Here is a 72,089-nt window from a genome sequence, read left to right as displayed (position 1 = left end):
TGCTTGATCGGCACCAGACGAAGACCGGCGACGGAGTCATCCCACAGTGCGGCCTCGTCCAGCTCAGAGGCCCACGTGCGATCCGGCCCATTGTAACGGGCCCTGCGTGGCCGCCGCGTGTTACGGGCCTAATTTGTAAAGGCATCCCTGTAATTACAGTCTGTAACCCCGCTTTATGGGAATATTCTGGGGATAACCTAGGTAGCTGAGGGCACATGCGTCCTTAGCACAAGGCGCTGGGCGCCTAGGTACCTATAAATACCCCTGTACAGTGCCCGTGGGAGGCCAGTTTTTAACAGAGCTATTGCCTTCTAGCACGTAACCCTGTAATCAACACTGTTCACTCTTGTTGGCTCCCTTGCGACTGAGAGCAAGTTCCAACAGTGGCCTAAGACAAGATGATGTTAGCAACCAATCAAGCCATATGCGGCCACGGTGATTGGTGGCACGACGCCTGCATCGCGTTCTTGCTTACTCGTCGACATTGGCCGCGTGTGCGCGGCTGGGTTGTGCCGTGTGCTCGCCTTGGCGGTGGGGGTGAAACGGGTCAGATATACCCACCGGGTACTGGATACGGATAGTATAAATATCTATTTTTGGATACGGATTCAGATATTTTTATATTTAAGACGTATACAGGTAATACTCGGATAGTGCAGCTTCGGATTCGGGTCGGATACAGAGTGAGGACTACCTGATAAATACCCCGGATATCCGGGTCGGATACGGATACCGGAACTCGGGTACCCATTTTTCTTTTATGTGAAATATAGTTATAAAATCATAACTTTTACATATGAAATTGGATGAAGATAAAATTTATATGAAAACTGTAGAGCAAGAAGAGATCTATAACTTTGTAGTACATCATATTTTTGTTTAAACACATTTTAGGCCAAAATCATTTAAATAATTTCTAAATTTATATCAAATTAATAGACTTTATCATTTACATGTGGCCTGTGGGGGACTTAAGATTAACTCCATGTGGGAACTTAAGGTTATATTTTTATAGACTTGGTAACTTATGTGTAATTTTCGGTCGACGCTACAATATTTTATTAATTTAATTGTATTTTGATGATTTTCTATATCAAGAAAGTAATAATACACAAATGGCCTCAAAAAATCATAAAAATTTACGTAGGCACAACGTATGTCCATATATAACCATAAAAATGTTTGGATATTGAGATCTATAAGATGCCTGTATTTTTTCCATTTCACTTTCACTTATTTGTATGAGTTACATATGAAATCACTCTAAGTATCCAAGTTTCAACATAATCAATACTTTACTTTATCATTTTCGTATGAGGACTTGAGTTATCTTCGTATAGAATGTTTATTAGTTTTTGTAACTTATTTGCAATTTTTGAGTGAAACTAGAATATTTTATGAATTTAATTGCATTTTATAATTTTCTATAGAAATAATAATAATAATAATAATAATAATAATAATAATAATAATAATAATAATAATAATAATAATAATAATAATACACAAATAGCCTCAGAAATCCATAAATTTTTACAGAGACACAACATATATCCACATATGATTCTCAAAAACATTTGGACTATAAAATCCACTAGATGCTAGTTCTCTTCCATTCGAGTTCCACTTATTATGTGAGTTACACATGAAATCACTCTGTGTATCGAAGTTTCAACATAATCAATACTTCACTTATCATTTTCATGTGGGGACTTGAGGTTATCTTCGAATAGAATGTTTATTAGTTTTGATAACTTTTTTATAATTTTGGGTCGAAACTAGTGTATTTTATAAATTTAATTATATTTTGATGCTTTTATATAGAAATAAAATAATAATGCACAAATAGTCTCAGAAAATTATGAAATTATACGAAGGTAAAACATATGGCCACATATAGTCATTAATAATGGGACCATAAAATCCACAAGATGTCAATGTTTCTTCTATTTTATTTTCACTTATTGCGTGAGTTACACGTGAAATCATTCTAAGTATCAAGTTTCAACATAATCAATACTTCACTTTATCATTTTTATGTGGGAACTTAAAGTTATCTTCTTATAAAATAATTATTAGTCTTGATAGTTTATTTGCAATTTTATGGTCAAACAAGAATATTTTATGATAAGCAATTAATGTATTATCTGACAAGTATCCGATATCCGATCAAAAAATATTCGTATCCGTTACTTATCCGCCGAATAAATATCTGATTCCTGTATCTGTATCCGTTCCGTTTCTAATTATCCGAAACTAATTTCGATTCCGTCTTAAATATATTAGTGTACGATGATGAAGCACTATGCGTCCATTTTCACCATCGGCCTGGGGTCTGCTGGGGCCGGTCTACTGCATAGGAAACGGCCATTCTAAAACCCTCTCATTAATTACATATCCTTCAGCTTGACATGGATGCGCAGGACGTTTGTTTTTCTGGCATAGGATTCCTGTTCCGGCTCGATCAGGCCAAGGCGAGAGCGAGACCAGCGAGGCTAACCGGCTGTACGGTGTTTGTTTGTTTGGGCTGGATCAGCTGTGTTAAATTGAGGACGAAATTTGCATCTAGGAATCGTGTTTATTTTTCTGGATGGCTACGGATAAGCTCACGCACCTGTCTAACTACCATACACATGTTCATTCCAAATACACATGCTCATTCCAAATACCATAACTGAAATGCAATCTTGTTGAGATAACAACTGTTCAGCACTATTTGTGTCATTGGGCACGCCCGGATGGTCCGCCCCTAGACGCGGACGATCCGCGATCAGATCAGAACAAGTGTGATTAACCCATTTTCCGTGCATGTTTGTCCCTCTAATCTCGCAGATTCTGTTGAGGAAAGTTTAGAAACGGTTCAGACCACTCCTTATATATATATCTTCGATTGCGCGCATCAACAATCGAATCAAATCATTATATCTTCGATTCCTTTACTTTTTTCTCTAGGAGTAGAGTAGTAGACAGTAACATAGTCTTCTTCACCTCATTCTTCACGTCTCTTCAACTCCACGTCGCCTGGAGGTGTCTTTGGTGGCCTATTGATCCCAAGACAAACCCTAGTATCTCTCCTCCCTAATGGAGACCCTCCCAGGGGCGAGATCCAGTTGCTGTTGGCGAACGCCGCCACTCTTCGCACACACGGTTAGTCCGACCACCAGGCGCGAACCGTCTGGCGCAGCGCAGAAAACCCCGCTCTTGCTTTTAGGTCGCGGACCGTCCGGCCGTAGGCCACAGACCGTCTGCCGAGCGGAACAACTCCTAAGTGTTTGCCGTTCGAATCGGAGCCAACACACCATTTGGCAACTCTGTTGAGGACAAGGCAGTTGGATCCATTGAATCGGTCCCTAATGGCCGGTCCCAAGGACTACTCCGATATTTCCCCTAGCAATATCATTGAGCTGACTATGGAGGCAATGTCGGCTCATGAATAGCAGGAATTCGAGGAGTACACGGAGCAGCCGATCAAGGAGGCCAGGACGACATACTTGGCCCATTTCATGGTGGACAGGGACCATATTGTCGTCCGTATACATGAGACTAACCTGACGTCACTCTGACCTACTACAGCAACCCCACTGTAAGTAACACAGACGACATCCAAGCACTTCGATCTTACGTATATGAACAATAGGATCGGATGCAACAAATACTAGGGGGTGTGCAAGAAGATTATAGTAGAGTAGTACGCTCATTCGATAAATCTGTCATTGCTAGTTTTCCATCACATGATGTCCAAACTAAAGATAACCCACAAGATCCATCTGCTGCAAATGGGCATGCCCAATCCTAACCACTTTATGGGATGCCGATCATTTCCTATAGCAGACGACTACATCCTCCCCCATTTATATGGGAGGAACCAACGCCCTGCATACGACCGGACGGTTCGGGTCTGAGTCCAGATGGTCCGGCCTAGCGGTGGTCAGCTTTATTTCTGCAATGAGCCACCAAACACACTAGGGATGGCAAAGATGCTCGGAAAGTCAGGCTATACGCGCGGACCATCCAACCACATCACTGGACCATCAGGATATCATGTCGGACCATCCGCGACATGGTATGTTGAGCAAATCGCAGATTATTACCAACAACCCTCCTACCATCCCCAAACTAACGTCTCTAGCAACCACGACCACTCAAGATCGTGGAATAATCTCACCCACATGTGGATATGAGCCCTTTTGGATCCTAAAAGGCCGAAAAGATTCAACATGCAATATGGAGTACCTAGCACCAACACTAATGCCCCACATAATCCAAACCCATGGGCAAGGGAATGACATAATGATACACTAGCACACACACATATGGATCAAAGGGCCAGTGGATTGCCACCGATCGCCATTGACATAGTTAGAGAGGAGATAGCTAGGGCATTCTGGGACAAACTCAGAGTCAGCATATGCCCTGGGGGCAGTCGTATCGGAGATCATATGATAGCGTATTCAACTACGACCCATACCCACAAAAAATTAGAAGGCACCCATTTTTTACGCTAGCTCAGTTACACCAGAGAGATTTGTCTTGCGAGAGCTGAAGCAAAGACACTGCTAAAGTAGCTCGTCACAATGTCCATATAGTAGATTGTAAACATGATAGTTTGGATGATGAGCCACTAGAACTATATACCACTGAATTGGTTTGGCCAAATCCTCAGTGTGTTCCTCTCTACAACCGACTCAAAGGAAGCAGCAAGAAGAAGTTAAATTTACATTTAATGTTGCCAAGTGTGACAAAATATTTGATGAATTACTAAAACACGTCAATTTTAAAATAACTCACACCATCCCATCCATCGACGAGCTCAAATGTCGTGCTTATTATAAGGGGCACAACTCATTCTCTCATGCCACTAATAATTGTAATGTGTTTCGACGACAGGTCCAATCGGCTATTAACGAGGGCAGTTGAGTTTTTAAGAAATACAGGTGGATACATAACCTTTTCCTATAAACATGATAGATTTTGATGGTAAGAAAGTCCTGGTTTGGCATGGCGCAACCGATAAGGGCAAATGCAAAGAGATCAACATCATGAACGATTCTCGAGCTGCTGACGAAAATGTCAGACCTACTTACTAGAAAGTGGTTACTGAAAAGACCCCTGATGGAGGGGAGACAATGAAGATCACTATCACATCCTCCCGCACTAGGGGACAGACGTAGAGAGAGGGCGAGATCAAGTCCCCTATTCTGCGCATCGCAGACGGTCTGGCCAGTCAGGGCAGACGGTCCGACTAGAAGCAGCAGCGACCACACCCTTCAAGACTCGACGACCCGAAATAGCTACGAGGAAGCAAAACATGGCTAAGGTAATTGGTTGGCTGATTAAGGTCGGCCCAACTTTTGACCAGCTGTTGTCCAAGTAGGTCAACAAGAAGGCTAGTCACCATGATTGGCCAGGAAAGCAATCTTGCTCACTTGACCCAGAAAAGCAAGCAAAAACAATTGGACCCTTCCACCAAAAAGCCAAATAAATCTCCCTAGATGTCGTCCAATTGACACCGCAAGCACCGACATGGTCGCCTCCACCCTAATATCCACCTTACTATCCACCCCAATATTCACCCATGACATTCCCACCTTAATTCCCATACCCTCATTCATACACACTCACACCTTATATGCCAAATCAAATGTGGAGCATACCACCATACCCTTACACGATGCCACCACGCCCCGCCTGGGGGCACAACAAACATCTGTGTTTGACAGGTTAACCCCACCAGTGCAAGACCGATTGGGTCTCCCTCAATCTGGTCAGCATGAACAACTCTAGCAAGATTGCCAGAATACTTGGCCACAAAGGCCTATCAATCCAACATGGGCATAGAGAGAAAATGTCCACAACTGAAGATACCAATGCTAAAAGGACAACCAACCGTGATGTTATTAAGATAGGCACCACAAACGTCATCATACAAGGAAATAACGAGGGACCGATGATCTTTGGTGAATCAGCTAAATCAAAGGAAGAGAAAGACATAGAAGCAACTAGTAAAACATCTGACCTGAAATACTCCATCCTCGATGGTGCCCATTGGGACTAACATGTTCACAAAAGCACAAATTGCAGGGTTTGAGAGCAAAGGAGAGCAAGGAAAAGGAGGCAGAACAAATATTCAATGAAACACATCCATAATACCCAAGCGGTGGAAACTAAAGGCCACAAAAGCAACTCAAGCGGTTACAAAAATAGAAAACAAAGAAACACATGTGCAACTCCCTACAGGTATCGTGGACAGTCCGGCTCCATCAGCTGGACCATCGGAACTTAGCGCGGACCGTCTGACCCTTGTGTCCAGACCATCTGTGCTTCACCAGGAGGCATCCAAAGACACACCGATGCCAAGGAATGAGGACAACTTTGAAGAAGACAACCTATTAGGAGAGGACCTAGTCGACTATGGAGCCTCGCCCGTGCACCCAGGTATGGATGTTAATGTAATTACATTTTTAGCTGGTTACACTATTATCGACGACGATGAACCTATAGTTGCTCAATTCAATTATGGTCCTAAAGAGGCGGTCTTCACCAAACCCAAGAAATTGGTTAAACACTTAAAACCACTCTTTGTGCGCGAACACATTGATGGGATACCGATTTCCAGAATGTTGGTAGATGGTGGGGCAACCATGAATTTAATGCCATATTTGTTGTACAAAAAATTAGGAAAGCAGGACAATGAGCTGATCAGGACTAATAGGATGCTCAACGACATTGGGGGCGACAATCCAATCGAGGCCAATAGTGTCATGTTCGTTGAGGTAAGAGACACCGAAGTAGTGTCATCGGGACAAAGACCCTCGCTACTGCATCCTTTGTCACCGAAGTAGACGAGTATTATAGTCTTATCTTGGGCAGAGATTGGATTCATGTTAATTAATGTATACCTTCTACTTTACACCAGATATTATTGCAATGGGTAGGTGAAAGTCGCCTAGAGGGGGGTGAATAGGCAGAATCTGAAATTACTTAAGCACACACTACAAGCCGGGGTTAGCGTTAGAACAAATATCAAGTCCAGGAGAGAAGGGAAAAACAAATCAAATGGAAATAAAGCGGATAAACATGATGATTTGTTTTATCGAGGTTCGGTTCCAAAGAACCTAGTCCCCGTTGAGGTGGTCACAAAGACCGGGTCTCTTTCAACCCTTTCCCTCTCTCAAACGGTCACTTAGACCGAGTGAGCCTTCTTCCTTAATTTCACGGGTCACTTAGACCCCGCAAGGACCACCCCACAATTGGTGTCTCTTGCCTTTCTTACAAAGCACTTGAGAGTAAGAATTGAAAAGAAAAAGAAGGCCAAGCCAAGCAAACAAGAGCAACAAAGGAACACAAGAGATCCTCTCACAAGTTCTAATGCACTAGAGTTGATTTGGGGACTTTGAGTGGATCGATCGCTTTGATTGTGTCTTGGAGTGAAGTCTATTGCCCTTGTATTGAATGCAATGTTCAGAATGCTTGGGTGCTTGGAGTTGTGGTGGTTGGGGGATATTTAAAGCCCTTAACCACCAACAAGCCGCTGGGAAAGGCTGCTGTCGATGGGCGCACCGGACAGTCCGGTGCGCCCCCACGTCACCCAACCGTTAGGGTTCTGACTCAGTCGACAGTTGGAGAGCTTGTATTCTTGTGGCACCGGACAGTCCGGTGCGCCACCGGACAGGTACTGTTCACTGTCTGGTGCGCCTCTGGCTCTGTGGCTCTGACTCTGCGCGCACTGTTCATCTGTCACCCGCTTTTGCAGTCGACCGTTGGAGCGAGTAGCCGTTGCTCCACTGGCACACTGGACAGTCCGGTGAATTATAGCGGAGCGCGCCTGGAGAAATCCGAGAGTGGCTGGTTTGAGTTGTACGGTCCTAGTGCACTAGACACGGTCCGGTGCGCCATTTCTCAGCACACCCAAGTTTCTTTTGCTCCTTTGTATTTGATCCCTAACTTGTATAACATGTATTCTAGAGCAAACTAGTTAGTCCATATATTTGTGTTGGGCATTCAACCACCAAAATTAATTGTGGGAAGAGGTTAACCCTATTTCCTTTTCAATCTCCTCCTTTTTGGTGATTGATGCCAACACAAACCAAAGCAAATATATAAAGTGCAGAAATGAACTAGTTTGCATAAGGTAAGTGCATAGGTTACTCGGAATTAAACCAATTTATAATTTCACTGGATATGAATGGATTGCTTTCTTTAATTTAACATTTTGGACCACATTTGCACCACTTGTTTTGTTTTTGCAAATCTTTTTGAAAAATCTTTTCAAAGTCTTTTGCAAATAGTCAAAGGCATATAAATAAGATTGCAAGAAGCATTTTCAAGATTTGAAATTTCTCCCCCTGTTTCAAATGCTTTTCCTTTGACTAAACAAAACTCCCCCTAAATGAAATTCTCCCCTTAATTTTTCAAGAGGGTTTTTGAAATAGATACCAATTGGAAGTATATTTGTAATTTAGATGTCAATTTTAAAAATCTATCTTTAAATATACCAATTGAAAATAAACATACCATTTTGAAAAGATTGTCATAACAAGATACCAATTGAAGTTTACAACAATACCACTTGAGATTTTGCTTTCTCAAGATAAGGATATCAATTGATATATTGTCGTGACATAAATACCAATGAAAAAATATCAATTAAATTTTTATTTGTGATATCAATTGAAAAACAACATTTGTGAAAACCAAATGATCTTCATTTTGAAAATTTTGAAATTGGTGGTGCGGTCCTTTTGCTTTGGGCTTAATATTTTCTCCCCCTTTGGCATAAATCGCCAAAAACGGAGACATTTGAGAGCCCTTAAGTTATTGTCTCCCCCATTGGTAAATGAAATATGAGTGTAGGATTATACCAAATTGGAGTGATGTGGAGTGACAGCGAAGGGTAAATGATACCGTTAGAGTGGAGTGGAAGCCTTGTCTTCGCCGAATACTCCATTTCCTTTTCAATCTACGACTTAGTATAGAAATATACTTGAAAACATATTAGTCGTAGCCTTGGTACATAAATAATAAGAAATATGCATTTGCACCAAAATGAAAGAGATATGATCAAAGATATATAAATGAGCTATGTGTGCAATGTTTCAATCAAAATTCCGAGAATCAAGAATATTTAGCTCATTCCTAAGTTTGCTAAAGGTCTTATCATCTAATGGCTTGGTAAAGATATCAGATAATTGATCTTTGGTGTTTACATAAGCTATCTCAATATCCCCCCTTTGCTGGTGATCTCTCAAAAAGTGATACGGAATGTCTATGTGCTTAGTGCGACTGTGTTCAACGGGATTATCCGCCATGCGGATTGCACTCTCATTATCACATAGGAGAGGGACTTTGCTCAATTTGTAGCCATAGTCCCTAAGGGTTTGCCTCATCTAAAGTAATTGCGCACAACAATGGCCTGCAACAATATACTCGGCTTCGGTGGTAGAAAGAGCTACTGAGTTTTGTTTCCTTGAAGCCCAAGACACCAGGGATCTCCCCAGTAACTGACAAGTCCCTGATGTGCTCTTCCTATCAATTTTACACCCTGCCCAATCAGCATCAGAATAACCTATTAAATCAAAAGTGGATCCCTTGGGGTACCAAAGTCCAAACTTAGGAGTGTAAACTAAATACCTCATGATTCTCTTCACGGCCCTAAGGTGAACTTCCTTAGAATCGACCTGGAACCTTGCACACATGCATACAGAAAGCATAATATCCGGTCGAGATGCACACAAGTAGAGTAAAGATCCTATCATCGACCGATATACCTTTTGATCTACGGACTTACCTCCTGTGTCGAGGTCGAGATGCCCATTTGTTCCCATGGGTGTCTTGATGGGCTTGACATCCTTCATTCCAAACTTGTTATGTCTTGAATGTACTTTGTTTGGCTGATGAAGGTGCCATCTTGGAGTTGCTTGACTTGAAATCCTAGAAAATACTTCAACTCCCCCATCATAGACATCTCGAATTTTTGTATCATGATCCTACTAAACTCTTCACATAGATTTGTTAGTACACCCAAATATGATATCATCAACATAAATTTGGCATACAAATAAATCTTTTGCAATAGTTTTAGTAAAGAGTCTAGGATCGACTTTTTCGACTTTGAAGCCATTAGTGATAAGAAAATCTCTTAGGCATTCATACCATGCTCTTGGGGCTTGCTTGAGCTCATAAAGCGCCTTAGAGAGTTTATAAACATGGTTAGGGTACTCACTATCTTCAAAGTCGGGAGGTTGCTCAACATAGGCCTCTTCCTTGATTGGTCCATTGAGGAAGGCACTTTTCACGTCCATTTGGTAAAGCTTAAAGCCATGGTAAGTAGCATAGGCAAGTAATATATGAATTGACTCAATCCTAGCTACGGGTGCATAAGTCTCATCAAAGTCCAAACCTTCGACTTGTGAATAACCTTTGGCCACAAGTTAGGCTTTGTTCCTTGTCACCACACCATGCTAATCTTGCTTGTTGCGGAATACCCACTTGGTACCTACAACATTTTGATTAGGACATGGAACTAAATGCCATACCTCATTCCTTGTGAAGTTGTTGAGTTCCTCTTGCATTGCCAGCACCCAATCCAGATCTCTTAATGCATCCTCAATCCTGTATGGCTCAATAGAGGACACAAAAGAGTAATGTTCACAAAAATGAGCAACTCGAGATCTAGTGGTTACCCCCTTGTGGATATCACCAAGGATGGAGTTGACGGGGTGATCTCGTTGAATTGCTTGGTGGACTCTTGGGTGTGGCGGCCTTTGACCCTGAATTTCTTGATCATCTTCCTTGTCTTTATTAACTTCATCTCCCCCTTGATCATTGTCTTCCTCTTGAGGTGGCTCATCCTCCTGATCTTCATCATCTTGCGCCTGTTCCTCATCTTGAGTTGGTGGAGATGCTTGATTGGAAGATGACAGTTGATCTTGTGCTTGTGTGGGCTCTTCGGATTCCTTAGGACACACATCTCCAATGGACATGTTCCTTAGTGCGACGCACGTAGCCTCTTCATCATCTAATTCATCAAGATCAACTTGCTCCACTTGGGAGCCATTAGTCTCATCAAACACAATGTCACAAGAAACCTCAACTAATCCAGTGGATTTGTTGAAGACTCTATACGCCCTTGTGTTTGAGTCATATCCTAGTAAAAAGCCTTCTACAACCTTAGGAGCAAATTTAGATTTTCTACCTCTTTTAATAAGAATAAAACATTTGCTACCAAAGACTCTAAATTAAGAAACATTGGACTTTTTACCGGTGAGGAGTTCGTATGATGTCTTCTTGAGGATTCGGTGAAGATATAACCGGTTGATGGAGTAGCAGGCGGTGTTAATCGCCTCAGCCCAAAACCGATCCGGTGTCTTGTACTCATCAAGCATGGTCCTTGCCATGTCCAGTAGAGTTCTATTCTTCCTCTCCACTACACCATTTTGTTGAGGTGTGTAGGGAGAAGAGAACTCATGCTTGATGCCCTCTTCCTCAAGAAAGCCTTCGATTTGTGAGTTCTTGAACTCCGTTCCATTATCGCTTCTTATCTTTTTGATCCTTAATCCGAACTTGTTTTGAGCTTGTCTTAAGAATTCCTTTAAGGTCTCTTGGGTTTGTGATATTTCCTAGAAAAAGAATACCCAAGTGAAGCGAGAATAATCATCCACAATAACTAGACAATACTTACTCCCGCCGATGCTTATGTAAGCAATTGGGCCGAATAAATCCATGTGGAGTAACTCGAGCAGCCTGTCAGTTGTCATGATATTCTTGTGTGGATGGTGGGCGCCAACTTGCTTTCCTGCTTGACATGCGCTACAAACCCTGTCTTTCTCAAAATGAACATTTGTTAGTCCCAAAATGTGCTCTCCCTTTAGAAGCTTGTGAAAATTCTTCATCCCAACATGGGCTAGTCGATGATGCCAGAGCCAACCCATATTAGTCTTAGCAATTAAACAAGTGTTGAGTTCAGCTGTGTTCTCATTAAAATCAACTAAATATATCTGACCTTCTAACACTCCCTTAAATGCTATTGAATCGTCACTTCTTCTAAAGACAGTGACACCTACATCTGTAAAAAGACAGTTGTAGCACATTTTGCATAATTGAGAAACATAAAGAAAATTATAATCTAAAGAATCTACAAGAAAAACATTGGAAATGGAATGGTCGAGAGATATAGCAATTTTACCAAGTCCTTTAACCAAACCTTGATTTCCATCCCCGAATGTAATAGCTCTTTGGGGATCTTCGTTTTTCTCGTAGGAGGAGAACATTCTTTTCTCCCTGTCACGTGGTTTGTGCATCCGCTATCAATTATCCAACTTGTGCCCCGGGATGCATAAACCTGGAAAACAATTGAGGCCTTGTTCTTAGGTACCCAAACAGTCTTGGGGTCCTTTGACGTTAGAAACAAGCACCTTGGGTACCCAAACACAAGTCTTTGAACTCTTGTGTTTGCCCCCAACATATTTGGCAACTATTTTGCCTGATTTGTTAGTAAGCACATAAGATGCATCAAAAGTCTTAAATGAAATGTTATGCTCATTTGATGCAGCAGGAGTTTTCTTTTTAGGCAACTTAACATGAGTTGATTGCCTAGAACTAGAAGCCTCATTTTTATACATAAAAGCATGGTGATAAACATTATGAGGTTTTATAGCATGAATTCTCCTAATTTTGTGCTCAGGATAATTAGCAGGATATAAAATGTAACCCTCATTATCCTAAACCATGGGAGCTTTGCCCTTAACAAAGTTAGACAGTTTCTTAGGGGCATTAAGCTTGACATTGCCCCCCTGTTGGAAACCAAAGCCATCCTTAATGGCAGGGCGTCTCCCATCATAGAGCATGCTTCTAGCAAATTTAAATTTTCCATTTTCAATTTCATGCTCATTGATTTTTGCAGTTAATTGAGCTATATGATTATTTTGTTGTTTAATTAAAGCAAGGTGATCATCAATAGCCTCAACATTAATGTCTCTACATCTAGTGCAAATGGAAACATAATCAACAATAGATGTAGAAGGTTTGCAAACATTTAATTCTTCTATCTTAGCATGTAATATGGCATTCTCATCTCTAAGACATGAAATAGAATCATTGCAAACATTTAATTCTTTAACCTTAGTGATTAAGCTAGCATTTTCATTCCTAAGGCTAGAAATAGAATCATGACAAATATTCAATTCATCAATCTTAGCATTTAGACTAGCATTTTTATTTCTAAGATTGATAATGGAATCATGGCAAATGCTAAGCTCCTTAGTCAGTTTTTCACATTTTTCTACTTCCTGAGCATAAACATTTTTACCTTAACATGTTTTTTTATTTTCTTTAATAAGGAAGTCCTCTTGGCTTTCCAAGAGATCATCCTTCTCGTGAATAGCCTCTATTAATTCATTTAATTTTTCCTTTTGTTTCATGCTAAGGTTGGTAAAAAGAGTAAGCAAATCATCTTTATCTTCACTAGAGCTACCTTCATCACTAGATGTTGTATATTTGGGGGTGGCTCTAGAGTGTACCTTCTTTTTCTTGCCGTCCTTGGCCATGAAACACTTGTGGCCGACGTTGGGGAAGAGGAGGCCCTTGTTGACGGTGATGTTGGTGGCGTCCTCATCGGAGGAGGAGTCGGTGGAGCTCTCGTCGGAGTCCCATTCTCGACACACGTGGGCATCGCCGCCCTTCTTCTTGTAGTATCTTTTCTTCTCCTTCTTTTTCCCTTTCTTGTCATCGCCCCTGTCACTATCACTTGAAATTGGACATTTAGCAATAAAATGACTGGGCTTACCACACTTGTAGCACACCTTCTTGGAGCGGGGCTTGTAATCCTTCCCCCTCCTTTGCTTGAGGATTTGGCGGAAGCTCTTAATGATGAGCGCCATTTCCTCGTTGTCGAGCTTGGAGGCGTCGATGGGAAGCCTACTTGATGTAGACTCCTCTTTCTTCTCTTCCGTCGCTTTGAAAGCGACGGGTTGCACCTCGGGTGTTGAGGTGGTGCCTTGCTCCAAGTTGACGATGTGTTTGGAATCTTTGATCATTAGCTCAAAGCTCACAAACTTTCCAATAACCTCCTCGGGAGACATTAGTTTATATCTAGGATCCCCACGTATTAATTGAACTTGAGTAGGATTGCAAAATATGAGAGATCTAATAATAACCTTGATCATTTCATGGTCGTCCCACTTGGTGCTCCCGAGGTTGCGCACTTGGTTGACCAAGGTCTTGAGCCGGTTGTACATAGCTTGTGGCTCCTCTCCCTTGTTGAGGACGAATCGACCGAGTTCCCTCTCGATCGTTTCGCGCTTGGTGATCTTGGTCACCTCGTCCCCTTCGTGCGCCGTCTTGAGGACGTCCCAAATTTCTTTGGCACTCTTTAACCCTTGCACCTTATTATACTCCTCTCGACACAAGGAGGCGAGGAGTATAGTTGTGGCTTGGGATTTAAAGTGCCTAATTTGGGCGACCTCGTCTCCCACCATAGGTACCTGTGCTCCAAACTCTATAATATCCCAAATGCTTGCGTGGAGTGAGGTTAGGTGATGCCTCATTTTATCACTCCACATACAATCATCTTCACCATCAAAATATGGTGGCTTGCCTAAGGGAACGGAAAGTAATGGAGCGTGCTTAGAAATACGGGGATAGCGTAGGGGCATCTTGAAAGGGAAATGTGCCCTTGGGCCATTTCTAGTATATTAAGTGGATTATTATATGCCAAATGATGAATGAAGTGCAAATCAACAAGAAGGTACGTCTCTAGACTTATTACATTGTATTTAGTACTAACATATGTTGTCGAAGTGCTAGAAACAGAAAATAGAAGAAAAGAAATGAGAAGCAAAAGACTTGGTGTTGGGGGTATGCTTCGTCGCCGAAGATCCTGTAAGAAGAAACACCTTCGGCAGATCCTCTCAAAAGCAGTGCCGAAGCTATCACCCATAAAGCTTCGGCATAGTGACATGTCTCAAGACGGAGTGAACCGACTTAAAGATGAAATGACCAATCGACCCGTGATAGCTTGTATTATGATTGTAAGCATTTGTAAAGGGCATGAATGTAATTTCTCACAGGCTGTGTCCTATGCCTATAAATAGATGAACAGTACCCCCGTACTGTTTAGGCAATCTTGTAATCGCTTGCACGCGACACTCGGATTATTGCCTTCTGTCAAGACGAAGGTATAAATGTGATTAAATGTTATGTTTTAATATTTAAGTTTGTATGATAAAATATGTGAATAAGTTTAAGTGTTTTGATATATTATTCTTTCATGTTTCATATTTTATATATTTTATCTTTCATTATTTCATAACTCTAATCACGAAGGTATGACCTTCGTGACCTTTGTTCATGACCTTCGTCCGAAGATCATTATACCCTTGGGGAGATAATGCTTCAATGGACGAAGGGCATTAACATTTAACATTTTATGTTGCCTTGTTCTTAATTCGAAGCATTTGAGAATAAGTTCCCAACATTGGCACCCACCTCCGGTGAACTCACTTCCACTTTTTGAGCAGATGGCTTTGTTCAACAACCAAACTGAAGCTACTTTGGCTACGAAGCTGGTGCTCCCGATAACAGGCGATTCATGCTTAGAGCCGGCCAACAAGAAGCAGAAGAAGGAGGACCAGAGAAGGGTACAACATGTTGGGGTGCAGGGACCCTTCATCAAGTCAAAATGGTCTCACATCCCAATTACCTTCTCCCATGAGGACCTTCAGCTCAAGGATTACCCTCACAATGACGCTATGGTCATATCTTGTGTCATCAAGGGATTTCTAGTCCACAATGTTCTGGTTGATACAGGCAGTGCAGCGAATATCATATTTGCTAAGGCCTTCAGACAGATGCAAGAGCCAGAGGATAAGATCCATGATGCTACACACCCTCTCTGTGGTTTCGGAGGAAGGCAGATTGTAGCACTTGGCAAGATCACAATGCCAGTGACCTTCGGATTTGTCCACAATACAAGAACTGAACAATTTGTGTTTGATATTGTTGACATGGAATACCCCTACAATGCAATTATTGGTCGTGGAACACTCAATGCATTCGAAGCAATTCTTCATCCAACATATCTATGCATGAAGATACCTTCGGATCAAGGGCCCATTGCTATTCATGGAAGTCAGGAAGCTGCCAGAAAGGCTGAAGGAAATTGGACAGACTCAAAAGCAATCCACAATATAGATGGAGCCGAAGCTTGTGAACAGTATAAGTATAGAAGAGAGAAGGCTGCTTCGGCTGATCAGCCGAAGCCCATGCTTCTATGTGAAGATATAGCAGAGCAGAAGGTATTGCTGGGATCCCAATTATCTGAAGAGCAGGAGAAAACCTTGATAAGGTTTTTATTCAACAACAAAGATGTTTTTGTATGGTCAGCCAACGATCTCTGTGGTGTCAACAGGGACATCATTGAACATTCACTCAATGTCGATCCATCCTTCCGACCCAGGAAACAAAAGCTTCAGAAAATGTCTGACGATAAAGCCGAAGGTGCTCAGAACGAAGTAAAAAGACTTCTTAGTGCTGGTGTCATCAGAGAAGTGAAATACCCAGAATGGCTAGCCAACACTGTTATGGTGAAGAAGGCCAATGGTAAATGGAGAATGTGCATTGATTTTACTAATCTGAACAAGGCTTGTCCAAAGGATGAGTTCCCATTACCAAGAATAGATTCTCTAGTAGATGCAGCAGCTTCGTCAGAGCTCATGAGTCTGCTAGATTGTTATTCAGGCTACCACCAAATCTGGATGAAGAAGGAAGATGAGCCAAAGACCAGCTTCATAACCCCCAGTGGTACATATTGTTATCTTCAAATGCCTGAGGGGCTCAAGAATGCTGGAGGAAGCTTCAGCAGGATGACAGCCAAGGTCCTTCACTCTCAGATAGGCAGAAATGTGCTAACATATGTTGATAACATTATAGTGAAGAGCACGAAGCAAGAAAACCACATTACTGATCTGCAGGAAACATTTGCTAATTTTAGGCAAGCTGGCCTGAAATTAAATCCAGAAAAATGTGTCTTCGGAGTGAAGAAGGGCAAGTTCCTTGGCTGTCTAGTTTCAACGAAGGGGATCGAAGCCAACCCAAGCAAGATCGAAGCTATCCTTCGAATGGAGCCGCCAAGCACAAAGAAGGGGGCCCAACGGCTGACAGGAAGACTGTCATCTTTGAATCGATTTATATCTAGATCAGCAGAAAGAAATTTACCATTCTTTGAAGTACTAAAGTCAGCTGAAGTTTTTCAATGGGGCTCAACTCAACAGAAAGCTTTCGAGGAGCTGAAGCAATATCTGATCAATTTAACAACATTAACTCCACCCGTGCTAGGGGCTCCATTGCTATTGTATGTGGCAGCTTCGCACTCTGCAGTGAGTGCGGCACTTGTACAAGAGAAGCTCGAAGGACAAGCTAAAAAGCAAGTCCCAGTATACTTTGTCTCCGAAGTTTTGAGTTTATCAAAGAAAAACTATACAGAATTGGAGAAGGTGTTGTATGCTGTGTTAATGGCGTCCAGGAAGCTTCGGCATTATTTTCAAGCATATCACATAATTGTTCCTTCATCACAACCCCTGAAGGATATCATGAGGAATAGAGAAGCTACTGAAAGGATTGGAAAATGGGCCACCGAGCTTAATGAATTCACTATTGACTACGTGCACAGATCTTCAATTCAATCTCAAGCGCTAGCAGATTTCATCGTTGATTGGACGCCAGGGGCTCACGAAGAGGGGACAAGCAAAGATGCCGAAGCTTGGAAAGTGTTTTGCGATGGTTCTTGGGGAGCCTTCGGTGCAGGAGCAGCTGCGGTCCTAGTGGCACCTTCAAAAGTCAAAACATGTTATGCAGTCAAACTGGATTTCAGTTGCACAAATAATATTGTTGAGTACGAAGCACTTCTATTGGGGCTTTGGAAACTAAGGGCAATGGGAATAAGAAGGGCCATCCTAAAGAATGATTCTCAAGTTATTGCTGGCCATGTGGATAAAAGCAGCAAGGCACGAGATCCGAAGCTTGAAAAATATCTGGATGCAGTTCGAAGGTTGGAAGCTTCCTTCGAAGGTTTTTCCGTCAAGAATATTCCAAGAGGTGAAAATGAGCATGCAGATTTGCTAGCCAAATCAGTGGCTCAGGGGCTCCCCCTACCCTCCGAAGTATTTTTTGAAACAATAAAAACACCATCAGTTGAGCTCATGGAGAGAGCAGTGCTTACTATTTCTCCAATACACAGTGAAGACTAGAGAACTGAAATAATATCTTTCCTCCAAGGCAATTGTCTTTGAAGTGATGAAGCTTATAACAAGAGAATGGAGGCAAGAACAAGACCATATGTGTTAATAGAAGAGGAATTGTATAAACATGGAGTTTGTTCACCACTCCTTAAGTGTTTATCAAGAACCGAAGGTATGGAATTAATGAAAGAGATACATGCAGGTCTGTGTGGATCTCACATTGGATCTAGGCCCTTGTTGGGAAAAGTTTTTCGACAAGGATTTTATTGGCCGAAGGCAGCTTCGGATGCAGCAGAATTAGTCCAAAAATGTGAAGGCTGTCAAAAGTGTGCAAGAGACCAGAAGCAACCTTCATCTCTTACTCAGTTAATACAACCCACTTGGCCGTTGCAAAGGTGGGGCCTCGATTTGCTAGGACCACTTCCACCAGCACAAGGAAATCTAAAATATGTTGTGGTGGCGGTAGAGTATTTTTCCAAGTGGATTGAGGCGAAGCCTTTAGCCACAATAACTTCGGTCACCGTCCAGAAATTCTTTTGGCAAAACATTGTTTGTCGCTTCGGAGTACCGAAGGCTATTACCGTAGACAATGGAACACAGTTCGATGCTGAAGCTCTCAAGGAATTCTGTGAACAAATTGGCATGAAGATTCATTTTGCATCGGTCAGACACCCAGAGTCAAATGGACTTGTTGAAAGAGCCAATGGCATTATAATGACGTGAATAATGAAGTTAATCTTCAATCAGCCCAGAGAAAAGTGGCCAGATGAATTGATCAAAGTGGTGTGGAGCCACAACACAACAATATCAAGGTCAACATGTTTTACACCATTCAAACTATTGTTTGGTGACGAAGCAGTCACCCCAGAAGAAGCTAAGGCAGGATCAATAAGAACAGTGGCTTCGGCAGAAGACGAAGCTGATTATTCTGTGGCAAAAGATGCTATAGAAGAGATCAGGCTTCAGGTTGTGGAGAATATTAATAAATACCAAGCCGAAACAATAAAATGGTGTGACAGGAAAGTTCGGCTAAAGAACATTAAACCAGGACATTTGGTACTTCGGAGAGTGGCCAACCCAAATACAGTAGACAAGTTACAACTCAAGTGGGAAGGACATTTTCTGGTAGTATCTTCGTCAAGGCCCGGTTCTTACAGATTGAAGGATATGGACGACAACGACATTCCTAGATCTTGGAATGCGGATGAGCTTCGGCGATATTACGTCTAGCTTGATGTAATCTTTTTGTTTTTTCTATGGCACCCTTTTCCTTTCCAAAGGGGGAGAAAGGTTTTTAATGGGGCCATAGCATGTAATTTCTCTTTTTCTTATTCATCTCTACGAGAGCAAAATCCCCCAAATATGTAAATGTAAAAACTGAGCATGCACCATCGAGTGCAGGGAAAAAGGAAAAAATAGGGAGAAGCTCGAAAGTTGTCCTTAAGGGGATGCAGAGCACGACGAAGCTACAAAAAGCCGTTCCTAAGAGAGCGCAGCGTAAGTTTTCTGCTCAAAAGTCGTTCCCAAGGGAATGCAGAGCTTACAACGAAAAGTCAACGCTGATACCGCCGAAATATAAGGCGAAGCGCGAAAAGTCAACGCGATACCACCGAAATAGAAGGTGAAGAAGTTCAAAAGACGTTCCTAAGGGGATGCAGAACTTACAGCGAAAAGTTAGCGCTGATACACCGAAAAATAAGCGGTGAAGCCGAAAAATAAACGGCAAAGAGACTTCGGTCATTCCCAAGGGAATGAAGGCTATGGTTGTGGCTTCGTATGCGTGTGTTTGGACATTCATTTGCACGACACATTAAATCATACATCTGCATTCATAAACATTCATTTAGACATACATAGGATCATCATCATCATAACACAGGCGGATGTTTCGGCTCTAAAGATAAGGCTTCGGCAAAGAGAAAAAGAAGCAGTTTCATGCTTCGTTGTGTACGAAAAGAAGGGAAGGTGTTTTTCGCCTTCGGCTCAAAAAATGCTAGTTTCGTCCACAACAAAGCAGTTCAATACATGGACAAAAAGGTAAAGATATATTACAAAGTATGCACAAATTTATAGAATTAGTATCTGATTCTTAAATTACAAATATTTTTTACAATGATATTACAAGATTTTTCTCTAGAATTTTTCCAGCAAGGTCTTCAGCTTTGACATCAGTCAGCTTCAGATCATCTGAGCTTAGGATCACCTATCAAGCTTCGACTCATTTTTCTTCAGCATCATCATCCTGTACATATTAAAACGGTATGAGAGAAGTGCAGACTTCAAGGAGAAGGTAAAGTAACAGGCATAAATTTTTTACCGGCTTAAGGTGGCTTCGAGCTTCGTCGCGAGCCATTTTTTGCCCGCCTTTTACCCAAATTTGAGTTATGAATCTGTTTCCTATACTCCGAGCTAGGCTAGGGATATCAATTAAATCTTTCGGAGATAAGCTAAAATTTGGTCTGTTGACAATTTTTCCATGTTCACAGCCAGATTTTATGAAGGCAACAACTGTGCCCCGAGAAGCTAGCAAGCGCAGAAATCGGCGTGTCCACCTATAACTTCGTCGAGTGCATCAACTTCGCCCTCAATATGTTCGAAGGTTTCCGGCAGGTTCTCAACCGAAGGACTGAATTTCTCAGCACCGGCTCCGACCGAGTTGAAAACCTGTTTTAGCCGCTGCAGGCACCGGTTGCTGAAGTCCACGCATTTTTCTTGAAGTTTTTTCAGTGATTTTCGCAAATTTGATTTTTTCTCAGCTTCAGCTTCGAGTTTGGCTTCGAAATTTTTCTTTTCCATGGAGAGTTCACTATTCAATCTAGCAATTTCGGCCTGGTCTTCTGCCAGTGAACCTTCCATGGTTTGAAGTACAAAGTCTTTCTTTTCCAGAGTAGCCTCATGGTCTTTAATCTTCTTCTCCAGGCCCTCAATTATAACTTCGTTCTTTTTGTCCTCGAGGTCTTGTTGCATCCTCAGGACTTTGCTTAGCAGTAAGCTCTGATAACATAAGCTTCATCATAAAACAATCTTCATATCGAAACAATGAAAAGTTAAGAATTTTACCTTAAAGTTAGCATAAAATAGGCTACCGGCGATATGTTGCCGCCGGTACCTGCTGAGGTCTGCCTCAACCTTTGGGAGGCCAACACTCTTTGATATAGTGCCGACAACCTTCGCCCCAGTGTGGTCCCGAAGGCATCCTAACCTTTCTTCGTGAACTCCCCCGAAGAGTAGCGCACCTGGTCTGTATCCGCAAGATATAACATACTCTTTCAGTTCTTCTTTTTCAGCCTTCGACAATCCTTGCCCAAGTATATCTTGGAAGTTGAAGTCCACTTCTTCCGAAATATCCTCGACTTTCTCCTTTCCTTTTCCAGCCACTGTGCCTGGGATCTCTTCAGCGGCTGCAGCAGCTCCTTCCGCGGCCGCATCTAGAAGCATTGTATCAATTTTAGAGAGCGTGGCATCTAGATTCACATCTTCAGCGGTTTCAGCTTCGGAACTTTTGGCTTCGACGGGTGCAGCTTCGATAGCAGCAGAGCTCTCAATAGCTGGAGTCTTTGATGCCGATGCTAGCGGCGGCGTCTGCTCGATAACTTCAACTCCACGAATAATTCTTCGTTTTTTCGGCTCATCTGGCTTCTTCGCTGCCGAAGGCTCCTTTTCCTTCTGAAAAAGCTTCGTTAGATGTGGCCCTAGTGGACTTATATTGACAGGAAAAGATTCAGTCATTACCTTTAAAATTTCTTCTACATCGATAGCAGGAGGTGTTGAAGGAGCTTCATCCTTAATTTCAGGTGTTTTTCGTTTCAGAGCCAAAGCTTTCTTTTTCTTCAAAGCAGTTATCTTTGGCTCAGGGCTTAATTTTCTTTTCTTCGAAGTTTCTTGATCCTTTTCACCAATTTAGCAGCCTCTTTATCTAGGACGCTAGCAACTCTCTTTCTCTTCTGTCCTTCGGCACCTCTGTCCAGTCGCTCATAGTCAGGATACTCAAAGTTCAGAGCATCCATCACCCGGTTTAACCTTCGCTTTGGACGAGTGCCGAAGGCTGCAGTCATTATTTGATCTTCTTTTTTAGAATAATTCCCAAGGATCTCGTTGCACATAACTTCAATCGTGTCTAACCATTCTTGGCAAGGTACTTTGAAGTGTTTCTTGAATTTATAATAATAGGGCAACCGAACAAGTTCCTTCTTTTTCCTTTCCCCTTTGAGCTTTGGCATGTCCCATTCTTTCAAAGTTGGGAACACTCTAAAAGCCAAGAATTCTTGCACCAGATCCCTAGTACCAATGTGCTCTGCAATAACTCGAAATTCGCCCAGTGCAATTTGGCTTGGACTCTCTGGTTTCATGTCGCACTGGGGCCTAGTCTCTCCGAAGATTAATTCTAATGGGCTTTGAACCAACTTCTCCTTCTTCTCATCAACTTTGACATAAAACCGTTCAGTCTTCCAGCCAGCTGGCCACTTGGTACAATAACTGATAACTGGAGACTTCACATCTTTGCGATAAGCAAAATTGTAGCAGCCAAAGTTTTCGTGCAGCCCATCTTCTCTATCTTTTTTTTGATAATGAAGTTCATGTACTCGGTAGAAGCCTTCGGCAAACGGTTCTACCCCTAGCTTTGGAGGGCCCATATGTAGACACTAAGCCTAACGATGGCGTTAGGAGTTAGCTGATGAAGATAAATCCCAAACTTCTTCAAAACATCAGCAATCATCTCATTCAAAGGAAATCTTAATCTTGCTTTGAAGAAGCTTTTAAAGACTACCACCTCATCCTTTTCCGGCTTCGGAGTAATTTCCTCTCTGCCAAAGCAAATTAGCTCCTTTTTGGCCTCACTGAAATAGCCTAACTTTATCAACTTAGGCATATCATCTTCGGTAACGGTGGACCTCCCAAACTCTAGGTGGCTGGGTTTAGATGGCACGACACTATAATCATCTTCAGATTCATCTTCCTCAGCACCAACCTGCTCAGCCTCAGCGGCAGGTGCACCTTCATCAGAAACATCTTCCGACACTACTAGCCCTGACTGTTTCATCACTTCAGAAATCGGAGCGGTCTCAACAGTTTCAGCTTCTTCTCCATCATGTGTAACCCTAGCAGTAGGAACATACCCTTGCCATTTGATGATGAATTCCTCACAATTTTTGATGAAATTGTTGACTTTTTTAATTTCCCCAAAGCTCTTCCTCTTGTGACGAAGCAAAGTCAACAGCGGTGCTTCGGTTGAGTGCGATGAACAAGCTTCGGCTATGGTCAAATTTTTGGCAGCAAAATAGGGCAATAGCAATGAATGCTGTGGTAACTTCACACCTACCCATTTGTTTATATAGTGCCGCAGGTAGGGAGGTGAATCGTCAAGTCTTCCGCACTGGACGAACAGTCGCCCGCACTCACTGAGTGGTGGGCCACAGAACTCGAGAAGGTGAATCGCCAGGACGCATTTACCCGCTGCATGGTGGGACCATCTCGCGCTCGAAATTTTGTGATCATTTCTCGGCAACGAGCTCAGGGAAGGTGTTTTTCGGATCTTCGGCTCTCCGAAGCCTAGGAGACTTTTTCACAGATCAAGCTCGTTACGAAAAACGATCTAACACCGCGAAGGGGCTACTGTTGGGGGTATGCTTCGTCGCCGAATATCCTGTAAGAAGAAACACCTTCGGCAGATCCTCTCAAAAGCAGTGCCGAAGCTATCACCCATAAAGCTTCGGCATAGTGACATGTCTCAAGACAAAGGAGTGAACCGACTTAAAGATGAAATGACCAATCGACCGTGATAGCTTGTATTATGATTGTAAGCATTTGTAAAGGGCATGAATGTAATTTCTCACAGGCTGCGTCCTGTGCCTATAAATAGATGAACAGTACCCCCGTATTGTTCAGGCAATCTTGTAATCGCTTGCACGCGACACTCGGATTATTGCTTTCTGTCAAGACAAAGGTATAAATGTGATTAAATGTTATGTTTTAATATTTAAGTTTGTATGATAAAATATGTGAATAAGTTTAAGTGTTTTGATATATTATTCTTTCACGTTTCATATTTTATATATTTTATCTTTCATTATTTCATAACTCTAATCACGAAGGTATGACCTTCGTGACCTTTGTTCATGACCTTCGTCCGAAGATCATTATACCCTTCGGGAGATAATGCTTCAATGGACAAAGGGCATTAACATTTAACATTTTATGTTGCATTGTTCTTAATTCGAAGCATTTGAGAACAAGTTCCCAACACTTGGCTTGGTACAACCAAGCTCAGCTCGGTCTGGCACACCGGACTGTCCGGTGCGCCAGGCTGGTTTCTGGCGATCTGGCCGCTCTCGGGAGAATTTGGCGGCGTACGACTATAATTCACCGGACTGTCCGGTGGTGCACCGGACTGTCCGGTGAGCCAACGGCCGCCAGCGCAACGGTTGGCCACGCAATCCGCGGGCGACGCGTGGCCCGCTCCAACGGTCGGCTGGGGGCACCGGACTGTCCGGTGTGCATCGGACAGTGTCCGGTGCGCCAACCATCCCGAAGTTGCAACGGTCGGCTGCGCCAGGAATGGAAGGAAATCGCGCACCAGACATGAACAGTGGCTGTCCGGTGGCACACCGGACTGTCCGGTGCGCCACCCGACAGAAGGCAAGATTAGCCTTCCAAGAATGCCTCCAACGGCTCCTAGCTACCTTGAGCGCATGGAGGAGTCACCCAAGCATACTTTGAGCATTCTAAGTCTTCCACACTCCGTCTCCGCACACTTGATTGACTTTGTTAGTGATTTGAGCTCTATTCTAGTAGTGAACTCGTTGTGCTTCATTCGAGCTCAAGTCTTGGCTTGTGTGTGTGCGTATTGCTGCGGATTTGTGTGTGTTGCTTCCCATCCTTACTCTTGTGCTTTCACCGTGATCTTTATTGTAAGGGCAAGAGACTCCAACTTGTGGAGATTCCTCGCGAACGGGAAAATATATAAGCAAAGAAAAGCCGTGGTATTCAAGTTGATCATTGGATCACTTGAAAGGGGTTGAGTGCAACCCTTGTCCATTGGGACGCCACAACGTGTATGTAGGCAAGTGTTATACTGGCCGAACCACGGGATAAACTCGCGTGTCTTTTGTGATTGTTTTTCTGTGATACTTGTGTTCGCAAGAGCTCGCTACTTAGCCATACTAACGATTAACCAAGTTTTGTGGCTATTAGTTATTCAATTTTACAGGATCACCTATTCACCCCCCTCTAGGTGCTCTCAATTGGTATCAGAGCCGTTCTCTTCACGAAAGGGACTAATCGCCCGAAGAGATGGATCCTAAGGGAAAGGGGATGGTGGTCAACGATAAGGAGAAGGAGTCCATCTTCAACGAGCCGAGGGACGACAAGCCCACTGACCCTGACTCAAGTCATAAGAAGAAGGACAGGAAGAAGAAGAGGCGCATCAAGAAGATCGTCTACTACGACAGCGACGAGTCTTCTTCTTCCCCAAGAGATGACGACTACGACGAGAAAAAGAAACCGGTTAACTCAAAATTTTCATTTGATTATTATCGTATTCCGTATAATTCCAATGCCCATTTGCTTTCTATTCCTCTTGGTAAACCTCCACACTTTGATGGAGAGGACTACACTTTTTGGAGTCATAAAATGCGTAGTCACCTTTTCTCTCTCCATCCTAGTATCTGGGAGATAGTTGAGAATGGAATGCAATTTGATAGTACGGATAACCCTTTATTCATTAACGAACAAATTCATAAGAATGCACAAGCTACCACTGTTTTGTTAGCATCATTGTGCAGGGATGAATACAACAAGGTGAGCGGCTTGGACAATGCCAAGCAAATATGGGACACCCTCAAGATTTCACATGAGGGAAACGACGCCACCATGATCACCAAAATGGAGTTGGTGGAAGGCGAGCTGGGAAGGTTCGCCATGATCAGGGGAGAAGAGCCAACACAAACATACAATAGGCTCAAGACCCTGGTCAACAAGATTAGGAGTTATGGGAGCACAAGATGGACGGACCACGACGTCGTCCGACTTATGCTAAGGTCATTCACGGTAATTGACCCCCCATCTTGTTAACCTAATTCGTGAGAATCCCAGGTACACCAAGATGACGCCCGAAGAGATTCTTGGAAAGTTTGTGAGCGGGCACATGATGGTGAAGGAGGCCCGATATGTGGACGACGCTCTAAACGATCCACTCCCCGTCCACGAGCCTCAAACTATTGCCCTTAAGGCAACCAGCAGCAGGGAGACGCTACCAAGCATGGTGGCACAAATTAAGACGACCGGGCTAAACGAAGATGAGATGGCTCTCATAATCAAGCGCTTCAAGACGACATTGAAAGGACGCAAGGAGTACCCCAACAGGAGTAAAGCAAGGGGAAAGCGCTCCTGCTTCAAATGTGGTAAGACATGTCATTTTATAGCAAATTGTCCCGATAATACTAATGACCAGGAACAAGAAAAGAGCGGGAAGAGGGAGAAGAAGAAGGCCTACAAGAAGGCGAAGGGCGAGGCACACCTTGGCAAAGAATGGGATTCGAACTGCTCTACTTCCGACTCCGATGACGAAGGACTCGCTGCCTCAGCCTTCAACAAATCGACACTCTTCCCCAACGAGCGCCATACTTGCCTCATGGCAAAGGAGAAAAAGGTAAGCGCTTGAGATACCCCCAAGTATACCACTTCAAGTGATGATGACTCTAGTGATGATGAAGTAGATTATACAAGCTTATTTAAAGGTTTAGATAGAACTAAAGTAGATAAAATCAATGAATTGATTGATGCTTTAAATGAAAAGAATAGACTCTTAGAAAAGCAAGAGGATATTTTATATGAGGAGCATGATAAGTTTGTAAGTGTGCAAAAGTCTCTTGCTTTAGAGATTAGGAATGAAATGCTGTCCTCTGAACTATCTACTTGTCATGAAACTGTGTCACTACAAAATAAACCCTCCTATAGCAATGTATATATGTGTTGCTAAATGTCATTATAAGCGTTGCTAGGGCCTATACCAACGCATAATTATGCGTTGCCTATGCTGCCGTTGCTAGGGTCTATTACAACACATACATATGCGTTGGTAACTCCTATTATTAACCATTGCTATAAAGCAACAGATACTTATGGCTACTGCAACAGTTATATGTGTTTCTGCCACAACTAGGCTAGCTCATCTCTAGAGTTATTGCAACATTTAGAATGTATTATGGCAACACTTATATGCGTTGTAAGGAACTTTTGAATTTTATTTATTTATATTGATTTATTTATTTTATTTTATTTGGACCAAAACAAATATGTAGAGCATGTGCGTTACACATTATCGATTCCCAAACTATTATAGGCTTACACATGACAAATAATTTGAAATAAGTCTGTATTAAAAATAGTAGTACCATTACAAAATATCATCCACAACTTAATTCATTACATAATGTGTGAATTGACATTTTTTCTATGACAATATGAAACAAACAAAGGATGACTCATAAACTAGACTCATCAGTAGACTCATCGCTCTCATCACTAATAACGCCAAATTAAATGAGAATCAAAGTCATGGCCCTCATGTTGTGTGTTGTTATTCAATGGTTGAGATTAAAGAGCTGCCTTTTCTATCTGCAATTGAAATCAAAAAACCGTTCATCTCCCAAGTTACGATCCTGTGGAGTAAAATACATGATAAGTTAAACATCTAATAGTAATATATAAAGGGAGGGTGAATAATTGACATAGGGCATAGGGTATGGAATAATTTTTAGCTTAGTGTTCAAAGCTTCTAAATACACCCAACTCTACTAACAGCCAATAACCACCATATACAGTAGGCAGTATGACCATAGTAGGAAGAGAAAGTTGGACCAAATCACCACCATATACCAACGCATGCCAGTAATAAGAGAAAGTCAGACATGGTGCTGGAAGGATGAGTGTGATCCATGCAATGCATGGATTTGTTGATATGACCTGTTAAGATAAATCTACCATTTACCACCAAAATAACTTGAATTGATCTTAGACTCACCCCTGTCAAAGCGTAACCACGTCTAAGTTCCTCTCTTATTTTTTTAAGCTATCTCTTGTCACATTGGACACACAGAACTCTAGCAAGGTACAAGGCATCACTATGAACTGGAACTTGCCAAGGTCAGTGAGCTAAAGTTTGAAAGAACCCTACGAACAAGCCATTAACACTGGCATCTGGAAAATTCACAAAGACATAGGTCGCAATGAGCTAAATGAACTCCAACAAATAAGTCAAGATACTTAGAATGACCCTACATGTGGTAAGTCTGAGCTAAAGTACAAAATAACTCAACTGGCAAAACGAAGACTGTTGAAGGAGGGTCACGTTTACATCAGCAGCAGTGATGATAGCAAGCACTGCAAAGTTTCATAGGCTACGTGAACAAACACGAGATAACTGAAATATCATTATCTGAACAATAGCAGTGACATCACATGCCCAAGTAAAAACAAAAATGCCTCCATGTCCAGTTCCATCAAAGAAAATTCAGGACCTCCAGTTGTGTGAAGGGTACTTCTTTTTTACTCTAACGTGCATCCATTAATGAGAAGATAGAATTATAGGAAAAACAAGAGGCATGTCGGAACCTTCCAATTGTCATCAAAACTCTCAGTTTAAATGTGAACTGAGAAAACTCAAGTAAAAAATCTAACATCTAAAAATTCCACCGAAAAGAAAAGCACATTGCAAAAATTTAAATTTAGCAACTATATTGTCTGTACAGAAAGAAAATCATAAGCCAAAGAGCATACCTTTAAGCTCATCGCGATAATCTTATTTGGATTGTTTGAATATTTGTGCCACATAAAGCCATAGCTTAGTTCCTCTTAAGCTAAAAAGTTAGAAGGCACCGACATCATGTATACAAACCAATAAAGCATATAAGCAGAACAATCTGTTGTTATCAGTCCCAACTAACCTGGTGAAGGCTGAGTATTACTGGACAGCTAGTTGAATAGCTTATAGAGGATCTAACAAGAAACTAGATTTTTGCATGATTATACAGTTACATCACTGGTTGACTTGTGCTGCAGTTAAGCATTTGAGAGAAGCACTCAAATTAGTTGGGACAAGGATGGCATGGAACTAAATCACACTGTTACAACGCTCCAAAAAACATACCAGATTTGGGCATGTTACCACAATCTGTTTATCCATCAGTAGGGTCATACCAGTTTTTGTTACCTAATATTCTTTATAATACATAGCAGTAGGGCCTTCCGTACAGCTTCTACAAACTGAAAAACTGGGAGTAACAGAAAATATAGCTTTCAAGGACAGAACGACATACTGTAGTCATAGTCCATATCGATAATGCAAGAGCTTCTGCAGCCACCAAATGTAAATTGATCTACACAGGATGCCTTGAATATAATGTAGATTAAAGGCTATATCTATTAGCAGTACCTGTTTTCCTTGCGACGATGGATTCAGATGAAAGAGCTACCAATGCTTATGCCTTTTGAGTTGGCCCACCATCATTTGAGCCCTTATTGCCACCCTGCAAGTAGTTAAAAATAATAAGAAGGAAAAATAGCATTTATCACGCTTTGTAAATTGAATAACAAAAGTGGACTTGAATCTGAACGCATTCCGAAAAGAACTGAAAGTTTCTTCTCAAAAGAGTTTCCATGAATCTGTTTCAAGGATGGCACGAATCAGCTTTACCGCAACAAAGAAAAAATGTATGTCCAAAAATAGTAGAATACTGGACATATGAGAAAAGTACATTTCACCTTGTGGTCCTTGGTTTCTAGAGCTTATGAAAGGAGCGGAGGTTACTCTTATCAAACTAAGATAAAATAGGTTCTAAATCCAAATAGCCCCCAATGCTGGCAAAAAGAAACAGGGATACATAACTTTAAGAACACAACTAATAATGATTTTATCTATAAATTTCTACTAAAATACAACTGACATGGATCTAGATGTATGATTTTATTACAATCAAGAGCTCCAGTTTTCTCTAAACTGGCAAATAAAGAAGGGTTAATACAATCAACCCGTAGATCTTGCTGTATCTTACATGGGCAGTGCATTGTTGAAATTCAGAAATACAAAACACAAGGCCTCATGGCTAATTCGTGTAGCAATCATAGAAAGCTACAGTAAAAAATAAACATACATGCAAGTAGGGTCAAACAAGTAACTCCAGGGAGTGGGGCAAATTTTCTGGACTGTGGCGCCATCACAAGCACACTGTAAACAGATCATCAATGTAGTATTATTTGAATTGTATGCCCCATAATGATAACACGACCAATCAAATGTTGCTACTGCCACAAATTCACTAAGTGGTCATAGTATTAAGTCAGAACGATCAGATCTCGAAATTTTGGGTTAGTAAACTCTAGACACTGGTGGCATGCCATAGTGCTGCTAATAATGGTTAATTCACATAACTGCTTACTAATAACACTCTAACCGGTATGGGGGTCCATAATTTTATATACATGCCTTCATATGCCAATTTAGATTTTGTATTGTATGTCTGTTTGGCTCTAATATGGTTTGGAATAAGAATGTAAAATAAGGACACCTACTCTGTCATTTCCTTGCCTGAACAATCAAGAAAGTAGAATCCAAATGTCGATATTTAAATGATAGGAACACAGGTGGGGATGAGGACTTGTTCAGGTTCTTGGTCTATCTAGACTATATAAAAGGTAGAAAAATTAAGTTATTTTATAATCCAATCTAGTTTTGTCTCACGTGTTGGTTTCTTGGCAAAAATAAATGAGGTTTGATGATAAATTAGCTGAAGACTTGTTAATATTTGAGAATTAACAGTATAGGTAACACATGAACAAGAACAACAGTACACAACCTAAACTTTATCATTTCCAATCCATGAAAACGACCTGGGTATATGTGGCTCGCCTCCACGGCTCCATATGGGGTTCTTCTCCCTGCTCAGTGTTGTTAGATTATCAATAAAACTTGTTGTCACTGAACATGTAATCAGAAGCAGGGGAACAGGAGGGACAGGCAGATTAGCTCACCTGATGGCAGGTTTCACCATTCTCTGGATCGTAGATCCAGCGACCAACAACTCGGACTCATAGCGCCCGATTACGCTTCTTGGCCTTGACCTCCGGTGCTAAGACCTCCAGCGGCTACAGTTCCATCACGTCGACCCTATGCTCACCAAAGCGAACGTTCCCCACCTATGGTGCAGCCATCCAAAGTGACAGACGACGAGCTCGGGGAGGAGGGGAAGAATAAAGCTAGGTCGTGGAGGCTTGTCTCGATGGGAGAGGCTTGTGGGGGATTTCTTCCATTTCTGGTGGGGCTTGAGGTCGCCATCACAGTGAGAGAGGAGGCCCCGGCGCGCCAGCCGTATGCAGAGCGCGCTCATCATACGGGCATGCCGTCCGACGCTGTACACAAACACGCAGAGGCGACCGTGGGTGAGGCCATGTCGGTGGACGCGAGCGAGACTGGGGTTAGACACCGTCGAGCGGGGAGGGCTACCTGGACGCGTCGACGGTAGGCGGTACCAACGCGAGGCGCCGCGGCGGGGAGGCCGGTGCCCGACGCGGCTCGCGCAGATTGGGGAGGCAGCCGTGGGTGAGGCCATGCCGATGCGGGCATTGAGCGGAGGGTGGTTGCGTCGGGAGGCGACTGCTTGTTTTGCTTCGTCACCCTCTTCTGCGATGGATTGGGGTTAGGGTTTGAGGTGGGCAGGTAGTTCAGGAGATTTTGGCGCACTGACGAAGAAGTCTGCGGCTAGGCGTGTGTAGGCCAACGGCGGGATTGGGGACTTTTGCGGAGGCGACGGGGGCCATGGCAAGTGGCCGGCGGTGGCGTGGGTAGGTGGTTCAGGCCGCGCTTTGTGTCTCCTTGTGTGAGAGGGTTTTTGGTAGATCAAAATCTAAAAGGACAATATTTGGTTTAATTTATTGTACTTCAAATCATTCAAATTGAGTGTTTTTTCTGAATTTAAATATTAAATGTTACTAGCAAGACATATTAACGGTTGCCACATACTAGTTAATCAATACATTCTGCTAGCAACACATATTAAGTGTTGTCGTATCCTATTTAACACAACAGATGGTACACATAAAGCATTGCCATAACTCCAATAACTTAACGGATGATGCTTGCAACGTATATTAAGCGTTGCCCGCTAATTTCTTACAACGCATAAAATCATGTGTTGCTACAGATGCGTTGCTATAGGGGGGTTTATGTTGTGGTGTGTCTAAAGAGTGTTAATGATGAGTTAAATGCTAAGCTAGAAGTAGCTAATAAATTTAGTTCATGTGTGGAACATGTTGTCATTTGTAATAGATGTAAAGATTTTGATGTTGATGCATGTGTTGAACACCTTACTTCTATCACAAAATTGAATGATGAAGTTGCAAGTCTTAATGCTCAACTTAAGACTTGCAAAAGTGACTTTGATAAGTTAAAATTTGCTAGGGATGCCTACACAGTTGGTAGACACTCCTCAATTAAGGATGGACTTGGCTTTCGAAAGGAAGCTAAGAACTTAACAAGTCAAAGGGCTCCCATTCCCAACAAGGAGAAAGGGAAGGCCCCTATGGCTAGTAGTAGTCAAAAGAATAATGCTTTCATGTACAATGATAGGAAATTTTCTAGAAATTCTCATTATGATAGGAGTTATAATGCTTTTGACTCACATGCCATGATTGCTTCCAGTTCTAATTTTAATGGTAGGCCTAGGAGAAATTTTGTGTCTCATGCTCCTAGGAAATTATGTAACAAACCTACCACTGTCTTTCATACTTGCAACACTAAGTATATACTTTCATGTAGAAATGAAAAAGTGGTTGCTAGAAAGTTGGGGTCCAAATGCAAGGGAGACAAGACTTGCATTTGGGTCCCAAAGGATGTTGTAACTAACCTTGTAGGACCCAACAAGAGTTGGGTACCTAAGACCCAAGCCTAATTTGCCTTGCAGGTTTATGCATCCGGGGGCTCAAGCTGGATTATCGATAGCGGATGCACAAACCACATGACGGGAGAGAAGATGTTCACCTCCTACGTCATGAGTAAAGATTCCCAAGCTTCGATCATCTTTGGAGATGGGAACCAAGGCAAGGTTAAAGGCCTAGGAAAGATAGCTATTTCATCCGAGCATTCCATATCTAATGTGTTCTTAGTTGAATCGCTCGGATACAACTTATTGTCTGTTAGTCAACTATGTAATATGGGTTATAATTGTCTATTTACCAATATAGATGTGTCTGTCTTTAGAAGGAGTGATGGTTCACTAGCTTTTAAGGGTGTACTAGACGACAAACTCTATTTAGTTGATTTTTCGAAGGAGGAGGCCGATCTAGATGCATGCTTAATTGCTAAGACTAGCATGGGCTGGCTGTGGCATCGCCGCTTAGCACATGTTGGGATGAAGAACCTTCACAAACTTCTAAAGGGAGAACACGTGTTAGGTCTAACCAATGTATCTTTCAAAAAAGATAGACCTTGTGCAGCTTGTCAAGCAGGTAAACAGGTGGGAAGTACTCATCATAGCAAGAACGTGATGACCACGTCAAGACCTCTGGAGCTACTTCATATGGACCTCTTCGGACCCATCGCCTATCTCAGCATCGGGGGAAGTAAGTATGGTCTTGTTATTGTTGATAATTTTTCCCGCTTCATTTGGGTATCCTTTTTGCAGGATAAATCAGAAACCCAAGGGACCCTAAAGCGCTTTCTAAGGAGAGCTCAAAATGAATTTGAGCTCAAGGTGAAAAAGATAAGAAGCGACAACGGGTCCGAGTTCAAGAACTTACAAGTGGAGGAGTACCTTGAGTAGGAAGGAATCAAGCACGAGTTCTCCGCTCCCTACACACCATAGCAAAACGGTGTGGTAGAGAGGAAGAACAGGACGCTTATAGACATGGCGAGGACGATGCTTGGAGAATTCAAGACGCCCGAGCGGTTTTGGTCGGAAGCTGTGAACACAGCTTGCCACGCCATAAACCGGGTCTACCTTCATCGCCTCCTCAAGAAGACCTCGTATGAACTTCTAACCGGTAACAAACCCAACGTTTTGTACTTTCGTGTATTTGGGAGTAAATGTTATATTTTAGTGAAGAAAGGTAGAAATTCTAAATTTGCTCCCAAAGTTGTAGAAGGGTTTTTGCTAGGTTATGACTCAAATACAAAGGCATATAGAGTCTTCAACAAATCATCGGGTTTGGTTGAAGTCTCTAGTGACATTGTATTTGATGAAACTAATGGCTCTCCAAGAGAGCAAGTTGATTTTGATGATGTAGATGAAGATGATGTTCCAACGGATGCAATTCGCACCATGGCGATTGGAGATGTGCGACCACAGGAACAACAAGAGCGAGATCAACCTTCTTCCTCAACGATGGTGCACCCCCAACTCAAGAAGATGAACAGGTTCATCAAGAAGAGGCGTGTGATCAAGGGGGAGCACAAGATGATCAAGTTATGGAGGAAGAGGCACCACGGGCCCCTCCAACTCAAATCCGAGCGACGATTCAAAGGAATCATCTCGTCGATCAGATTCTGGGTGATATAAGCAAGGGAGTAACTACTCGCTCAAGACTAGCTAACTTCTGTGAGCATTACTCGTTTGTCTCTTCTATTGAGCCTTTCAGGGTAGAAGAGGCCTTGCAAGATCCGGACTTGGTGTTGGCCGTGCAGGAAGAGCTCAACAACTTCAAGAGGAATGAAGTTTGGAGCCTGGTGCCACGTCCCAAGCAAAATGTTGTGGGAACCAAGTGGGTGTTCCGCAACAAGCAAGACGAGCATGGGGTGGTGACAAGGAACAAGGCTTGACTTGTGGCAAAAGGGTATGCCCAAGTCGCAGGTTTGGATTTCGAGGAGACTTTTGCTCCTGTGGCTAGGCTAGAGTCTATTCGCATTCTATTAGCCTATGCTGCTCACCACTCTTTCAAGTTGTTCCAAATGGATGTGAAGAGCGCTTTCCTCAACAGGCCAATCAAGGAGGAGGTGTACGTGGAGCAACCCCCTGGCTTTGAGGATGAACAGTACCCCGACCATGTGTGTAAGCTCTCTAAGGCGCTCTATGGACTTAAGCAAGCCCCAAGAGCATGGTATGAATGCCTTAGAGATTTTCTAATTGCTAATGCTTTCAAGGTTGGGAAAGCCGATCCAACTCTTTTCACTAAGACTTGTGATGGTGACCTATTTGTGTGCCAAATTTATGTCGATGACATAATATTTGGTTCTACTAACCAAAAGTCTTGTGAGGAGTTTAGCAGGGTGATGACACATAAATTTGAGATGTCGATGATGCACGAGTTGAACTACTTCCTTGGGTTCCAAGTGAAGCAACTCAAGGACGGCACCTTCATCTCCCAAATGAAGTACACACAAGACTTGCTCAAGCGGTTCAGGATGAAGGACGCCAAGCCTGCAAAGACACCAATGGGCACCGACGGACATGTCGACCTCAACAAAGGAGGTAAGTCCGTTGATCAAAAGGCATACCGGTCTATGATAGGATACTTGCTTTATTTATGTGCTAGCAGACCGGATATTATGCTAAGCGTCTGCATGTGTGCTAGATTTCAATCCGATCCAAGGGAGTGTCACCTTGTGGCCGTTAAGCGGATTCTTAGATATTTAGTTGCTATGCCTTGCTTCGGGATCTGGTATCCAAAGGGGTCTCCCTTTGACTTGATTGAATACTCAGACTCCGATTATGCTGGATGCAAGGTTGATAGGAAGAGCACATCAGGGATGTGCCAATTTCTAGGAAGGTCCCTGGTGTCGTGGAGCTCAAAGAAACAAACCTCCGTTGCCCTATCCACCACTGAGGCCGAGTATGTTGCCGCAGGACAGAGTTGCGCGCAACTACTTTGGATGAGGCAAACCCTTCGGGACTTTAGCTACAATCTGAGCAAAGTCCCACTCCTATGTGACAATGAGAGTGCAATCCGCATGGTGAACAATCCTGTTGAACACAGCCGCACTAAGCACATAGACATCTATCATCACTTCCTGAGAGACCACCAGCAAAAGGGAGATATCGAAGTGTTCTATATTAGCACTGAGAACCAGCTAGCCGATATTTTTACCAAGCCTTTAGATGAGAAAACCTTTTGCAGGTTGCGTAGTGAGCTAAATGTCTTAGATTCGCGTAACTTGGATTGATTTATAGCATACATGTGTTTTATGCCATTGATCAAGTTACATTATGCATTTATGAGATTTATTGTTTATTGATGGTGCTCAAGTTGTGCAAGGGATCCCCGGACCTCACAAGTCCATGTGTGAGTAATGCACATATTTAGGGGGAGAAGTGCTACAACTTGACCCTTTGAGACTAACAATTGTGCTTGAGTTTACTTGATGTAGTCTCAAAGGTGAATTAAAAGGGAAAGGTGAACTTGGACCATGCAAAGACTTCCACTGCACTCCGGTATTACCTCCAAGTTCATATCTATGCTCTTATTGACTTTTTGCTCTTAATTGACAACTTTGGTGAGGCAATGGGGTTAAAGGGCCAATAATGATCCCATTTTGGTGCTTAATGCCAAAGGGGGAGAAATTAAGGCCAAAGCAAATGGATCAGCTACCACTTGAGAATTTTGAAAATAGTAGAGTGTTGGGGACTTGTCCTTAAATGCTATGAATTAAGAACAAGGCAACACAAAAATTGTTAAACGTTAAAGTCCTTCGTCCTTCGAAGCATTATTTCCCTTGGGATATAATGAGTTTCGGACGAAGGTTATGAAGGACATACCTTCATCAGCACAAAATAATAAAGAAGGATTCATATAAAGTATGAGAAATAACATAAACACTTAAATATTATTATTACCTCATTTCTATTTTATTATTATGGAAAAATAGAAATGATAACAAATTACAAATGTACCTTCGGCTTGAAAGAAGGCAAAAGTACAAGCGCGACGCAAAAGCAAATGCCAAGTCAGCATGAACAATACGGGAGCACTGTTCATTTATTTATAGGCACGGGACGCAGCCCATGTAAAATTACACCCATGCCCTTTACATTTGCTAATATCTCTATAGTAATCCATCGGGGTCTAAATAGCCTTTTCCCCTTTAAGTCGATTTCCTTTTCTGCTATCACGCCGAAGCTCCCCTACACATAGCTTCGGCTCTGCACCATCCTTCGTATTCTTTGTGCTTCTTCACACTGTGGTTTTGACCTAAGTCCGAAGGTACCTGTTCATGTATCATACTCCAGAAACATTGTTAAATCATGTTTTTGAGGACCTTCGGAAGCCGAAGGCCCCCAACAGTAGCCCCTCGCAATATTAATTTGTTAGAATGATAAATTCAGATTGCGATATGGACGAAGGCCTTAAGCTGAAGGTCCGAAAAACACCTTCACTTTGCTAGAATAGCAACAGTCAATGACAAGCGGGGCCCTCCCACTTGCAACACACTAGGCGTATAAATAAGAGCACACCGCGAGCTCATTTGGCACGCTTTTTGCCATCTGCTCTGCCTGCTCAATTTTTAGCTCTTGCCTACAAACGCTTTGCCTGGCTTTTTAGATTTTTTAGCTTCGGCCTTAAGAGCACATTTTCAACATTTTCGAAGAGATGTCTCAAGACAAGAAAGTTGTTGTTGAAACGAAGTTGAGCCTTTCTGAGGAGAAGAATCTTGGCTTTCTTGAATCAATAGCGAAGACAAATACAGAGAAGATTACTAGAGAGATTTTAGAAGGTTTATCTGAAGACACCGGTGATAGTGACAGTTATGATGTGGAAAGCGGTGGCGAAGACTTTGAAGATCGACCTTGGCGACCAAGTCATATAGTTTTCAAAAAATCAACTATTAAACAGAGTCATCTCGACAATATGAGGGGAAGATATTTTCGAGATGTGTCTATCGTGAGGGCTGACAACGGAGACAGGACTTCTCCTGCTCCCGAAGAGAATGAAGTCGTGATCTTCCGAAGCTTCTTCAAGGCTAGGCTTCGGTTCCCCCTAAGCAATTTTGTGGTTGAAGTTTTAAAAATATATCAGGTTTACCTTCATCAAATTACTCCCGAAGCAATCATAAGAACGGGAATCTTCGTCTGGGCCATGAGGAGCCAGGGCTTGGAGCCAAATGCAAAGAGTTTCTACAGTATGCACAAACTGTTATATGAAACGAAACCCTAGGGCAAAGAGCAATACCATAACAATTTTGGATGCTATAGCTTTGTTGCTCGCTCTGGGTCAAGCTGCCCCGTGCCGACTTTTCGGAAGAGATGGCTCGGAGATTGGATGAAGGAATGGTTCTACATAAAAATGATTTAAAAGCACGAGAGGATATTAAGGAGATCATCATGCGCCCTATCTGGCAGCGTTTCGACCTCCAGAAACTGAAGGTGGAAACTGATGAAGCAGCCGAAGATTGTCGAAAGGCCTTTGGCATAGTTTGCTCTTTCATTGGGACAAGGGATTTAGTGCAGGAGCACATAGCCTTCAGAGTGTGACCACTTGTAGAGAAATGGGAAATGCCAAAGGAGACTATCAGCAAGTCTGACGAAGGTGGGCTGGTTACGTTGAAATACACCTTCAGATATGAAGGTAAGTTTGTTGAGCCAGATGATGATTGGCTGAAATGTATCGAAGCTACAAGCGATGAACTACTTGGGCCATATTCAAAGGCAGAAGATAACGCGTTATCCGCAGCCTTCGGAGGCCGGAAGAAGAAGAGGTTGAATAGAGTTTTCGATGCTATTGGGTTTATGTACCCTGATTACCGCTACCCGTCGCGGGGGCAGAAGAGAAAGAGTGCAACTTTCGGGAAGGATGCTGCTCCAGCTGCTCCAAGCGAGCCCGCGCCAAAGAGGAAAAAGGTGAAGGTCCTTACTCACTGGCCACGATATATTGAACCGGCCGAAGTGCCCGAATTTGGTGGCGAGACCTCTTCGGCTACTAAAGCCGAAGAATCTGCCCTCACACATAGGAATGAAGAACCGGCTACAATGCCGAAGGCATCACCAGCCAAATCAGGTGAGCCAAAGGCCATTAATATTGAAGAGGCAGAGGTCGAAAAAACAAGAATATTAGAAGTTATAAGCCCTTCGGCAGAGGTGACAGTGCCGAAGGCGCAAAAAGATCTTACAATGACCCCCAAGAGGAAAAGGATGGTCAACGTACTAGATGTACTGGAGAAAATAAAGACTTCAAGCTCTACTCCAGGGAAAACAGCCGAAGCTTCAAAAATGCGAATTGAAACAAAAAAGACTAAAGCCGAAGCTGCACAAAGTCATGCCGAGACCGAAGCTAGGTCTTCAGAGCCCGCCAAGGAGAAATCCTTGGAAATCGGAGAAAAAGAAGCGGAAAAAGAATATGCAGAACAAATTCTGTCTGAAAAAACTGCCATTCCTATTCCCGAAGCATCTTCCGAAGCTCTTGATTATATTGTACGACATGCTTCGAGAAAAAGGTTATCTGCAGAAGAAAAGCGAGAAGCTCAATATTATGCCCAGAGACTGAAATATCCAAAAGGGGCGTTGATATTCAACGGCAACGGAGAAGAAGACTTCTTATATTGTCTGCCAGACAGCAAGGAGATTTCTGTCTGCCGAGAGATGAGCAAAAGCTTCGGGTTCCCGACACTAGAAGACGGGCTCTCAGTGCTATCAAAAGATGAATTGGTCAACAACTTAGCATACAACAACTTAAAGGTGAGAGAATGAGATTTTTGTACTTAAAAACAAAATTTTTCCATTTGCTTATATTTAGTACCGCACTCCTTTTGCAGGACCTTATTCTTAGCAACACCCTCAGGGCGCAAAAAGGTGCTGAAGACGAAGGATGTACTATAGCTTTGAACAACCTTCGTTCCGAAGTAATTGAGCTAAGGAACGAAGGTCTTGAAAAAGATAAAATATTAAACTCATTGGTGAACAAGATAAAAGAAGACGAAGCTACTTCAAAAGCCCAAGCTGAAGCCCAGAAATGCGAAATTGAAGATCTTCAGAAACAGCTGGCAGAAGCAAAATTAAATTGTGCAATTGCCGAAGCTGACCGAGATGCCAGCGATTACTGGAGAAATTATTGGGAGAAACAGTTGTAGAACTTCGGTCTTCAAAAGAAAGATGTTATGAAAAATCCATAGAATGTGTGAGAAAAATAAAGACAAGCTTCGCCGACTATTGGGGACTTGTTCTCAAATGCTTCGAGTTAAGAACAAGGCAACATAAAAAGTGTTAAATGTAAACGTCCTTCGTCCCTAAAGACATTATGTCCCTTCGGATATAATGAATTCTGGACGAAGGTTACGAAGGAAAAGACCTTCGTAAGTTCGATAGATGATGAAGAAGAACACATATATGAAATACGAATAATAATACAGATACTATCATCAACTTATTTTTATTATCAAATTCGTAACAACAAATTATAAATGTACCTTCGGGTTGATGAAAAGTAAAGGTGCAAGCGTGATGCAAAAAGCGAATGCCAAGTCAGCGTGAACAGTACGGGAGTACTGTTCATCTATTTATAGGCGCGGGACGCAGCCCGTGTAGAATTACATTAATGCCCTTTACATTTATCAATAACTCTATAATAATTCTTCGAGGTCTAATTTGGCTTTTCATCTTTAAGTCGGTTCCTCTTTTCTGCCGTCATACCGAAGCTTTTCTGCACATAGCTTCGTGATCATCTTATCCTTCGTCATGATCGCCTTCCGTCCCGCTCAAGCTTCGTCTTGACCAGACACTTGTATACCCGTAACCTGATTCCGAAGATACCTGTTCACATATTTCACTTGGAAAACATTGTCAAATCATGTTTTTGAGGACATTCGGAAGCCGAAGGCCCCCAACAGTAGCCCCTCGTAATATTAATTTGCTGTAATGATAAATTCATATTGCGACATGGACGAAGGCTTTAAGCCGAGGGTCCAAAAAACACCTTCCCTTTGCTAGAATAGCAACAGTCATTGACAAGCGGGACCCTCCTGATCTCGACGCACTGGGTGTATAAATAAGAGCTCAACACGATTTTATTTGGCACACTCTCTTGCCATCTGCTCTTGCTCACCCAACTTTTAGCCTGTGCGCAACAACACTTGCTTGGCTTTTTAAATTTTTAAGCTTCGGTTTCGAGAGCACTTTTCTCAGCGTTTGTGAAGATGTCTGAAGATAAGAAAACTGATGCTGAATCGAAGCTGAGCCTTTCTGAGGAGATGCATCTCGGCTTTCTTCAGTCAATAGCAAAGACCTATACGGAGAAGATCACTAGGGAGACCTTGGAGGGTTTATCTGAAGATACTGGTGACAGTGACAGTTATGATGTAGAAAGTGGGGGTGAAGACTCCGAAGATCGACCGTGGCGACCAAGTCACACAGTCTTCGGTAAATCGAGCATTAAGCAGAGTCATCTTGATACCATGAAGGGAAGGTATTTTTGAGACATGTCTATTGTGAGGACAGATGATGGGGAGAAAACTGTGCCTACTCCCGAAGAGAATGAAGTCGTAATCTTCCGAAGCTTCTTGAAGGCTGGACTGCGATTTCCCTTGAGCAATTTTGTTGTGGAAGTACTGAAGGTATTTGAAGTCTACCTTCACCAACTTACTCCCGAATCAATCATAAGAATGGGCATCTTCGTCTGGGCCGTGAGGAGCCAAGGTTTAGAACCAAATGCAAAAAGTTTCTGCAATATACATGAGTTATTGTACGAGACGAAACCTTGGGGTAAAGAGCAGTATCACAACAATTTTGGCTGCTACAGCTTCGGCGCCCGATCTGGGTCAAGTTGTCCCGTGCCAACCTTTCGGAAAAGATGGCCCGACAACTGGATGACAGAATGGTTTAATGTGAAGAATGATTTAAAAATTCGGGAAGATATTAAAGGTATCAATATGCGCCCTGTTTGGCAACGCTTCGGCCTTCGGAGGCCGAAGGTGGAGATGGATGAAACAGCCGAAGAATGCCAAAGAGCCTTCGGCGCAGTGTGCTCTTTTATTGGGGCAAGGGATTTAATGCAAGAACACATTGCCTTCAGAGTATGGCCACTTGCAGATAACTGGGAAATGCCGAAGGAAACCGTTAAGGAACCTGACGAAGGTGGACTAGTCAGGCTAAAATACACATTCAAATACGGAGATAAGTTCGCTGAGCCAGATGATGACTGGCTAAAAAGCATTGAGACCGTAAGTGATGAATTGCTTGGGGTATACTCAAAGGCCGAAGATACTGCATTATCAGCGGCCTTCGGAGGCCGAAAGAAGAAGAGGCTCAACCGAGTATTTGATGCAATTGGGTTTGTCTACCCCGACTACCGTTATCCAGCGCGGGGTCAAAAAAGAAAGAATACATCTTCTGTGAAGGAAACTGCTTCAGCCGCTCCCAGTTAGCCGGCGCCAAAGAGGAAAAGGGTAAAGGTTCTCACACACCGGCCACGTTATATTGAACCGGCCACAGTGCCTGAGTTTGTCGGTGAGACCTCTTTGGCCACCGAAGCTAAAGAATCAACTCCGCTGCCAAAAATCGAAGAGCTGGCCGAAGTGCCAGCAACAGAAAAGATAGAAGAACCGAGGACTAAAGAAACAAAAACATCAGAAGTTTTAAGTCCTTCAGCAAAAATTGAGGCAGTAAAAAGCCAAAAGGGTCCAATAGTGACCCCGAAAAGAAAAAGGATGGTTAATGTGTTGGATGTTTTGGAGACAATCAAGTCTTCAAGCACAACTCCGAAGAAAACTGTTGAAACTTCTGAAGTGCATACTGAAGCCTTTGTTGCTGAAGCTTCAAAGCAACAATCTGAAACTGAAGCTGGGCCTTCAGAGCCCACCAAGGTAAAACCCTTGGAAGCCGAAGAAACAAAAATGGCAGAGCCAACTTTGGTTGAAGAAATTGACACTGCTGCCCCCGAAGCATCCTCCAAAGCCCTCGATTATATTGTACGACATGCTTCGGGAAAAAGATTATCTGAAGAAGAGATTTTTGAAGCTAATCACTATGCCCGAGAATTGAAGTATCCAAAGGGGGCCTTAGTATTTAATGGCACAGACGAAGATGACTTCTTATACTGCCTCCCAGACAACAAAGAATTATCTGTCTGCCGGGAGATGGCTAGGAGTATGGGGTTCCCGAAGCTTGAAGCTGGCCTCTGCGCCATGACAAAGGACGATCTTGCAGATAGCCTTGCATATAATAGTCTGAAGGTATGAAAATTGTATATTTGGAAATTTATAATTTTTAAATTATTCTTTTATTCTTATACTAATTCTTTTTATATAGGGTTTAATACTTAGCAACGCTTTGAGAGCACAAAAGAATGCTGAAGATGAGAGCTATAATATTGCATTCAACAACCTACGAACAGAGGTTATTAAGCTGAGGAACAAAGCTTTGGAAAAAGATAAAATTCTGCTTACATTGGTGGATAAGATAAAGGAAGACGAAGCTACTTCTAAAGCTCAAGCTGAGGCTCAAAAGCGCGAAATTCAAGATCTTCGGAAACAGTTAGCCAGAGCTAAAGAAGAGCGCATACTTGAAGAGACGAAACGAGAACTTAGCGATCAGTGGGCAAATCATTTAGAAGGAGACGTTGAAGAGCTTCGAGCATCCAAGAAAAGGTGCTATGACAAATCTATAGAATGCGCTAAGAAAATAAAATCTAGCTTCGCCAGCGTTGGCGCATTCTCGAGCGAGGAAAACTTTACAAGGGGCAACCCCGAAGGCCCGATTGAATGGATCAGTCATGAAGCTGAGGCTTTTGAGGAAATTTTAAATAGCCGCGGAGACATTTGTGCTTTTTCGGGTGCCAGGGGGATTGCTACTATTTTGGAGAGGAAAGGCTGCGAGCATGTGAAATCTTTAGCACAATCTGAAACTGCCTTATCCTCCGAAGATATAAAAGACCCCTCGGCCGAAGCAAGCCTGGTTGGTGGAAAATTTTTCACCGACATCTGGAACAATGGCGGCCGAGAAATGGCCCAAGAAATTATTCAAAAAAGCGAAAAAGACATTCATGATGCTAGAAAAGTAGCAGAGGCTGCTGAGAAAAGCGCAGAGCCCGAAGGGAAAATAGGTATTAATTAGTGGTTTTTGACTCTTCGTTGTAATTTTTTGATTTCGAACTTGTTCATGGTTTGTAATAGTAATATATCCGTATCTTCTCTTCCCTCAGAACCTGCTGAGCTATCTCCGGGCCCCCACACGAAGGGGGATGACGAAATTAGACAAATGGCCGAAGCCATAATGGATAAAGTTGTTGATCAGCTTCTAAACGAAGCTGCAGAAGTAGTCTTAAGGGAAGATTAGATGCAGCTGTAAAAACATTTAGATTGTAATGCTTGTTGAGAATCATGTGTAATATTGTGTAACTTTGGATGTAATATATTAGCTGTTTATAATTCTATTCTTTACGATGCATGAAACATTAGATACATACCATTTTTGAGCCTTTGGCGAAAAAACACCTTCCCTTCTTTTCATGCTTCGTAAATAATATCCGTGTTCTCATAAAATCAGTAACCAATCCTCGTAAAATCAATAATCAATAGATCTTTCCATTTCAGAGTTTTGACGAAGATATAACTCTCCAATGGCTATTGTTTGTGCTGTGTCACTATTTCTTCAAAACGATCTTCGAATAACAATTTTGAGACCCCCCTTCTTGCGTTGTTGATGCACTATGATGTATGATGTTATGGTATGCAAATGATGTAATGATGTGATGTTATGCAAAATGATATTTGCCGAAGGTCGACATCTATTTTTCAATGTAAGCCTCCCTTAGGAGCTTCTTCGCCTTTTACTTTCAGCGGAATCAGCATTTATTTTTTGCTGTAAGCCTCCCTTAGGAGCTTCTTCGCCTTTTACTTTCAGCGGAATCAGCGTTTATTTTTCGTTGTAAGCCTCCCTTAGGAGCTTCTTCGCCTTTTACTTTCAGCGGAATCAGCGTTTATTTTTAGCTGTAAGCTCTGCATTCCCTTCGGAACGACTTTTGAGCAGAAAACTTACACTGCGATCCCTTAGGAACGACTTTTTACTGCTTCGAAAAAATTGCACTGCGTTCCTTAGAACAAATTTTTGATAATTCGAAGGTCCTCCGTGCCACCATAAATTCTTATGCTTCGGCAACTCAAGCCTATGGAGAAGATATATTTTCATTATGGTAAAAAGCGAAACTGTTACAAGAGATTGAAAAACGATAAAAGACACTTAAACTTCCCATAATTGTTCCTTACTAAAAAGAAAGTAATACTGAATGCGAAAATGCGAAAAGCTGTTGTCGAGGTAGGATATTTGTCAGTAAATGTGCTTCAACTCTAGCACAGTGCTATTGACTGTGCAAGCTTCGGACTCCTCTCTGAAGTCCCGCTAGAGGTGAGTGTGTTGACTCCCTTCTGGCTGCTGACCTCGTTGTGTTGGTGGTGGCGGTGGAGGCTGTTGCCAAGATGCTTGGGGTTGGCTTGCCAAAGCAACAGAAGCTGCAGGGTGATTGCCTACATATTCTGGAATGTAAGGCGAATGGTACGAAGCAGTATGCATGACCTGCTTCGGCTGACTCTGTTGTGCTGCAGCTTCTGCTATCTCCTTTTGCTTCTGGATGGTAACATGGCACATCCTGGTGGTATGACCCTTGTCTTCACCATAGAATAGGCAGTAAATTTTTCTTGGCTGATCCCCAAATCTTCCCCCGAAGCCCCTGGCGCCTCTGCCCCTTGGCGCTGGTGGCCGGAAAGAGCTTTGCTACTGCCCCGAAGCTTGCGAGGAGTATTGTGGCCTTTGCTGTTGACTCCCTCTATCATCAGTTTGAGTAGAATTGTGAATTGACCTGACGTGCCTCGGATGGAATCTGCCTCCGAAGCCCCTGGTCATTTCAGAGAACCTGAATGCTTCCTCCCTTCTTTGGCGAAAGTCATTGTCAGCTCGAATATACTCGTCCATCTTCTGGAGCAGCTTCTCCAAAGTTTGAGGAGGCTTCATGGCAAAGTATTGAGCTGAAGGTCCCGGCCGAAGTCCCTTAATCATGGCCTCAATGACAATTTCATTGGGCACTGTTGGCGCCTGTGCCCTCAGACGCAGGAACCTTCGGACATACGCCTGAAGGTACTTGTGGCGGAACTGCCCGAATTATTCCAACTTAAGTGCCTAAGCCCCGCCTTAGAGGCTGGACCACACTTAAATGGGAATAACCCGTCAATCCCTCGGATCTAGTCCGACACGGCCACTGACAGGATCAAGTACCACAATCTCACTCGATGGTGAGTCACAGAGCAAATACAATAAAGCATAAAACCATGCATGTAAGAGTATTAAAATTATTACATCACCATCGGAGTTTTGCAAAAGGAGTCATCATTGTTCGAAATGCAGCGGAATAAAACTAACGGTAAATAAACAGAGAGATGGGGAAGCCTGTCCCATCACTCCTCATGCTCCTCCTCAGCCGAGGTAGGGTCCCACTCGACAGTCCAACCCGGTGGCAAGATGGACGGCCAAGTCACTCCAGCAACCATGTCTTCCAGAGAACCTGTAAAATTATGCCACAAGCAAGGCTGAGTATACTAATACTCAGCTAGACTTACCCGGTGTGAGGAGTCTACTCCTCTACCTCTAGACATGCAGCTGTTTGGCTGTGGGGTTTGGTTGCCAAAAGCACTAGCTGAGTTTCTAAGTCAAGTTTTAACTTTGTCAATTTAAGTGTGACTCTCTTAAGGATAAATGTGTACTATCTACTCATACATAGTAGCAAACATTATTAGCAATCAACATCTTATGTCAACTCATCATATTTCCACTTGTTACTCAATGCAGTACAATGGATCAAGCAGTCTCATTAGCTGCGAGAAGCAGACGATTCGAATCGAGTTTTTATCCTTGCAAGGTAAACCTAAACACACGACATATAGGGGCACTCCGTCCCCACACACATCAACCGTCCCCATCGATTCCCCGTCAGCAGAGAGGGGCTCACCGCCTTGGCGTACAATGCCTCACTGACCCCGACTGCCGTCGTGCAATGACCGCACTTGTACCCACCATAACCGGAATGGGAGACCTCGTCTTAGGTCGCGTGAGGAGGGCAATCTGCTGCCAGGTTCAATTAGGTACTAGGCTTACCGATTTACCATATTTCTTGACATGTGCTTAGTACGTTCAATCGCTTGACACAGGTATCCGCACGTTAATCCTTATTCCAATTTCACCTCGTAGACCACACATCCCCATGGATCCGTGTCCACCAACCAACTATCAATATGATATAAAAAGTGGGTACAACCAATTCCTGATCTCGCGCGAGTGCCAGAAAAATCACTCGTCTTCTACCGAGATCCTAATTAAATAAAGCAACTACTCGACCTAGCATACTAGTATCCACCTCAAAAGGATTCCTGAGGTCATGCAACTAGGGTTTCAAACAATTCCTACACCTAAGTGCACAATCAATCCTACAATCATTAAGTGAAGTAAAATAGCATAAATAACAGGTTATGCATAAACCGGGGCTTGCCTTCCAAAGCAGTGGCAGGCAGGTCCTCTGGTGCAGGCTCTGGTGCTGGGTCCGGGGCTACCTCCTGAGCAGCTCCTTGCTCCGGCACGAGGACGTACTCTCTGTCAGCAAAGTTACAGTCTATCGAAATGCAATGAACATGTATGTCATGATTATGCCAGATTTAATAACATTATGCTAAAAGAAACTAAGTCAAAAAGTAACTTAGGGTTTCTTAGTCATGCGGGGCTTCCAGTGGGTTATGCTTATTACTTTTTAGGCTTAGGTTTTCATTGAGGATAACATAGTGGATTTGTATTGTCTTTATACATTTCAGTGGACAAATTATAAGGGTTTTAGGATGACACTAATTACCATTATTCATTTCCTTTTTTTTAATTTCTCCTTATGGTTTCTAGTGTAGGTTTGAACTACGACAGTGGTTTAATATTTTCCAAAAATTCTGTAAAAATTACAATGGGTTGCCATTTGCTATTCTAGCCTGTTTTAAGAATTTGGGGCTCAACATATAAAGGCTATGCTTAAGACAAAAAGAATAAAAATTGGGTAAATGGGCCACTTTGTACTACAACTCTTAATTAGAGGTGGGGTCTGTCCTAAGGGTTATTTTTGTTGGCATCTAACAAAAATAATAGGCTTCTGTGCCAAAACCCACAGAAGGCTAAGGGGTGGTTATTTAGTTATGATTTTCTAAAGTTTAATGTAAAAAAGGCACTTTCTACTACATTGTTATTTGAAAAATGTCAAACAACAGATTTCATATTTTTCCTAAGTTCTTAATAACAAAACATTAACTATCCCAAGGGTGGGGGTGTTTTCACCTTGGGGTTATTTTTGTAGGGTTTTTCTAAGTTTTCCTTGTTTTATTTAAATAAAAGATATCCCACTTATTTTATACTAAACCAAGGTATGATAGATTTTTCCAGTGAACTACATTGAATAAGTACCCTAACAAAAATAGGGGTGCCCTCTGGTTCATTATTTAAATCACCTTTTCTATTTTTCTTAACCTTAAGCATATTATAGAATAAGGGGCAAAAACTAACTTAATGGAGTGGACAGAGAGATTTAACATTTTTAAACAGGTCAGTAGGTAGATATAAACTTCTCCAAATTTTTCTAACCCTAGTCAAATAGCACAACTATTTTTCTTTCTATTATTGAGCTTTTGGCTAAAACTATAATTAAATCAGAACCTTAAAGTTTTCTATAGTACCTAGGGGGTTTTATATTTTTCTTAAGTAGGTCACATTAATTAGAGTCTGGCAAAATTGGTTTGACCAAATTTGGATGAACTAAACAGAAGTTATGAGTTTTTAAAGTTTCTGTTCAAATTAAAAACAGATTTAATAAGAGTTTCCTGGAAAAACAGTTTACACCGAGGTCCCTGGGTTAAAGCTAAATAAATCTTCGCAGTTCTACCCTTGCACCACTATTCCCCTGGGTCGCTGACAGTTCAAAAAGCCCCCTGATCTTCTCTTCCTCTCACCCGCAGTCCTTCCCCCAATGTAAATAGTACCCGCGGGAAAGAAAAGGGCGGCGCGGCTTACCGGCGGCGAGATAGGTCCGGCGAAGGGCAGGGTTGGCTCGGGGAGGCTCTGGCGGTCACAGCGGGGTGCGGCTCGGCGGCGGGGATGGCCGGAATCGCTTGGTCCACGCGCGCAGGCGGGTGTTTTCGTCGGCGGCGAGTGTATCGGCCAAACCACGGCGATCTGGTTCAATCCAAGGGCACTGTGAGCTTCACGGGGTAACGTAGAGACCGTGTGCACAAGGAATCAGAAAATGGTTGAGTGGATTACTCGATCCACGTACTCCGGCGGGGTTGAGAACTCCGACGACCGTGGACTGGCCTCTCCGGCGAAGCAGGCTTCGATTCCTCGCTTGGGGAGCTTCACCGAGGTGTGCTTACTCGTCTCAGAGGGTTGGATGGGGCTGGGGAAAGCTGGACTGGCCGATCTATGGCGGCAGTGGCTCGGGTGGCCGCGGACACGCCGCGCACGGGCAAACGGCGGTGAACTGAGCTCCGGTGAGGTTTGAGCGTGCGCGGAAGAGTGTAGCCGACGCCTGGGTGGGCTTTATAGGCGCGGGCGCGGGACAGGGCGCCGGCTGGCCGTTGGCGCGACGCGGGGCGCGCGCGGGCGTGCTCTGGCGCACACAGAGCGCGTCGAACACGTGGAGCTTTAATTCTGCCCGTGTTCCACAGCTCACCCAAGTCGCAAACGTGCGAATCTTGGCAAAAATCCGGCGCGAGTATTTTCCTGGCACCTAGGGCTGTCTCTCATCCGTGAGCTGCCATGGCAGATATGGCCTAGGTAGGGAGATCTCTGGTCGCCAAATCGGGTGTGTCACACTGCCCACTTCGCGACAAAAACCATGCCAAGGCATGTCAAACGTCCAAGTCTCGGGCTCAGCTTTTTCCAGTGGGTGCCTTGGGTGGTATGCCACATTTTTGGTATAGGACATAGGTGGATTTGGTGCCAGCTTCGAGGTAAACACGACTGATCTTTAGTGTAGGTGTAGTTTTTAACTTAGAGAGAAATAGAGAGCTCTAGCTCTCTCTCCACTTGGAGATTTGATTTGGGTTTTCTCCAGGGGTCTTTTTGCAATATTACCTTCCCCTAATTGCTGGTTATAAGGTTACTTATGGTTTTGTCAAAGATTACTCATGTTTTGCACATTTGCTCACTCTCTTTCCCCTCTTATCCAGGGTTTTGGGGAGATAGGGTTTAAGAGAGGTCTAGGGTTCTTTTCCCCCTCTTATCCAAGGTGATAATTGCACACGATGAGAGTAATGCCTTTGGTCATTCACAACTCTTGGTTAGAACCTAGTTTCCAAAGCCCTTATACCTTTGCTCCTTAAGTTCTTCCACATGTGATCATAGTTTTTAGTGCCAAGGTGTGCTCTAGCCATGGTAACACCTGGGGTGTTACAGTACTCTTCGTGGTCCTGGGTGCACTGGAATAAGGCTTGAGCAGTGACCGGCTTCGTCTAAAACCCTTGGAAGTTGGTTATCAACATGTCCTTCAGCTTCTGCCATGAAGTGATTGTTCCTTGCCGAAGAGAAGAGTACCAGGTTTGTGCAACACTCTTGACGGCCATGACGAAGGACTTTGCCATGACTGCAGTATTAAGACTGGGGCCATGGTGTAGCCTGAAGTTCTGTTGACAGAGGAGAAGCATCATCAAAAGCAAAATTTCCATGATGGAAATCTTCATACCAGTCGTCCTCATTGTAGAAGCCCTCCTGATGAAGCTCTCTGCGCGGAGGCCTTCGGTTCTGGTCATCTTGAGCAAGATGACGAACTTCTTCCGAAGCTTCATCTATCTGCCGCTGTAGGTCAGCTAGACGAGCCATCTTTTCTTTCTTTTGCTGAACCTGTTGATGGAGCATCTCCATGTTTTGGATTTCTTGATCCAAGTCGTCCTCCGGAGGCGTTGGACTAGAGTTCCTCTTCTGGCTTCGGGCCTCCCTAAGAGAAAGGACATCCTGATTGGGATCCAGCGGCTGCAGGGTGGCAGCCCCTGTGGCTGAAGCTTTCTTCGGCGGCATGACGAAGGTGATGCTTGCCGAAGGTGTTCAAAACTCAAAAAATGGACGTGAATTCACCGGAGGTGGGCGCCAATGTTGGGGACTTGTTCTCAAATGCTTCGAGTTAAGAACAAGGCAACATAAAAAGTGTTAAATGTAAACGTCCTTCGTCCCTAAAGACATTATGTCCCTTCGGATATAATGAATTCTGGACGAAGGTTACGAAGGAAAAGACCTTCGTAAGTTCGATAGATGATGAAGAAGAACACATATATGAAATACGAATAATAATACAGATACTATCATCAACTTATTTTTATTATCAAATTCGTAACAACAAATTATAAATGTACTTTCGGGTTGATGAAAAGTAAAGGTGCAAGCGTGATGCAAAAAGCGAATGCCAAGTCAGCGTGAACAGTACGGGAGTACTGTTCATCTATTTATAGGCGCGGGACGCAGCCCGTGTAGAATTACATTAATGCCTTTTACATTTATCAATAACTCTATAATAATTCTTCGAGGTCTAATTTGGCTTTTCATCTTTAAGTCGGTTCCTCTTTTCTGCCGTCATACCGAAGCTTTTCTGCACATAGCTTCGTGATCATCTTATCCTTTGTCATGATCGCCTTCTGTCCCGCTCAAGCTTCGTCTTGACCAGACACTTGTATACCCGTAACCTGATTCCGAAGATACCTGTTCACATATTTCACTTGGAAAACATTGTCAAATCATGTTTTTGAGGACCTTCGAAAGTCGAAGGCCCCCAACAGTAGCCCCTCGCAATATTAATTTGCTGTAATGATAAATTCATATTGCGACATGGACGAAGGCTTTAAGCCGAAGGTCCGAAAAAACACCTTCCCTTTGCTAGAATAGCAACAGTCATTGACAAGCGGGACCCTCCTGATCTCGACGCACTGGGTGTATAAATAAGAGCTCAACACGATTTTATTTGGCACGCTCTCTTACCATCTGCTTTTGCTCACCCAACTTTTAGCCTGTGCGCAACAACACTTGCTTGGCTTTTTAAATTTTTAAGCTTCGGTTTCGAGAGCACTTTTCTCAGCGTTTGTGAAGATGTCTGAAGATAAGAAAACTGATGCTGAATCGAAGCTGAGCCTTTTCTCAGCGGCGAAGTCGATGCTTTCGAGGAAATTTTAAATGGCCGTGGAGACATCTGCGCCTTTTCTGGCGCGAGGGGAGTTGCAGCTATCTTGGAGAAGATAGGTTGCGAACACGTAAAATCCTTGGCGCAAACCGAAGCTGCCTTATCTATTGAAGATACAAAAGACCCCTCGTCCGAAGCAAGTTTAATTGGTGGAAAGTTTTTCACCGACATCTGGGAAAATGGCGACCGAGGAAGGGCCCACGAAATTATAAAGAAAAGTGAAAAAGATACTCACGATGCTAGAGAAGCAACAAAGGCAGCTGAAAAGACTGCAGAACTTGAAAGGCGGATATGTATTGCCTAATTGTTTTTAACTTTATGTTTTATTTTTGTGACTTCAGACTTATTTATGTTTTATATCGCAGCCAAACTATCTCCTCCCCCGGAGCCCTTCGAGTCATTGGCCGACCCCGAAGCAAAAAAGGAAGATGAAATTACTAAGATGGCCGAATCTATTATGGACGAAGTTGTTACTCGACTACTAAACGAAGCTGCGGAAGAAGTTCTAAAAGAAGAATAGCTTATTATTGTAAAAACATTTGGAATATTAATGTAATATTTGCTGAACAAAGTGTGTAACATTTTGTAGTTTTGAATGTAATATATGAGGTGTTTGTAATTCAATTCTTTACGATGCATGAAACTTTATGTACATACCGTTTTTGAGCCTTCGGCGAAAAACACCTTCCCTTCTTTTCATGCTTCGTGAAGAATACCCATATTTCGTAAAAACATTATGCTTCGTAAGCAATAGATCTCCTTTGATATTAGAGTTGATGAAGTTGTACTTCTTCAAAACTTATTTTGTGCCTTGGCACAACTTCTTCGAAACAATTTCTGAAGATCATCATTGTATCCCCTTCTTGTGCCATTGATGCAATATGATGTATGATGCCATGTTATGCGAATGATGTGATGATGTTATGCTATGCAAAATGATATTTGTGCCGAAGATACACACACATTCCCACAATAGAACACACAATCTCTTTGCCGTTTATTTTTCGGCTTCACCGCTTATTTTTCGGTGTATCAGCGTTGACTTTTTGCTGTAAGTTCTGCATTCCCTTAGAAACGTCTTTTGAACTTCTTCGCCTTCTATTTCGGCGGTATTCGCGTTGACTTTTCGCGCTTCACCTTATATATCGGCGGAATCAGCGTTTATTTTTCGCTGTAAGCTCTGCATTCCCTTTGGAGCGACTTTTGAGCAGAAAACTTACGCCGTGCTCCCTTAGGCACGACTTTTTGTTGCTTCATCAAACTTAAGCTGCGTTCCTTAGAATGACTTTTTGTTGCTTCGTCAAGACTTAGGCTGCGTTCCTTAGAACGACTTTTTGTTGCTTCGGCAAAAACTTGTAATATGATTGTGAACTCCACGTTCTCTTGAGAACAACTTTCGTGGTTCGCCGACTTTTGGAACTTCGTGAGTCTGTGAAGAAGGTTTATTATATAATGACAATTACGAAGCTATTACAAGAAATTGAAAACAACAAAAGAACTAGGCTTTCAATGATTGTTCCTTATTAAAAAAGAAAATGATGACGAATGCAAAAACTGTTTTAGAGGTAGGATATCTCTTAGTAGATGTGCTTCGATTCTGGCACAATACTGTTGACTGTGCGAGCTTCGGACTGCTCCCTGAAGTCTCGCTGCTGGTGAGTGTGATGGCTCCCTTCTGGCTGCTGGCCTTGGGGATATGCGGGTTGCATTGGTGGTGGAGGTGGAGGCTGTTGCCAAGATGCCTGAGATTGGCTTGCCGAAGCAACAGAAGCTGTAGGATGGTTACCCACATACTCTGGTATGTACAGTGAATGATACGAAGCAGTATGCATAAGTTGCTTCGGCTGGTTCTGTTGGGCTGCAGCTTTTGCTATCTCCTTCTGTTTCTGGATGGTGACATGGCACATCCTTGTAGTATGGCCCTTGTCCTCACCGCAGTATAGGCAATAAATTTTCCTGGGCTGATCCCCAAACCTTCCACCGAAGCCCCTAGCGCCTCTGCCCCTTGGAGCTAGAGGCCGAGGATAGCTTTGTTGCTGCCCCGAAGCCTGGGAGGAATATTGTGGCCTCTGTTGCTGACCTCCTCTGTCGTCATTCTGAGTAGAGTGGATTGATCTGACGTGCCTTAGGTGGACTCTCCCTCCGAAGCCCCTGGTCATTTTGGAGAACCTGTAAGCTTCCTCCCTTCTCTGCCGAAAATCATTATCAGCGCGGATGTATTCATCCATCTTCTGAAGCAATTTCTCCAGGGTCTGAGGGGGCTTCCTGGCGAAGTATTGGGCCATGGGTCCTGGCCGAAGCCCCTTGATCATGGCCTCAATGACAATTTCATTGGGCACTGTTGGCGCTTGTGCCCTCAGACGCAAGAACCTTCGGACATACGCCTGAAGGTATTCTTCGTGATCTTGTGTGCACTGGAACAAAGCTTGAGCAGTAACCGACTTCGTCTAAAACCCTTGGAAACTGATGATCAGCATGTCCTTCAGATTCTGCCATGATGTGATTGTTCCTGGCCGAAGAGAGGAGTACCAGGTTTGTGCAACATTCTTGACTGCCATGACGAAAGATTTCGCCATGACTGCAGTATTGCCTCCATATAAAGATATGGTAGCTTCATAGCTCATCAGAAACTGCTTCGGATCTGAGTGTTCGTCATACATAGGGAGCTGGGGTGGCTTGTAAGACGGGGGCCAGGGTGTAGCCTGCAGTTCTGCTGACAGAGGAGAAGCATCATCAAAAGCAAAATTTCCATGATGGAAATCTTCATACCACTCATCCTCGTTGTAGAAGCCCTCTTGGTGCAGCTCTCTATGCTGGGATCTTCGGTGTTGCTCATCTTGAGTAAGATGACGTACTTCTTTAGTGGCTTCGTCAATCTGCCTTTGTAGGTCGGCTAGCCGAGCCATTTTTCCTTCTTCTTTTGCACTTGCCGATGAAGCATCTCCATATTCCTGATCTCTTCGTCCAACTCATCCTCTTGGGGTGTTGGACTGGTGGCCTTCCTCTTCTGGCTTCGGGCCTCTCGAAGAGAAAGGGTCTCCTGGTTCGGGTCCAGCGGCTGCAGAACGGCAGCCCCTGTCGCTGATGCTTTCTTTGGCGGCATGACGAAGGTCTATGCTTGCCCAAGGTGGTCGAAAAGGGTTCACCGGAGGTGGGCGCCAATGTTGGGGACTTGTCCTTAAATGCTATGAATTAAGAACAATGCAACACAGAAATTGTTAAACGTTAAAGTCCTTCGAAGCATTATTTCCCTTGGGATATAATGAGTTTCAGACGAAGGTTATGAAGGACATACCTTCATCAGCACAAAATAATAAAGAAGGATTCATACAAAGTATGAGAAATAACATAAACACTTAAATATTATTATTACCTCATTTCTATTTTATTATTATGGAAAAATAGAAATGGTAACAAATTATAAATGTACCTTCGACTTGAAAGAAGGAAAAAGTACAAGCGCGACACAAAAGCAAATGCCAAGTCAGCGTGAACAGTACGGGAGCACTGTTCATCTATTTATAGGCACGGGATGTAGCCCATGTAAAATTACACCCATGCCCTTTACATTTGCTAATAACTCTATAGTAATCCATTGGGGTCTAAATAGCCTTTTCCCCTTTAAGTCGGTTTCCTTTTCTGCTATCACGTCGAAGCTCCCCTACGCATAGCTTCGGCTCTGCACCATCCTTCGTATTCTTTGTGCTTCTTCACACTGTGGTTTTGACCTAAGTTCGAAGGTACCTGTTCATGTATCATACTCCAGAAACTTTGTTAAATCATGTTTTTGAGGACCTTTGGAAGCCGAAGGCCCCCAACATAGAGTTAGAACTTTTGATTTGTCAAAATACTCTAATTGTCAAAATTTGGTCTCTTGTGGGGAGAATTTATGATTATGGGAAAAGGGGGAGTTTTTGGATCTTGATCATTTTCACTCTTGGATTATCTCTCTTAATGCCCAAACAAGTGAGTTTTACTTAGAGATAGGAAAATGAATTTGATTTGCAAAAACAAACCAAGTGGTGGCAAAGAACGATCCAAATATGTCAAATCTTGTCAAAGACTATTTTTGTTCTCAATTGCATTGATGTTGCACTTCTATTTGTTACTTTTTGATGTGTTGGCATAAATCACCAAAAAGGGGGAGATTGAAAGGGAAATGTGCCCTTGGGCCATTTCTAGTATATTTTGGTGATTAAGTGTCCAACACATATTAAGTGGGTTATTATATGCCAAATGATGAATGAAGTGCAAATCAACAAGAAGGTACATCTCTAGACTTAGTACATTGTTTTTAGTACTAACATATGTTGTCTAAGTGCTAGAAACAGAAAATAGAAGAAAAGAAATGAGAAGCAAAAGACTTGGCTTGGTACAGCCAAGACTCAGCTCGGTCTGGCACACCGGACTGTCTGGTGGTGCACCGGACAGTGTCCGGTGCGCCAGGCTGGCTTCTGGTGAACTGGCCGCTCTCGGGGGAATTTGGCGGCGTACGGCTATAATTCACCGGACTGTCCGGTGAGCCAACGGCCGCCAGCGCAACGGTCGGCCGCGCAATCCGCGGGCGACGCGTGGCCCGCTCCAACGGTCGGCTGGGGGCACCGGACTGTCCGGTGTGCACCGGACAGTGTACGGTGCGCCAACCAGCCCGAAGTTGCAATGGTCAGCTGTGCCAGAAATGGAAGGAAATCGCGCACCGGACATGAACAGTGGCTGTCCGGTGCGCCACCCGACAGAAGGCAAGATTAGCCTTCCAAGAATGCCTCCAACGGCTCCTAGCTGCCTTGGGGCTATAAAAGGGACCCCTAGGCGCATGGAGGAGTCACCCAAGCATACTTTGAGCATTCTAAGTCTTCCACACTCCGTCTCCGCACACTTGATTGACTTTGTTAGTGATTTGAGCTCTGTTCTAGTAGTGAACTCGTTGTACTTCATTCGAGCTCAAGTCTTGGCTTGTGTGTGTGCGTATTGCTGCGGATTTGTGTGTGTTGCTTCCCATCCTTACTCTTGTGCTTTCACCGTGATCTTTATTGTAAGGGCGAGAGACTCCAACTTGTGGAGATTCCTCGCGAACGGGAAAAGATATAAGCAAAGAAAAGTCGTGGTATTCAAGTTGATCATTGGATCACTTGAAAGGGGTTGAGTGCAACCCTCGTCCATTGGGACGCCACAACGTGGAGGTAGGCAAGTGTTATACTGGCCGAACCACGGGATAAACTCGCGTGTCTTTTGTGATTGTTTTTCTGTGATACTTGTGTTCGCAAGAGCTCGCTACTTAGCCATACTAACGATTAACCAAGTTTTGTGGCTATTAGTTGTTCAATTTTACAGGATCACCTATTCACCCTTGTAATGCTAGAGCCTATGGAGAATAGGCTAAATCATAAATAAATTTAAAATGATGCACACACAAAAAAGGGACATATTAGTTGCAGACGGTCTGGCCCTAGAGGCCGGACGATCTAGAGTGCACCAGAGAGCACAATAGTACAAGTCCGCCATCGCGGACAGTCTGACCCCAAGGCCAGATGGTCCGATGATAATGAGAGAGCACCTTAGCGTGAGATGGCCACCGTGGACAATCTGGCTCCCAAGGATGAACGGTTTGGTGACGACCAGAAAACACCGCAGCACAAGTCTGATATCATGGACAGTCCGACCACCAAGACCGAATAGTCCCAACCACGCATGAAGTCTCAAACTCTTCTGAAATGAACACAGTAGAAGAGTTTAGAGACTTTGACAAGTTAGGATAGGTATTTACATCGGTCAATCCTTTAGAGGAAGTTGACATAGGAGATGGTAGAACTCCAAGGCTGACTTTTATAAACAAGACCTTGAAAGCCAATCCTAGGAGTAAGATGATTAGTTTATTAAAAGAGTACTCTGATGGCTTTGCGTGGAGCTATACTTAAATGCCAGGGCTATGCCAAGAGCTAATGGTGCACCCGTTACCAATTAATCCTTGTTTCAGACCCTTTAAGCAAAGACCAAGGTTGTTTTGTCTGGATTTACATCCTAGAATTAAGGACAAAACTCACTGGCTTTTAGAAGATAACTTTATTAGGCCTTGCAGATATGCGGAATGGGTCTTAAATATTGTGCCAGTGAAAAAGAAAGATTCGGGTAAGCTCAGAGTATGCATTGATTTTCGTAATTTAAATAAAAGCGACTCCTAAAGATGAATACCCTATGCCTATAGCCGACATGTTAATTAATAATGTATTAGGAAATAGAGTTACAAGCTTTCTTGATGGTAATGACAGATATAAGCAAATCTTTATGGCCAAGGAAGATACCTCTAAAATGGCCTTTATATGTTAGGCTTCATTGGGCTCTTCAAGTGGGTTGTTTTGACATTTGGTTTGAAATTTTTTGGTGCCACTTATCGAAGGGCTATAAATTTTATCATTCATGAGTTATTAGGAAAAATTATGGAAGATTACATGGATGGTATAGTTTTCAAATCAGATGAATATGATTCTCATATAGCTGATTTGCGTAAATCCTTTTATAAGATGTGTCAGTATGGTCTAAAAATGAACCCACACAAGTACACTTTTGGGGTGTCGGTTGGCAAGTTCTTAGGATTCATTTTTCATGAGCATGGCATAGAGATAGGTCCCGGCCGCGAATTAAGTCCATTCGTAATGTGGGGCTTTGACTTGCAAACTTGAAATGCAGAAGTTTCTTGGCAAAGTGAATTATTTGTGAATGTTCATCTCTAACTTAGCCGGGAAAGTTGATGCTTTCACTCCTATTCTTCGGCTTAAAATAGTGTTGTTTTCGTTTGGGGGGAGAGCAGCAAGCAACTTTTGATCTTATTAAAAACTATTTTTCTTCGGATCTAGTATTAATTGAAAGCACTGAAGATTGTGATACCTTTTAGATTATATGATGGCCAAAGATAGAGTTATTAAAGCTATTCTGACTCAAGAGGCTAAAGGAAAGGAGCATGTTGTGACATACTTGAGTCAATGATTGGTGGATGCTGGAATAAGGTACAACTTTGTTGAGAATTTATGTTTGTGCTTGTTTTATGCATGCTCCAAACTTAGATGTTATCTACTGTCTAGTTCTTGCATCATTTCTTGTCAAACCGATGTGATTAAATACATGTTGCAAAACCTAATCATGAGTGCTTGAATTGGCAAATGGGCTTATGCACTTATAGGATATGATTGGCTTATGAATCATTAAAATCTATGAAAGGCCAAGTTGTAGCTGATTTTGTTGTAGAACATCAGATTGATGATACTCATGAGCTAGACATGTCATGCCTTACTGTTACTCTCTAGAGTCTATATTCGATGGATCGGTCTGCAATGAAGGACAAGGGATTGGTATCGTGCTTGTTTCACCAAGGATTTCCACTTTTGACTTCTCTAGCCGATTGAAAACTTATTGCACTAACAATCAAGCCGAATATAAAGCTCTCTTGTTCAGTTTAGAACTTTTAGAATATATGGGAGTGAAACATGTGAAGGTATTTGGTGGTTCTCATCTAGTCATCCAACAAATTTTAGAGGAATACCAATGTTTAGATGGAACTTTAAATAGTTATTTTGAGAGGTGTTGGGACATAATCTAACCTTTTGACGAATTTGACATTCGACATGTATCTAGAGATGTGAATTGCAGAGCTAACGGCTTGGCACAAGACACATCATGTTATCGAATAAAGAGAGGAAGATTCCATAATTCTGAAAGTTCGATAACCGATGTTCGGCCAAGTACCTAGGTCATAGACCGTCCGAGTTGGGTCACCGGACCATCTGCAACAGGGTCGGACCTTCTGGGTCAGAGGGTCGGACCGTTCGGTGACACTAGAGACATTGCTTTAATCAATTCGGCCGACAATACAACTGATGTGATTGACTAGAGGACACCTTTAATCAATTACCAATGAGATCCCAGTGTTAGGATAAATATAAATGTTCGGTGTACAACTTTCAAGTTTGTTTTAATTGATAATGAACTTTATCGCCGAGCTCCTAATGATATTTTGCTTAAGTGCTTGGGCCCTGATGATGCTATGTTAGCTATGACCGAAATACATGAAGTGATTTATGGTACTCATCAATCAGCTCTAAAGATGAAATGGCTATTGAGGAGATATGGCATCTATTGGCCTGACATGATAGCTGATTGTTTTAAGTACTATAGAGGGTGTCAAGTATGTCAAAACTTCGGCGATCTACAATTAGTTCCTGCAGTCGAACTGCATCCTATTATCAAACCTTCACCCTTTAGAGGATGGGGTTTGGACTTTGTAGGAGAAATTCACCCTTCGTCATTAAAAGGGCATCAATTTGTGTTGGTTGCCACATATTATTTCGCCAAATGGATCGAAGTTGTTGCTCTGAAGAACATGAGACACATGGAAGTGATTTATTTTATAATTGAGCATATTATTCATAGATTTAGCATTCCCCAAACTTTAACCATTGACCAAGGACTTCTTTTATGTCAAGAGAGGTACATGAGTTTGCCGAATCATATAAGATCAAATTGCTCAATTCATCCCCATATTATGCTCAGACCAATGGATAGGCTGAGTCTAGCAATAGGACATTGATTAGCCTTGTTAAGAAGATATCTAATCATCCTATGAATTGGCATAAGGTTTTGTCTGAGGCTCTATGGGCTCATAGAATATCTAAGCACCATGCAACTAAAGTTTCCCCTTTTGAGCTTGTTTATGGACAGGAAGTTGTCTTACCTATGGAGATCAGCTTAAATGTTATCAGGTTCACTAGGCAGAATGATTTGTCTGTCGATGACTACTTTGGTCTTATGATGGAAAATATTGATGAGGTGACTGACAAGAGATTGGTGGCTCTAAGGGAGATTGAGAAGGACAAGATCGTAGTTGACAAATCTTACAACAAGAAGGTTAAGACTAAGACGTTCTAGGTTGGAGACCTTGTGTGTAAGACCATCTTGTCGCTAAGATGCAGTGATGGGAAGTTCAGCAAATGGTCTCCAAGCTCGGAAGGACCTTACAAAATCACACAGGTAATATCTGGTAATGCCTACATGCTGCACACTTTACAAGGTGAGGACCTACCCAAAGCACTGAACGGTCATTTCTTGAAGCAATATCATCCTAGTGTATGGTAAGATGCTTACAAAAACTGATGTTGTCACATCGAGTTGATTCTAACCTGGACCACTACTTTTGGTCTGCTCAGCTTTCCCAAAAGGAAGGGGCATGTGTTGAGCACCATTTGTGGCACTAGGCACGGCCAGACAGTACGAGTCGTGGACGGTCCACCCCTAGGCATGAACGATCCGCGATCAAATCAGTTAAGTCACGGTTAACCCCTTCTCCACATGTGTGTATCCCTTTAATCTCACAGATTCTATTGGGAAACGCCTAGAAATGGGTCAAGACATCTCTTATATATGAAGGGGTACGACCGATTACTTGCATCAATAATCAAATCAAGTCAATATATCTTATGTTCCTTTACTTTTTTTGCCCTAAGAGTAGGCAGTGACATAGCCTTCTTCACCTCAATCTTCACCTCTCTTCGACTCTACATCATCTGGAGGCATCTTGGGTGGCCTGCCGATCCCAATACAAACCCTAGGATCTCTCCTCCTTGATAGGGTCCCTCCCGAGGGGCGAGATCCAGGTGTCGTTGGCAAACAATGCCACTTTGCGCACACGCGGACCGTCTGACCACCAGACATGGACCATCCGATGCAGCATAGGAAACCCCGTTCTTGCTTCCAGGTTGCGGACCATATGGCCCAAGGCCGTGGATCGTCCACACTGCCGCAAAGAGCCCACCGAGCGGAACAACTCCCAAGTGTTTGGCGCCCGGATCGGCGCCAACAACAACAATTTTTAGGTAACAACAATAGTGACACTTGCACAAGTTAAGCTTCTTCCAAAGCACATGAATATACACTTGGAGAACAACAAATTATAACAATTTTAGAGAAATAGAGGAGGCATTAAGCTTGTGTTGATTATCAAGTTTTGCAGGAAGAGGAGGCTCCGTGGGAGAAGTTAGGTGGCAAGAAGAGAGCACACTAGTAGTTGAGTTGATGAAGGAGCAGAAATTTCTAGATACTCCATTAGACCTGGTCCAACCATTCACCCATGTTGTTCGCATAGTGGAGTTTGAATATGGGTATGAGGATGGGTAAGATGTTGGAGATAGCCTTATAGCTGACATATTTGAGATGAGAAGTACAAAAGAAACTATGAACCTATGCTTTTGCCTCATGCCGCATGGAGTAAACTCCAAAGTACCTACCCTTGAATATGACATACCACGTGTCAATAATATGTACTATAGTTACCCAGATCAACCTTAGTAGAGATAGAGACCGATACAAATAGGTCAATAGGCCCGACCGAGAGCCTAGGGAGTCAAACGTCAAGACCAGAAGGAAGGCCTACCACCAAAACGATTCCAGAAGGATAAACATGATAAAAATCTTACCAAATTTGGAGACATGATTGAGATCTAAATAGGTATGGCAATATACTAGCAGATAAGGAAGAAACACTTGTAAAGATAGATCTTGACTCCCTAATAGACTCGATACGATCCCAATCATGTAACCCATATGACCAAGATTCCTAGTATACAATCTCCATCTTGATGATTTCGGGTCGATCTGATCTTATCACATCTATCATAACCGGATTTAAGGGAAAACCTGGGCGCTAATCAAATATGTGCTAGGATCAAGTCTCACACATATGATGACTCATGTTATAGAAATCAATGTCACTTCTTTATAATATAATAGGGGTTCTGTTCAAAATAGCTAAGTAAATATATCATATGATGACAACAATCCTCTGTAACCATAGTTGACTAGGAGACGACGACCTAGACCTCTCTAAACTCATTATAGCATCCTTCATGCTCCTCATGTTGCGGTACCTATTCTTGACCTGGTGTGAGTTTAGCAAGAGTGAGCTCACATATGTTTATCGCTCAACAAGTTGTGGAGAATAATGTGAATGAGCTCACTTACAGTGGGGGCTCATGTGAAGTGTAAGGCTTACCAAGGATAAAGTGGTTTAAGGCTGAGCATTGCTTTTAATAAGTTGGTCAATTTTTTTAAAGAATTACTAAATGTAAGTAAATAATAACCCAATTAGATAATTGGTCACAGTTAATGATAAATCTCATAATGCAATGCAAATGACAGATTAAGTTTAATTCGATAAGTTACTCATGTGAGGGTCCGAGCCGCTGTTGATCATGAGCATGACTGATATACCAGTTTTACACTCCGTAGAGGTTGCACATCTTTACCCACAAGCCGTGTTACGCATCTGCCACTAGGTTGTATGGATCCCATACACCTCTACTGAGGAGACGAGACAGAGTTGCACTACGAGACCTTTCCAAAGTTACACTAGCATGAGAGAACCCGCTACGGTTTCGGGTAGAGGGGGCGATATAGGAATCCCTCGTCCAAAAAGCTATCACAGATAGATTGACCTTAAACCACGCTATACCGGCATCTCCCCACACCTCGCTTGCCCCTTTCGGGAAAGGATTAACTCACACTAGCTTTCCTAATTAATCAGCCAAGGACGTTCCATTCCACCCTTGTGGTAGCACTTTTTTCTTGGGTGGTCGCTCCATGTTCCAATTAACATAATAATCTTATCATTACCAATAATTAAACCCACAATAACAATGGAACATGACAATAATTTAGATATAATATAAATCTAAAAACTAGGTAGAGCAATAGCAAGACTACCCAATAATTCATTTGTTTGCAAGGTATATGGTGAACAAAACTAGGGTAACCTATTATGCCCCATCAAATTAACCTGAACATGTCATAGTGATTATAGAGAACATTATTAGAAAAAAAGTGATTAAGGCACAAATTGGCCTTTTATTGCAACTCCAGGTACTTCTCTAATTTGGACTTCAATTTTTTCATGACCTCGCTTCTACGTGTAGCATTACATACATATATGCAAGGAATAGATAAAAATAATATTACACAAAAGCATGATAACAAACCGTGTAGGAATATTCTACGTATCACTAAGAGAACGTAGGTTCGAGAACCACTAAATCGGAGTTAAAACAAAAAAGTTATGGGTAAAACAATAATTTTAGGTGCAATAAATGTAATAGATGTTGCATTTAAATTAAGAACGTATTAAATTAAATCGTTTAAGTCGATATTAATCACTTTAACAATTATTTATAAAAACGTAGGTTAGAACTATAAATTAGATTAACTATATTGTCTAGCTAATTAACGTTAATTAAACAAATATTTAAATAATTAATTATTTAACATATGGAGTGTGATTAAAACAAATTTATTACTATGTACGCAAAATTAATATGATCCTAATGTAATTTGAATAAATTAAAATAAATTATTTTGACCCAGAAGATATCGTATTATTAATAAATTAGTAGGCCTGCACAGAAATAGGTGACATGACACAATTTGATTGGTTAGATCAATTCGTTAAAGGTGGGAAAGATGTCTTTACAAAGGCATGACCCAATTAATGCAAACTTATCATGATTGTATCTACTATTAAATTCGTGATGCCTGATAGTTTTCCATGTAAAAGATCATGTTGAGGGTATGCTTCGTAGCCGAAGATCCTGAAGAAAGAAACACCTTCAGTAGATCCTCTCAAAAGCAGTGCCGAAGCTATCACTCATAAAGCTTCGGCATAGTGACATGACTCAAGACGAAGGAGTGAACCGACTTAAAGATGAAATGACCAATAGACCCATGATAGTTTGTGTCTTGATTATAATCGATTGTAAAGGGCATAAATGTAATTTCACACAGGCTGCGCCCTGTGCCTATAAATAGATGAATAGTACCCCCATACTGTTCACGCAGTCTTGTAATCGCTTGCACGCGACACCTGGATTATTGCCTTCTGTCAAGACGAAGGTATAAATGTGATTGAATGTTATGTTTTGATATTTGAATTTATATAATGAAATATATGAATAAGTTTATGTGTTTTGATATATTATTCCTTCATGTCTTATATTTTATATTTCATCTTTCATTATTTCACAATTCTAGTTACGAAGGTATGACCTTCGTGATTTTTGCTCATGACCTTCGTCCAAAGTTCATTATATCCTTGGGGAGATAATGTTTCAATGGACGAAGGTCATTAACATTTAACATTTTATGTTGCCTTGTTCTCAAGACGAAGCATTTGAGAACAAGTCCCCAACATTGGCGCCCACCTCCGGTGAACTCACTTCCACTTTCTGAGCTGATGGCTTCGTTCAACAACCAAGCTGAAGCTGCTTCGGCTACGAAGCTGGTGCTCTCAATAACAGGCGGTTCATGTTCAGAGCCGGCCAACAAGAAGCAGAAGGAGGCTTAGAGAAGGGTACAACATGTCGGGGTACAGGGACCCTTCATCAAGTCGAAATGGTCCCACATCCCAATTACCTTCTCCCAGGAGGACCTTCAGCTCAAGGATTACCCTCACAATGATGCTATGGTCATTTCCTATGTCATCAAGGGATTTCTGGTCCACAATGTTCTGGTTGATACGGGCAGTGCAGCGGATATTATATTTGCCAAGGCCTTCAGACAGATGCAAGAGCCAGAGGATAAGATTCATGATGCTACATACCCTCTTTGTGGCTTCGGAAGAAGGCAGATCGTAGCACTCGGCAAGATCACAGTGCCAGTGACCTTTGGATTTGTCAACAATACAAGGATTGAGCAAGTTGTGTTTGATATTGTCGACATGGAGTACCCCTACAATGCAATCATTGGTCGTGGGACACTCAATGCTTTTGAAGCAATTCTTCATCCAGCATATCTATGCATGAAGATACCTTCGGATCAAGGGCCTATTGCTATTCATGGAAGTCAGGAAGCTGCCAGAAAGGCTGAAGGAAACTAGACAGATTCAAAAGCAATCCATAATATAGATGGAGCCGAAGCTTGTGAGCAGTAAAAGTACAGAAGGGAGAAGGCTGCTTCGGCTGATCAGCCGAAGCCCATGCTTCTATGTGAAGACATAGCAGAGCAGAAGGTATTGCTGGGATCCCAACTATCTGAAGAGCAGGAGAAAACCTTGTTAAGGTTTTTATTCAACAACAAAGATGATTTTGCATGGTCAGCCAACGATCTCTGTGGTGTCAACAGGGACGTCATTGAACATTCACTCAATGTCGATCCATCCTTCCGACCCAGGAAACAGAAGCTTCGGAAAATGTCTGACGATAAAGTCGAAGGTGCTCAGAACGAAGTAAAAAGACTTCTCATTGCTGGTGTCATCAGAGAAGTGAAATACCCAGAATGGCTAGCCAACACTGTTATGGTGAAGAAGGCCAATGGTAAATGGAGAATGTGCATTGATTTTACTGATCTGAACAAGGCTTGTCTAAAAGATGAGTTCCCATTACCAAGAATAGATTCTCTAGTAGATGCGGCAGCTTCGTCAGAGCTCATGAGTCTACTAGATTGTTATTCAGGCTACCATCAAATCTGGATGAAGAAGGAAGATGAGCCAAAAACCAGCTTCATAACCCCTAGTGGTACATATTGTTATCTTCGGATGCCCGAGGGGCTCAAGAATGCTGGAGGAAGCTTCAGTAGAATGACAGCCAAAGTCCTTTGTTGGGGACTTGTTCTCAAATGCTATGAATTAGGAACAAGGCAACATAAAATGTTAAATGTTAACGTCCTTCGTCCATGAAACATTATTCCCTTGAGGATAATGAACCTTGGACGAAGGTTGGTTAGAATATAATTACGAAGGTTAAGTCTTCATAATTAAATTCTAATTGATTGTATAAGATAACATAAAATAAAAGGTATAAAAAGGTAAATGAATCATAAACGAATTATATTATATTTACTCAATATATTGAATCATTGAATACGGTTATACCTCTGCCTTGGCAAAGATTGGTTCCCGAAAGATGCGATTGCAATTACCAGAATCCGTGAACAGTAAAGGAATACTGTTCACTATTTATAGACACAGGACACAGCCTATGAAGAATTACAATTATGCCCCTCATAAAAGTTTACAACATTGACTCAGACCCTTATGGGCTAAAAGGTCATTCTATCTTTAAGTCGGTTTGTAATACCGAAGCTTCATGAAGAGGAACCTTCGGCCATCCCATACAAACAGCTTCAGCCGAAAGCCGCTTCTTCCTACAAGACCTTCGGCGACGAAGCATACTCCCAACAGTAGCCCCTTTCGCGGTGCTAGATCGTTTTTCGTAACGAGCTTGATCCGTGAAAAAAGTCTCTTAAGCTTCGGGGAGCCGAAGGTCCAAAAAACACCTTCCCTGAGCTCGTTGTCGAGAAACGATTCAGTTTCCCAGCGCGTAGCGGTCCCACCTTGCAGAGTTACTGTTTGTCTCTGCGGTCCACCACGCAGCGAGTGCAAGCGGGTATCCGCCTGGTGTAAAAATCCTGGCGCTTCGCCTTCTTACCTGCAGTACTATATAAACAGACGAGTAGGTGTGAAGTTACCACAGCATTCATTACTATTTGCACTGCTTTGCTGCCAAAATTTTTAACCATCGCCGAAGCTTGACTCTCGGAATCGAACGAAGCTCCAACCTGAAACCTGCTTCGTCAGAAGAAAAGACTTCGGAAGAAAAAAGTATTTAATTTCCACAAATTCAGAATTAAATGGCCAGAGTGCGTTCTACCGCTAGGGTTGAGCGTGAAGGGGGCGAAGCTGAAAGTTCGGAGACTATTCCCATCTCCGAAGCGATGCAAAGATCCGGACTGGTAACTTCGGAAAAGATCCCCAGTGATGATGCAGAACAAGCAGAACAAGCAATTGCCGAAGCAGAAGAAGAAGATATTGAGGAAACTGATCCCGAAGACGATTATCGTATTGCCATGCCAAGCAAGCCCAGCCACTTGGACTTCGGAAAGTCTACTGTTTCGAAGGCTGATCTCTCCAAGATGGTAAAGTCGGGCTTTTTCAATGAAAATCAGAAGAAGCTATTACGCTTCGGGGGAGAAGAGACTACCCCAAAGCCGGGGAAGGATGAAATTGTCATTTTCAAGAGCTTTCTAAAGGCTGGATTAAGATTCCCCCTACATGGGATTATTGCAGAGGTTCTGAAGAGGTTTGGTATCTATTTTCATCAGTTGACTCCTAACGCCATTGTTAGGCTTAGTGTTTATATCTGGGCCCTCCGAAGCCAAGCGGTGGAGCCGTTTGCGGACAGCTTTTGTCGAGTTCACGAACTGCACTATCAGACGAAGGCTAGAAAAGATGGATTGCATGACAATTTTGGTTGCTATAATTTTGCTTATCGGAAAACCACAAAGTTTCCTGTAATCAGCTACCGGAGCAAATGGGCAGCAGGCTGGAAGTCGGAGTGGTTCTATGTCAAGGTTGATGACGACAAGGAGAAGCTTGTGCAAAGTCCACTCGAACTAATCTTCGGAGAAACCCGACCTCGTTGTAACATGACACCAGAAGGTCCAACACAACAAGCGTTGAATGAATTCAGAATTATTGCAGAGCATATCAGTACAAGAGACCTGGTTCAGGAGTTTTTGGCTTTCAAGGTTTTTCCTAGTTTAAAAGAATGGGAAATGCCGAAGCTAAAAGGGGAGAAGAAAGAAGGTGAACTTGTACGTTTACCTTACTATTTCAAGTTTAAGAAATACTTTAAAACACCTTGCCAAGAGTGGCTGGATACAATTGAAGTAATGTGCAATGAAATACTTGGCAACTACTCCAAAAAAGAAGATCAATTGATGACTGCGGCCTTCGGCACCCGTCCGAAGCGAAGACTGAATCGAGTGCTGGACGCCTTGGGTTTTGAATACCCTGACTATGAAAATCTGAATAAAGGTGTCGGGGGCCAGAAAAGGAAAAGGATAACTGAAGCCTTAAATGAAGATGAGAAAGAACCATCAAAGAAGAAAATTCCGAAAAAGAGGAAAGCGTCTTCTCCGAAGCAAAAAATATCCGACGAAGAAGAAACCCCCGCATCACCCTCTGCCCCTGACGTGGAGGAAATTCTGAAGGTAATGACTGAATCCCTGCCTGCGAAGCTAAGTCCATTGGGACCTCAACTGACAAAGTTTTTTCAGAAGGAAAAGGAGCCTGAAAAAACGAAGAAAACGACTAAAGCAAAGAGACAAAGAATCATCACTGTGACAGAGGTCATTGACAAGACACCACCAAGAGCTTCAGCTCAGAAGACACCAGCGGCTGAAGAAAGAACGAATATTGAAATCACACCTTCGGAGATCGCGGCTGCTGAAGCTGCCTCAATTGAAGATTTGAACCTGGAAAGCACAATCGAACACATCGACAAAATACTGCTAGACATGGCCACAGAAGAAGCTGCCACTGCCGCCGAAGAGGCTATGGCCGCAGTGCCGGGGAAAGAAAAGGAAATTGTTGACGAAGCTTCAGAGGACGAGGCCTTCATGTTTCAAAATTTAGTTGGAGAAAAATTGTCAAAACCCGAAATAGAAGAGCTTAAAGAGTATGCCAAATCTTGCGGGTACAAACCAGGAGCACTCCTCTTTGGAGGAATTGATGATGAAAAATTAGATTGTATCCGAGATCAAACTGGAGCCAAAGTTATCGGTACTCTGTCAAAGAGTATCGGTTTTCCGAAGCTAGAAACGGACATTAGCCGCTACCGACGACAACATATCGTTGGTAGTTTATTTTATTCCAATTTCAAGGTGAACTACTTTTCCCTTAACTTTTATTGCTTTTAATAATGAAAACATGTCTAACGAAGGTTGTTTTCGTGCAGAGTATGCTGTTGAGCAAAGCCTTGAAAATGCAGCAAGATTTTGAAGACAAGAAACACGAAGTTATAATTGAAAATTTAGAAAGCAAAATAAAGGAGCAATCAGCTGCTATTGAGAAGAAGAACTTTGAGCTCCAAGCAACTGAAGGTTTATTGGCGGAAGCCGAAGCTAAAATAACAGAACTGAACACGAAGCTTCTGTGCCAATCTGAGCAGTTTGAGCAAGAAAAGCAAGAACTTAATGCAAAACTTGAAGCCGAAGCTCAACAGAATTCAGATTTGAAGAAACTATTGGCGGGCCTTCAAGAAAAATGTTTGGAATTTAGCAACAAATGTATTCAACGACTAAGAAAAATTTTCCACTCAGTTGGAGCCAGCAGTGAGAAATTCACCCCCTCAGCTGAAGATTTACCGAAGACCTTCGAACATATTGAGGGTGAAATTGACGAGCTCGACGAAGTTATAGCTGGGCACGGTGACTTCTGTGCTTGGGTAGCTTCTCGGGGCACTGCTGCAGCTTTCCTAAAAGCTGGCTACGATCATGGAAAGATTGTCAATAGGCCCAATTTCACTTTATCACCATCAATCCTAGATGACATTCCTGATCTCGCCCGAAGTATTTCCAATAGATTTGTAAAAATGATATGGACAAAAGGCGGGCGAGAAAAGGCTGGAGACGAAGCTCGAAGTCATCTTGAACCAGTAAGGAATCATACCTTGTGCTTACCTCTTCCTTCAAGCTCGATTTTGACTTACAACAACTTAATTCATGTAGGATGACGAAGCCGAAGTCGATGATTAAAAAGAATGGCGCCGAAGCTAAAATCCCTCGAAGATTAAATAGGAGTAGACTGTAGATAGACTCAGGAAACTTTTGAGATAACTTTTGTAAATGTAACTAAACTTGTCTTTAATGAGTTCTGCTCATACCTTGTATTATGCTCTTACCCTTCCATTAATGTATGTGAACTGCTTTGTTGTGGACGAAATTATCTTTTTTGAGCCGAAGGCGAAAAAACACCTTCCCTTCTTTTCGTACACAGCGAAGCATAGAAAACAACATTTCCCTTTCTTCCGAAGCTCTCCTTTTTGTACGCGAAGAAGCTCTTCTCTTATGCCGAAGCAACCACTTATGCCATGATAATGATTATCCTACATATGCCTGGATGAATGTTTATGAATGCAAATGCTATGATGTAATGTGATGTGCGAATGAATGTCCAAACACATATCCGAAGCCATACTCTCAGCCATTATTTCCTTAGAAACAATCACACATCAGCTCTGCATTCCCTTAGTTACGACTTTGGAGCTTCTTCGCCTTTTACTTTCGGCGGAATCAGCGTTGACTTTTCGCTGTAAGCTCTGCATTCCCTTAGGAACGACTTTGGAGCTTCTTCGCCTTTTACTTTTGGCGGAATCAGCGTTGTCTTTTCGCTGTAAGCTCTGCATTCCCTTAGGAACGACTTTGGAGCTTCTTCGCTTTTTACTTCTCGGCACTCGATGGTGCGTTCTCAGCTTTTACATTTACATTGCTTGGGGGATTTTGCTCTTATAGAACTAAAAAAGGAAATTACATATGATGGCCCCATTAAAAACCTTTCTCCCCCTTTAGAAAGGAAAAGGGTGCCATGAAAAAGAAAAAAAAAACATAAAAAGTTACATCAAGTTACACATAATATCGCCGAAGCTCATCCGCATTCCAAGATCTAGGAATGTCGTTGCCGTCCATATCCTTCAATCTGTATGAACCTGGTCTTGACGAAGATGCTACTAAGAAAGGTCCCTCCCATTTCAACTGCAACTTGCCCACTGTGTCTGGGTTGGCCACTCTCCGAAGCACCAAATGTCCTGGCTCAATATTCTTTAGCCGAACCTTTCTATCTCGCCATTTGATTGTTTCGGCTTGATATTTATCGATATTCTCCACAGCTTGAAGCCTGATCCCTTC

This window comes from Zea mays, chromosome 10 (genome assembly GCF_902167145.1).
Source record: "Zea mays cultivar B73 chromosome 10, Zm-B73-REFERENCE-NAM-5.0, whole genome shotgun sequence".
NCBI classification, from domain to species: Eukaryota; Viridiplantae; Streptophyta; class Magnoliopsida; order Poales; family Poaceae; genus Zea; species Zea mays.
This window is presented reverse-complemented; position numbering follows the sequence as displayed.